General features: G+C 36.5%; 3 protein-coding genes, 1 long non-coding RNA gene and 1 pseudogene across 4 annotated transcripts in view; 2 read left to right on the forward strand and 3 right to left on the reverse strand.

Annotated features, from left to right (window-relative positions):
* Window positions 1–2,176, reverse strand: part of LOC122033419 (disease resistance protein RPM1-like) — a 3,087-nt gene extending 911 nt beyond the window's left edge. The window contains exons 1-2 of the mRNA XM_042592433.1: window positions 1,894–2,176; window positions 1–1,731 (exon numbers count right to left, since the gene is read on the reverse strand). The exon at window positions 1–1,731 is cut by the window's left edge and continues 911 nt beyond it. Of these exons, the coding sequence (XP_042448367.1) occupies window positions 1–522 (522 nt within the window). The 5' untranslated portion in view covers window positions 523–1,731; window positions 1,894–2,176. The remainder of the gene's footprint in view (window positions 1,732–1,893) is intronic.
* LOC122035296 (disease resistance protein RPM1-like) lies at window positions 646–2,130 on the reverse strand. Its single transcript, XM_042594710.1, has 2 exons — window positions 1,894–2,130; window positions 646–1,731 (listed from the first exon to the last, which is right to left on the reverse strand). The coding sequence occupies exons 1-2, from the start codon at window positions 2,128–2,130 to the stop codon at window positions 646–648; spliced, it is 1,323 nt and encodes a 440-aa protein (XP_042450644.1).
* An 11,514-nt stretch (window positions 2,177–13,690) lies between the features above and the next one.
* Window positions 13,691–16,842, reverse strand: LOC122035184 (disease resistance protein RPM1-like). The gene is made up of 2 exons (XM_042594589.1): window positions 16,513–16,842; window positions 13,691–16,341 (listed from the first exon to the last, which is right to left on the reverse strand). The coding sequence occupies exons 1-2, from the start codon at window positions 16,747–16,749 to the stop codon at window positions 13,774–13,776; spliced, it is 2,805 nt and encodes a 934-aa protein (XP_042450523.1). The 5' UTR covers window positions 16,750–16,842; the 3' UTR covers window positions 13,691–13,773.
* A 24,080-nt stretch (window positions 16,843–40,922) lies between these two features.
* Window positions 40,923–41,898, forward strand: LOC122034838 (annotated as a pseudogene).
* A 23,190-nt stretch (window positions 41,899–65,088) lies between these two features.
* Window positions 65,089–67,103, forward strand: LOC122034814. Its single transcript, XR_006126787.1, has 4 exons — window positions 65,089–65,443; window positions 65,507–65,599; window positions 65,680–65,750; window positions 66,169–67,103. It is a non-coding gene; the product is annotated as an uncharacterized LOC122034814 (long non-coding RNA).
* Window positions 67,104–72,089: the final 4,986 nt, after the last annotated feature.

Raw genomic sequence — 72,089 nt, forward strand, 5'->3', positions numbered from 1 at the left:
GAGCTTCACTATAGTGGAACAACGGAGGTCAAGTGTTTCCAAACTCTGGAGCTTTTGGATATTGTTGGGAAGTTTTTCCACTTTTGTACCCCTCAAACCCAAATAGTGAAGGTTAAACAAGGCTGAAATTTCATTTGGTAAGTTGGAGATTGGCTGAAATTCCAGCTCCAACACCCTCAACATTTTGAAACTAATTAAGATTGCACTTAGGGAATCTGAACTAGAATTGCAAGTTGAGAACATAACCAAAGAGCGAAGTTGTGAAAGGCTCAGGCTCTTATCTAAATCAAGGGATTCATCATTTGTTTGGATGGAAAGGCGGCGAGTTTGATAGTCCGAACCTGATTGTGAACCATCAAGAATCATGCTAAATTTTGCCTTTCTAGATATTGCTAGTGTTACATCTCTTACAACGTCATGCATTTTGAAAGTCTGAAGTCTCCCAAATGCATTTCTGTTAACCACCTGAAGCATGGACCGATCCACAAGTTCAGCAAGATAGTCTTCAGCCTCCTCTTCCATTGATCTGTTACTGCTCTTTGCCTCCACAAATCCTTCAGCGACCCACAATCGGATTAGTTTCTTCCTCTTTATTAGATAATCTTCAGGGAAGATGCTACAATATACAAAACAATTCTTTAAATACTAAGGCAAATCATTGAAGCTCAGGTTGAGAATACTCTTCACTTTATCTAGAGCAGGGTTGTTTTCAAACTCCCATTGAAGGTTATCATAGACTTTCTTCCATTCAGTTTGACTCTTTTCCTTGAATGATAATAAACTGCCAATTGCTACAATAGCTAATGGTGAGCCTTGACATTTGTTCAAAATCCTACCGGTGTAATCCTCAAGCTCTTGTGGACAATCTTTATTGTTCTCTCTTCGAAATGCCTTCTTGCAAAACAAAATCCATGCATCTTTTTCATTAAGTTGTTGCAGCTTCATGATATGTTCATCATTTGCTATCCTTGCTACTTCATGCATTCTAGTGGTAATAATTAGTCTACTTCCATTGTTGCTATCAATAAAAGCACGACTAATATCATTACACAAGTCTACATGCCAAACATCATCTAACACAATTATATATCTCTTTCGTTGCAAACTTTCTTTGATGATGTCAAATAACTCTAATCGTTGCATGGTAGTGATACCATTTGGGACAAGATCCTCTTTTCCCTTGAAGATTTCCTTGATCATTATTCTTAGGAGTTCCTCCAGTACACTATAAGTTTGTGAGACTGTAACCCATACCTGACAATCAAAGTGACTCTTCACGGTATTATTGCGATAGACATTTGCAACGAGTGTAGTTTTCCCATGGCCACCCATTCCCCACACCGCAATTGCTGTCATCTTCCTGCAAGTATCAGCATTAGTCAACCACGAAAGCAACTTAGATTTGTTAACTTCTATCCCCACTAAATCATCTTCATCATTTAACATGGGTGAATAAGCTCGATAATGATGTGTGTCTCTTTCTGAGTTCTTCACTCCCTCCTCATTGCCACTTATTGTTATACCAAATCGATCTCTCCTGCTTGAAAGTTCAGAAAGATCTTTCTCCATCTTTTCTAACCGAGAATCAATACCACGCCAAGCCTTAGCAAGATTGAAACAAAGGTCTGATGGTGCCATGAGACAATTCTTCCATGTCCTTTCCCGTTGTCTTCCAACCAGATAAAGGTATTCATCGATGATGTCTTCTATCTCGAAGGCGACCTTCCTCACCTAATACACAATTCATGAAAAATTTAATTTGGTGTTTATTTTTATGGCACCAATTGTTTGATTGAATTCCTCAAAAAGCAAGTATAATAAACAAAAAGAATATTGAGAACTAATGCATGCATTGAGGAATAAAAGTCATAGAAGTAAAGGAGATGGTGTTACCTGTTCGATCCAAGCCTCGAGTGGTTTGTTAGTAGCAGCAATAGTGGACCAATTAGAACCTTCGAGGAAGGCCTTCATCACTATGAACTCGTCGGTGATTCGTCTCACTCTCGCGTGAATCTGATCTAAAGGTGGAGTTGTGTGCTGCAGCAGTAGCTGAGAGCATCTGCTCTGCGCTTGGTCGAATGCGACTTGGGCGAGCTTCTTGATCAGCAAGGAGATGAAAGCAGCCTCCATATCTCGAGATAGCTATCTGCCTTTGCCAATCTCAACTCCGACTGGTGTTTTGTCCGTTGCAGTTGGTGTTCTTTTGTCGCTAGCATCAGTTGAGTATTTATAAGCTATCTATAATTAATAAATTAATAAATAAACTAATAATTAATAAGTGAAGTCGTATTATATTAATACAATAAGTCAATCGAAATAATACACTGACAGCCAATAAGTAGCTTGCATTGCTAAGAGAGAGGAAGCACATGCACTCATGCAGCTTGGCATATGCACCCACGAAGTCCGGTTAACAGCTAGGCCTCGTGGCCTCGACTCATGAGCTTCTAATAATAGTCTTTCTAGGATGAACACTCTAAACAGTAGTTTATGATATTATCAATGCGAGGTCTGTTAGTTAAATCTTGATTCGCAGTCGGATATTTATCTTTTCTCATATTTTATATAACTGCCATATTTTATATAACTGTTTCAGTAATTTATTTATTTTTAATTAATTTAGAGACGGATGGATAAAAGAGAGTAGATCTTCTAGATCGTTTTTTACCGTATAAAGAATGATCTTTTTACATGTATTGATGGAATGGATGACTCTCATTTATAAAATAAATGGAGATCATTCATCGTCACTAATACATATAAAAAGATCATCCTTTAGATCGTAAAAAATGATCCAGAAAATTTGATCCGGATTGACAAAGATATTGAAATAAATAAATCATTATGAGTTTTTTAATTATAGTAAAATTGATTATCTTCATATTATATAAAAATAAATAAATTATAAAATTAATTTATAATTAATAAAGGTGGAAGAAATTTTTCTCTAGACTCTTGATAGTGGTCATTTATTCGTTAGCTTACAATTTGATTATAAGACCAATAATCACGGGCAAAAAAAAGCAAATTTCCAAATTATTATATTAATTTTAAATTTCCAAATGAAAAAAGAAACTTCTGTAGTTCGGGATAATAGTCTACAAAATAGTAATTCAAATAGTAAGATTGTACAATCTTACTATTCGAAAATTCAAAATTGATATACGAACGTACAAAATCAATTTTTTACAGCAAGATTGATAGGATCGGAATAAGATCGGAGTAAAATCGAAGTAAAATTGATAGAAATTTTGAAAGATCATAACTTTTGATTCGGATTGAACCACGGTGCTTATAATATATCAAATTAAAGATAGTTCAGAGATCTTTATTAAATTTCAAAGTTTATCCTTAACCATCATATTTCAAACTCAAAAAATATTATTTAAATCCTTTTCAGATATCCAGAAGATTTTTTTTTTTATTTTTTTATCTAATATTAAATTATTTAAATATATGTTTAATTATTTTTGAGTTGGTTTTTTATCAATAATATTCTGTCATTTCTTTTCCCTAAAATGATGAGTTTTTATATGCCTATTGTCTAATATTATGTGACATCAACTAGTCTTTAAAAGATTATTTCCGACATTCATATTTGAATCAGAGGATTCAATTGGTTCTGTTATATACGTTAGATGTTTTGTTGGATTTTAAATTGAATTATCTTATAAGCCAAGTAAATATTTTTAATATTGAATGAGTTATTATTATTATATTAATAGAAATTTTATATTCTTACATTTTATGATATAAAAATATAAATATTATTACTATATGAGAATGATAGTTAAATTATAAGTTAATTTAAATTTGTATACGTCTAATGTAATTTGAGATGTTGAGTGTAAATAATTGCATATATATAAATTAGTTATCTATTTATATGTAAATGAATTTTTAGATATTTTTTTAAATTATTAATCATATATGATAAGATTTTAAAGATTTTTGATAGAATTGTACAATCCTGACCGATTTAATCCTGATCCTAAATTAATTTGGTGTAGAATGGTGATTCTAAAAACTATGTTCGAGACCGAGGTTATTTGTAATTCAAATAGGCTACCATTTGGGATTCCGCCATTGCCAGTGGCCACCAGCTGGTCAAAAGGGAATGGGTTGTATTTTTTTTTCGAGCAACGATATGCTCAAGGAAAGAATTTCAAGGAAAAGCTCAAGGATAGACACATAAATTCATGATCCACCATTTCACTTTTTGTGGACCCCATCATTTTATGTGTTTATCCTTGAGATTTTCCTTGAGATTTTTTCCTTGAGCATATTATTTTTCTTTTTTTTCTTATGAGTATCCAGAACACAAAGTCAAGCGTATTATGTTAATACATTAATAAGTCAATTTAAATAAAATAAAAACTCTAGTGGTATTATAACTTCATTTGGTCAACTCGTATTATTTTAATATAACAAGTAAGGTGTAAATGAGCCAAGCCGCTCGTGAGTTATTCGAAGCTCGATTAATTCGATAAAAGTTCGTTTGAGCTCGTTTAATAAGGCTCGTTAAGATAAACAAATCAAACTCAAGCTTCACAATATTCGGCTCGTTAGCTCGTGAATATATTTGTTAAGCTCATAAATCAACTTTTAAATTAAAAAAATAATAGTTTTGATATTAAATTTATAGATTTTACACTCTACTTATGAAAAATATAGACAAATATATTAAATTTATTTATTAGAATAAAATTATAAATTTTAACAAGAATATTATATTTTTCTAAAATATATAATTTAGTTTTTAATGAATATTTAAATTTATAATTTATATTTATTTGTTAGGATCGATGTACGCGGCTAGAGAGGGGGGTGTGAATAGCCGACCCCAAATTCTCTCGTTTCTTCCTACGATTAGGGTTAGTGCAGCGGGAATAACAAATAGAAACGAAAAAGGAGAAGCAAACCTCAACACGAAGATGTAACGAGGTTCGGAGATGATACTCCTACTCCTCGGCGTGTCCGTAAGGTGGACGAAGCCTATCAATCCGTCGGTGGATGAGTCCCCGGAAAACCGGCTAATATAAACTCCTTATGGCCTATGGGTGGAGAAACCTCGCCACAAAAACTTACAACAGCAAGAAGGAGTACAAGTACAGCAAGAAGCAAAATACAATACAACTGTAAAACCTTTGCTTACTTGCATTCTCTTCGACTGGATGAAGCAGCAGCTTCAAGCAACGCCTACAACAGCAGGAACCCAGCCGAAAGGAAGCTCACGCGAAGCTTAGACGAGAGCTCAGCAAAGCTCGATCACTGTCAGGAGTAGGAAGAGGAAGAACTTCCAGAAGGAAGAAGCAGTTCTGTAGTGCCTCTCGATCTCCTTTTATAACCTGCGAAGAAGAAGACACATAAACTAGTCGTTGTGTCGCAACGGCTAGGGCCTGGACCGATCAGGCTCCAACCTGATCGGTCCACACTTGTCCCTAATCGATCTTGGGGACCGATCAGGCTAAGCCTGGACCGATCAGGCTATGTCCTGATCGGTCCAGGAGGAGTCTGATCGGTCCTCTGGACCGATCAGCCTTTCTCCTTCTTCTCTTCTGTTTATTTTCTGATCGGTCTTCAGACCGATCAGTAAGCTCACAGAGGCACACTGATCGCTTTCTGATCGGTCTCCAGACTGATCAGGAAACCACAGTATCACTGGATCGGTCTGCCGACCGATCCAATGGCTAGGTTAGAGCTTCCCAGCTCTAAACCCTAACGCCTGGTCTAGAGAACGAGCTACCGAACCCTCTCTGACCTAGTCCGGAGAACGAGCTACCGAGCCCTCTCCGACTTCCACGTCTGGTCCAGAGAACGAGCTACCGAGCCCTCTCTGACCTAGTCCGGAGAACGAGCTACCGAGCTCTCTCCAACTTCCCATGCCAAGTTTCCATACTTGGACTTCTCCGTGCCAAGTCTCCATACTTGGACTTTTCCCGTGCCAAGCTCCCTGCTTGGACTTTTCACCATATATCAGGTCAACCTTGACCCATCTGGATTTCCCTTGCCTGGTTTCACTCACCAGGACTTTCCAACTGCCTAGCTTCACTCACCAGGACTTTCACAACTGTCTAGCTTCACTCACCAGGACTTCCAAACTACCTGGCTTCTCTCACCAGGACTTTCACAACTGCCTGGCTTCATTCACCAGGACTTCCAAACTGCCTGGCTTCACTCACCAGGATTTTCACTCTGCCTAACATCCCAGTTAGAACTTCTCAGTCAAGTATCCGGTCAACCTTGACCTGCTTGACTCTTCTTCATTCAACCTGATCAGACCCTGATCAGTATCTCTCCGCATGGACAACTGTACATGCATTGTTCATGTCTACATGTCTTTTTGTATCGTCAAACATAACTCGTCAAATATCAAAACACAACTCGAGTCAAGTCTACTCGAGTCTGGTCAACCAGGTCAACCTTGACCTAAGGTTGCACCAACAATCTCCCCTTTTTTGATGTTTGACAATACCTTTAAGTTAGGCTAATCCAATAACCTCAACTTTCTTCATGCCACTAGGTAATGAAGCATAAGTTACAACCTTACATTTTCCTTCTAAGAAGGCAACCTCCTTCTTAGATAATGAAGGTCTAACTTAAACCCTTCATTCTCCCCCTATTGGCATACATCAACAAACTCTCCCCTTGAAGAGTAAGTTATCGTTGTTCACAACTTCACTCGTTGTGATCAACAAACTCTCCCACTAACTCCAATGTTCTTCCTTGAACATTCTCTAGACATTCTCCATTCTCCCCCTTTTTGACACACATCAAAAAGAGTGAGTCAAGGTCAAGAGTTCCTTCCTAATGAAAGTCTCATACCTTTCATTGAAACTCTTAATTTCCCCCTTGATACTAAGGTCAACAATTAACTTAGTGATAATCCCATATCACTCAAGTTCTTAGGAGTAAAAACTCCCCCTAAAAATCAACTCCCCCTTGACCATTGCACCAACAATGTCTTGGAGAGTTCCAAACCTTTAGAAACCTAAAACACCACTTCCCGAGCTGAAATTTCAGACAACCAGTCGAATTTCAGCAAGTTGGCACGCCCTGATCGGTCACTGGACCGATCAGGCTTCCTCTGGATCGGTCACAGTGACCGATCCACAACTGCCTGGACCGATCAGGCTCCCTTCTGAGCGGTCCACAACCTCTGATATCAGTTTCTGAATTTCCTTCCGAAATTCAGAAACCCCTACAAAATTCCAGAAATTCCAGAAATTATAAAACTTTGAGGACACATTCCTCATAACATATACTATCAAGGAAAAATAGTTTTCTATGAAAATAACTTCCATTTTTCAATCTTGATACAAGGTTCACAAGACTTTGAAATATCTCAAAGTTAAGTCATCTTTGTATCACCTTGTTCAATGATGAATGCTATCACTAGAAAAGCTTCATCAAGGGTTTTCAAATCAATTTTGAAATGATTTTAAACCCTTTAATTTGGGACCACAATCTTAGGGCTATATGTACATGACTTGTACACAAGCTTTCCCTATGATCCCCAATTTAGAATTAGGCTCATCTAGGTACAAGAGCTATGCACCTTGATCCTAACTCATCATCCTAATATCTCACACACATCTAAAGTGTATCAAACACATTCAAGTCAATTTTGATGTGAGATATGAGTTTATGTTAGCTTAATCTAAGTTCTCATGCATTTTTCTAAATAACAATTTGATCTCCATATCAAATTGTGTTTTAGTCCTTAAATCAATTTCATTGATTGTACATGCAAGAGATGATGAGATGGCATACAATGATATCATAAATGAAAACATGTGCCAATGTCATGATGTCATGGCATAAAGTGTGAAACTTAACTAGAGCATGACATATAAATAACTTGAGCATTATCATGGCATTTTAAATGATGATAAATTAAGTATGATGTCATGACATGGCATATAGCAAACAATATATGGCAAATAGCACATAAAGGTATAGAAAATACCTAATTCTAGCCTTAGTTGCCTTTTTTGATAATTTTGATCATTTTACCATAAATTCTAATATTCCTAAGTGTAATAGACCTAAAATCATATCCTCAAGACTTTTAGATCACTATGTGCCAACTAGATTGACTCTAGCAAAATTCCTCAAATGTGGTTGGCACATCCTAATTATCTTAGGAATACTTTCCATTTCATTTCCAAGGCTTGATTACACCTTGAGAATTCCTAAAGTGCCACCTTTTGCCATGATTAGGTTAACTACATATTCAAGTAAGGTTGGCACACCCTAACTCATCTAGCGTGATGAAATCACGCTCCGAGGAACCCAATACCTATTGGAGCTCATTGGGTTCACTAAATATTCACTAGGGATGACTTCCCTAGCAACCTTCCTAATGACCCTCCTAGGCTTTAAAACCTTGGTCATTTGGGACTCATCAAGATCCACTCTAGGGGTGACTCCCCTTGTGACCTTGATGATGGTCTTCCTAGCCCTAGATTTTGTTCCATAATCGAATGGAACATTGTGATAAGTGGGCTTGACCACTTGGGACTTAGGTTTGTGACCTAAACCTTTCTTGTCCTTGGACATTGGTTTTTGACCCTTAAACCCTAGAGATGACTTCTCTAAGTTCTTAAGAGCCTTTTCCAAAGTATCAAGTCTTGACCTCAAGACTTGATTCTCCTTCTCTAATACCTCAATTTTTAATTTTTCATTTTTCTTTGAGGTATTCCTAGGCATGTGTCTAGTTGATTTGGGATTTCTACCTAGGTTCTCCCTAACCTTAGATGAGTTAATCCTAGGATTGACATTCCTAGAGTTGTCCTTATCTAGACTCACATGTTTGGCACCTAAGCATGTGTATCGATTTCTAATGTTATCATGCTTACTATTATTAACAATAGCAATAAGGCTACTAGCATGTGTCTTAATATTATTGCAATAATGTGCCTTAGAGATTACCTTAGGGTTTGCCTTAGCTCCCCCTATCGATGTGCTCGTCTTCTTGTCCTTGTGAGGTTGCCTCCCCCTCGGACATTGGCTCCGATAATGTCCCCTTCGCTTGCATTGGAAGCACACCACGTGCTCCTTGCCCTTGCATATCGGGACTTCGTCTTCCTTGACTTTTGGTGCCGGTGGAGTCTTCCTAATCCTCCTTGGACACTTAGTCTTGTAATGTCCATACTCCCTACACTCAAAGCACATTATGTGTAATTTATTGGAAATTGAAATGCTTGAGTTACCTAGGGTTGAGGATGGATGAAGACTTTCTTCTTCATCCCTTCCGGAGGTAGTAGCTTCTTCCTCTTGCTCCATTCTTGAAGAAGAACTCTCCTCCTCTTCTTCCTTAGATGTTGAGTAGCCCTCAACTTCTAATTCCTCTCCTCCATGATGTGAGCTACTTGGCTCACTTGACTCCTCTTCATGGCTTGAAGTGGAGTTCCCCTCATGGAACTTAGCCAAGTTGTTCCACAACTCCTTGGCATTGTTGTATCCACCTATCCTACACAAAACATCATTAGGTAAAGAAATTTCAAAAATTTTCAATACCTCATCGTTGACTAGGGATTGGTGGACTTGTTCCTTGGTCCACTCCTTCTTCTCTAGGGTTTCTCCTTTCTTGTCCATCGGAGGCTTGAAACCTAATTGAACACAACTCCAATTTTCAAGGTTAGTCATAAGAAAATATTTCATTCTTACCTTCCAAAACGCGAAGTCGTCGCGATCGTAGAAGGGTGGAATCGTGACATCTTCTCTAAATAGATTCATTCTCTAGCTCTTGTGCTCCCCCGGGTGTTGATCCAAACGAAGAGCGACCTCGCTCTGATACCACTTGTTAGGATCGATGTACGCGGCTAGAGAGGGGGGGTGTGAATAGCCGACCCCAAATTCTCTCGTTTCTTCCTACGATTAGGGTTAGTGCAGCGGAAATAACAAATAGAAACAAAAAAGGAGAAGCAAACCTCAACACGAAGATGTAACGAGGTTCGGAGATGATATTCCTACTCCTCGGCGTGTCCGTAAGGTGGACGAAGCCTATCAATCCGTCGGTGGATGAGTCCCCGGAAAACCAGCTAATATAAACTCCTTATGGGTGGAGAAACCTCGCCACAAAAACTTACAACAACAAGAAGGAGTACAAGTACAGCAAGAAGCAAAATACAATACAACTGTAAAACCTTTGCTTACTTGCCTTCTCTTCGACTAGATGAAGCAGCAGCTTCAAGCGACGCCTACAACAGCAGGAACCCAGCCGAAAGGAAGCTCACGCGAAGCTTAGACGAGAGCTCAGCAAAGCTCGATCACTATTAGGAGTAGGAAGAGGAAGAACTTCCAGAAGGAAGAAGCAGTTCTGTAGTGCCTCTCGATCTCCTTTTATAACCTGCGAAGAAGAAGACACATAAACTAGTCGTTGTGTCGCAACGGCTAGGGCCTGGACCGATCAGGCTCCAACCTGATCGGTCCACACTTGTCCCTGATCGGTCTTGGGAACCGATCAGGCTAAGCCTGGACCGATCAGGATATGTCCTGATCGGTCCAGGAGGAGTCTGATCGGTCCTCTGGACCGATCAGCCTTTCTCCTTCTTCTCTTCTGTTTGCTTCCTGATCGGTCTTCAGACCGATCAGTAAGCTCACAGAGGCACACTGATCGCTTTCTGATCGGTCTCCAGACCGATCAGGAAACCACAGTATCACTGGATCGGTCTGCCGACCGATCCAATGGTTAGGTTAGAGCTTCCCAGCTCTAAACCCTAACGCCTAGTCTAGAGAACGAGCTACCGAACCCTCTCTGACCTAGTCCGGAGAACGAGCTACCGAGCCCTCTCCGACTTCCAGGTCCGGTCCAGAGAACGAGCTACCGAGCCCTCTCTGACCTAGTCCGGAGAACGAGCTACCGAGCTCTCTCCGACTTCCCATGCCAAGTTTCCATACTTGGACTTCTCCGTGCCAAGTCTCCATACTTGGACTTTTCCCGTGCCAAGCTCCCTGCTTGGACTTTTCACCAGATATCTGGTCAACCTTAACCCATCTGGATTTCCCTTGCCTGGTTTCACTCACCAGGACTTTCCAACTGCCTAGCTTCACTCACCAGGACTTTCACAACTACTTGGCTTCACTCACCAGGACTTCCAAACTGCATGGCTTCACTCACCAGGACTTCCAAACTGCCTGGCTTCACTCACCAGGATTTTCACTCTGCCTAACATCCCAGTTAAGACTTCCCAGTCAAGTATCTGGTCAATCTTGACCTGCTTGACTCTTCTTCATTCAACCTGATCAGACCCTGATCAGTATCTCTCCGCATGGACAACTGCACCTGCATTGTCCATGTCTACATGTCTTTTTGTATCGTCAAACATCGTCAAACATAACTCGTCAAACATCAAAACACAACTCGAGTCAAGTCTACTCGAGTCTGGTCAACCAGGTCAACCTTGACCTAAGTAGATTTTACACTCTACTTATGAAAAATATAGACAAATATATTAAATTTATTTATTAGAATAAAATTATAAATTTTAACAAGAATATTATATTTTTCTAAAATATATAATTTAGTTTTTAATGAATATTTAAATTTATAATTTATATTTATTAAGCTCGTTTAGGCTCGATAAAAGCTCAAATAAGCTCGTGAGCCATGAATATATTCGTTAAATAAAGCTCGAACTCGACTCGATTATAAACAAGCCAAACTTAAATATCCAAGAGTTCGGCTCGGATTGATTACACCCCTAACAACAAGCTAGTTTTAAATAAAATAAAAACTCAAGTTGTATAATTTTAGTTGGTAAGTCATATTATTTTAATAAAAAGTCAAATTGTATTCTTTTATTTAGTCAAGTTGTATTAGGCAGCTATGGGAAAGATATTATATTTGAATAATTAATTTTGATTATGCCAGCTAATTAAGTTGAATCTGGGTCAATTTTACTTTAAAATAATACTATTTTTTTTAATATATATATATATATATATATATATATATATATATATATATATATATATATATATATATATTAAAATTTAAATAAAATAAAAACTCTAGTATATATATATAGACAAGGTCTGTGTTCATCCTGCCAGCAGCGAGGAGAATAAAGTAAAGAATTATTTTTTAGCTGTCCTTATTTATTTGAATAAAATTTAAAAGAAGATTAATTTGATTGATTTCAAATAATTATTTTTATTTAATAATTTGACATATAAGAATCAAGAAATTAAAGAAAAAATAATAACAATTTGCACTACTTATTTAGATTCTTTTTTTTAAGAAACGAGCCACTCAAATGAAAATCCTCAAGAGCCTATTATGAGCTTAACTGATGATCAATACAAATTTAATAAGACATAATTTTTAACTCGGGAATTGAAATTATACTCTATCGAATTTCATATATGCATAATTTAAAAATCTACATTTGTGAAACTCATAACTGCTAACTTTCAAATCCAAAATATACCATTTAGACCCTCAACTAAGTCTCTAAAAATTTTATTATTATTTTTAGTAAATTCTATTTTATGCTACTCAGGGTAATTTTGATATTTTTAGTATTTATGAGTTCTATTTTATCTATATCAACATCTTATTATGTTAATTTTGGTTTTTCCAAGATATTTCATTTTATAGAAAGATGACTTTTCTTTTTGCACTAATCTCCTTTCTTAGTCTTAGGATGTAGAATCTATATAAGTACATGTATACCTGTTTGAGGAATTAATCCTCTATTATGAATAATAGTTTCTTTTTTCTGGGTGGTTTCTTTTCTTGTTTTCTCTCCAATCTCCTTTCTCATTAGCCCGTAGAATAATCGCTATATTGTCTAGCGTTAGTTGGTGTTTGATTCGACAGTGTCTAATTAAGAAAGTCGAGCGTCATATCCAATGGAAGATCATCATGGTCTTGGTTGTGGTCGCAACAATAGGTAGGTTGTGGCTGAGAAAGCCTCTCACCGTGATCATAACGTTCTTGACATAATGGCGATAGAGGATCTACAGAGGGCAAGTTGCAGGCTTAACTCAATGTCTAGCTAAGGCGATGCGAATTATTGAGGCTCATGGGCACTTAGATCGTGGGATCTCAGATCATATATCTGACCTTTCCTTCCAGAACCCTTTTCACCAATAAGCTACATACCAGGAACATCATATTTGGGAGAGGCATTATGAAGACTTTGGTTTTCGGGTTGAACTGCTCGAATTTTTTTATCATGTTACAAGCAGAGAGTTTCATCGATTGGTTGAACAAAATTGAACGAATCCTTGAGTATAAGTAGATTTTAGATCGGATGAAGATGAAGTTGATTGCTATAGACTTAAGGGCATGAAGGTGTTGTATATTCTTCACTACCGTGCCAGAGCATGAAGGTGTTGTATCTCCTAGATACAATTTTTATTTTGTTGATTTTTTAAAATCTTGGACACATTTTTTATGAAATATTAGATAATTAGAGGAAAATAAATTTTCATGCCTTAAGAAAATTTTATTGTGAAATAGGCAAAAAAAAATGATTATGAAATCCAGCATCTTGCAAATTGATGGATCAAATATCAACCTAAATAATTATTTAATTTAGGACTAATTCTCTTATTAGTATTCAACGTAAATAATTTCTTATTTTATAGTTTGATAGATAAAAGTCAATAGAGCGTCTATTTTTTTTTAAAAAAAAATCATGAACAAATAATTCAATTATTGACTTTATAATATTACAAAATATATATAGTACAAGACTCCGTAAATATTCCCTTTAGGGCTATTTTATACATGAACAAATATAAAAAAAAAAACATATTTTAATTGCTTATTGAATCAACAACAACATTTCGAGTACCTCTAATTCTTTGTAGGAATTCGTTATCATCGTCATTTCTTAATTTTTCCACTAGCTCCTCAGGTAGGGCACATAGTTCGAGACTTTGGAGATTGGTGAGAAACTCGATACCAGGAGGGATCATTCTTAATTCTCCAAGACTACTCATTATTAGCTTAAGTAAATTTGGCATGGCACCTTCCTCTATCACAATGTTATTTAAGTTCCTCAAAGTCTCCAAGTAAAGTACCTTAAGATTAAGGAACCAACCTGTTCTAAAGTGCAGTTTTTGTCCGTCATATGAATCTTCCCACAATGTTAACTCCACTAGCTTATGCAATTGTCCGAGTGAAGGAAGTGGATCTTCGATTAAATGTGACGACATCAGTTGCACATATGTGAGTTCTTCACAAGAGCAAATAAATTTAGGCATTTTACCTTCAAATAATCTACCAGACAATGTCAACTTCTGAAGTGGAGGAGGTGGAGAATTTAATATTTCAAAGTTGAGCTGTTCTTCACTCCTTGCAGACAAGCATAAACTATGAAGTTTAGTCAGCTTAGTCAATGAGGTGCAAAGCTGAGGACAATGGGCATATTCCACCGATACAACTGCCAATGTTCGGAGCTCTTTCATGTCTTCCAATTGTTGTACAAGGTTCTTGTTTGCTTTAACTTGTCTGAGGGTTTGTAGGTTCTTCCACTGCCGTGCCCCTTTGTGAGTTGGAACACATCCAACTACAGTTGACCCCCCAAATTCAATTTCACGTGCAAACATAAATAGGTGACAAAGTTGCTTCAATTGTGTCACACCACGTGGGAGCTTCACTATAGTGGAACAACGGAGGTCAAGTGTTTCCAAACTCTGGAGCTTTTGGATATTGTTGGGAAGTTTTTCCACTTTTGTACCCCTCAAACCCAAATAGTGAAGGTTAAACAAGGCTGAAATTTCATTTGGTAAGTTGGAGATTGGCTGAAATTCCAGCTCCAACACCCTCAACATTTTGAAACTAATTAAGATTGCACTTAGGGAATCTGAACTAGAATTGCATGTTGAGAACATAACCAAAGAGCGAAGTTGTGAAAGGCTCAGGCTCTTATCTAAATCAAGGGATTCATCATTTGTTTGGATGGAAAGGCGGCGAGTTTGAAAGTCCGAACCTGATTGTGAACCATCAAGAATCATGCTAAATTTTGCCTTTCTAGATATTGCTAGTGTTACCTCTCTTACAACGTCATGCATTTTGAAAGCCTGAAGTCTCCCAAATGCATTTCTGTTAACCACCTGAAGCATGGACCGATCCACAAGTTCAGCAAGATAGTCTTCAGCCTCCTCTTCCATTGATCTGTTACTGCTCTTTGCCTCCACAAATCCTTCAGCTACCCACAATCGGATTAGTTTCTTCCTCTTTATTAGATAATCTTCAGGGAAGATGCTACAATATACAAAACAATTCTTTAGATAGTAAGGCAAATCATTGAAGCTCAGGTTGAGAATATTCTTCACTTTATCTAGCGCAGGGTTGTTTTCAAATTCCCATTGAAGGTTATCATAGGCTTTCTTCCATTCAGTTTCACTCTTTTCCTTGAATGATAATAAACTGCCAATTGCTACAATAGCTAATGGTGAGCCTTGACATTTGTTCAAAATCCTACCGGTGTAATCCTCAAGCTCTTTTGGACAATCTTTATTGTTCTCTCTTCGAAATGCCTTCTTGCAAAACAAAATCCATGCATCTTTTTCATTAAGTTGTTGCAGCTTCATGATATGTTCTTCATTTGCTATCCTTGCTACTTCATGCATTCTAGTGGTAATAATTAGTCTACTTCCATTGTTGCTATCAACAAAAGCACAACTAATATCATTACACAAGTCTGCTTGCCAAACATCATCTAACACAATTATATATCTCTTTTGTTGCAAACTTTCTTTGATGATGTCAAATAACTCTAATCGTTGCATGGTAGTGATACCATTTGGGACAAGTTCCTTTTGTCCCTTGAAGATTTCCTGGATCATTATTCTTAGGAGTTCTTCCAGTGCACTATAAGTTTTTGAGACTGTAACCCATACCTGACAATCAAAGTGATTCTTCACGGTTTTATTGCGGTAGACATTTGCAACGAGAGTAGTTTTCCCATGACCGCCCATTCCCCATACTGCAATTGCAGTCATCTTCCTGCAAGTATCAGCATTAGTCAACCACGAAAGCAACTTAGATTTGTTATCTTCTATCCCCACTAAATCATCTTCATCGGTTAACATGGGTGAATAAGCTCGATAATGATGTGTGTCTCTTTCTGAATTCTTCACTCCATCCTCATTGCCACTTATTGTTATACCAAATCGATCTCTCCTGCTTGAAAGTTCAGAAAGATCTTTCTCTGTCTTTTCTAACCGAGAATCAATACCACGCCAAGCCTTAGCAAGATTGAAACAAAGGTCAGATGGTGCCATGAGATAATTCTTCCATGTCATTTCCCGTTGTCTTCCAACCAGATAAAGGTATTCATCGATGATGTCTTCTATCTCGAAGGCGACCTTCCTCACCTAATACACAATTCATGAAAAATTTGGTGCTTATTTTTATGGCTATGGCACCAATTGTTTGATTGAATTCCACAAAAAGCAAGTATAATAAACAAAAAGAATATTGAGAACTAATGCATACATTGAGGAATAAAAGATTAAAAGTCATAGAAGTAAAGGAAATGGTGTCACCTGTTCGATCCAAGCCTCGAGTGGTTTGTTAGTAGCAGCAATAGTGGACCAATTAGAACCTTCGAGGAAGGCCTTCATCACTATGAACTCGTCGGTGATTCGTCTCACTTTCGCGTGAATCTGATCTAAAGGTGGAGTTGTGTGCTGCAGCAGTAGCTGAGAGCATCTGCTCTGCGCTTGGTCGAATGCGACTTGGGCGAGCTTGTTGATCAGCAAGGAGATGAAAGCAGCCTCCATATCTAGAGATAGCTATCTGCCTTTGCCAATCTCAACTCCGACTGGTGTTTTGTTCGTTGAAGTTTGTGTTCTTAGTTTTGTAGCTAGCATCAGTTGAGCATTCATAAGCTTACCTATAATTAATAAATAAATAAATGAATAATTAACAGGTGAAGTCGTATTATTTTAACACAATAAGTCAATCTAAATAATGCACTGACAGCCAACAAGTAGCTAAGTAAGTTGTACTAGCTATGGGAAAGATATTATATTTTAATAATTAAATTTGATTATGCCAGCTAAGTAAGTTGAATCTAGGATTCTAGGTCAATTTTACTTTAAAATAATACTATTTTTTATTGACAGTTGTTCATTTTTCTTTATTATATTAATTTTAAATTTCCAAATGCAAAGAAAGATCTTTAGCTCAGGACCCTTTCGGAGGTTATTTGTAGTTCGGACAGGCTACAACTAACAAAAAAAAAAAAAAAAAAAATTGATGAATTTAATAAATTAAATAATAAAGTTTCTCTATGTTTCGATATTTGGAGTGATCATTGGCAAACGCATTCGTATATGGGTGTGATTTACCATTAGATTGATAACTCTTGGAACCTCCAAAAAAGATTATTAACTTATAGAGTTTTTGATGAATCACATAATGCTCATAACATCACACAATTATTATGTTTAATTTTAGAAGAATATGGCTTAACTCATAAAATATTTTCAATATCATTAGATAATGCTAGTTCCAATACCATTTGTATAGAAGATTTAAAATTTGTTTGTCAATCTATTATTGGCGGTTTATTTTTTTCATATTCGTTGTGTATGTCATGTTTTAAATTTATACGTTCAAGATGGTTTAAAAATTTTAGAAAGTTATATTATACAATTAGAATTGTAATTTCTTATTTATGGTCTCATCCATCTATAATAAAACAATGTGGTAGATTTTGTAAAATTAATGGAATGAGACCTAAAAAATTTCCACGTGATGCACCAACACGTTGGAATCCAACATACCAATTATTACAAGATTCATTTCAATATAAAGAATTATTATGTTCATTTTTTGCACAAAATACTAATACTAATATATATTTATTTTCACAACAATGGAATATTTGTAGTAGTATTTGTGAAATTTTAAAAGTATTTAATGATGCAACCAAACAGCTTTCCGGTGGTTATTATCCCACTTCTCAATTAGTTTTAGAAAATTTTTCTAATATAGTATTAATTTTAAATGAACATATTAATAATGAATCTTTATCTCCTTGTATCTTAGCTATGAAAACTAAATGAGAAAAATATTTTTATTTAATTCCTGAAATTTATTTAATTGCATTTGCTTAACTTATATTATAACGCTTTAATTCCAATTAAAGATTCTTCTCTCCCTGATCCAAATATTATATATAATATTAGAATTTATTTATATGATATTTATAATTAATATTATGCAAAATATAGAACACAAATTAATATTTCTGAAATACAACAAAATACTAGTAGTAATTTAAAACTTACAAAAACACAACTTTTATTAAAAGAACGGACAAAACGTCCATGATGATTCTTAAGTTCCACACAGGAACTTGAGAATTATTTTACGACTTCTTATGATTTTAATGAAGCAGATAGCGAAAATTTCGATATCTTAAAGTGGTGATCACAGAAGGCTCAAAGCTTTCCCGTCCTCTCCGTGATCAACAACAACAACAACAACAATCAAGCCTTTTCCCACTAGGTGGGGTCGGCTGTATGAATCCTTTTACGCCATTGAGCTCTATCTCCTATTATATCATCATCTATATTTAAATAAATTTTATCTTATTTTATTGTTGCTAACCAAGTCTTTTTTGGTCTTCCTCTCCCTCATTTGATATGCATGTTTATCATAGTTTCACATCGCCTAACTGGAGCATTTATTGGTCGTCTAAGTACATGTCCGTACCATCTTAAACGTGTCTCTCGGAGTTTGTCCTCAATAGATGCAACTCCGACTTTCTCTCTAATGCTCTCATTCCTTATTTTGCCCATCTTCGTATGTCCACACATTCACCTTAACATCCTCATCTCTGCAACTCTCATCTTATGCTCATGTGCTCAAGTCATAGCCGAACATTCAGCTTCATATAACATAGCAGGTCTAATAGTGGTTTTATAGAATTTACCTTTAAGTTTAAGAGGTATTTTACGGTCACATAAAACACCCGACGCTCCCCTCCATTTCACCCATCCTGCTTGTATTCTATGTAAGACGTCTCGCTAAATCCCTCCATCATTTTGTAAAAATGATCCTAAATATTTAAATCTCTCGGTTTTGGATAACTTGTCCTCTCCTATCTTAACAATTGTTTCATTACTTCTAATATTGCTAAACTTAAATTCCATATATTCTGTCTTTAATCTACTAAGCTTAAAACATTTCCCTTCTAGTGTTTCCCTGCAAGATTCTAGCTTAGCATTTACTCCTTCACGTGTCTCATCTACCAAAATAATATCATCTGCAAACAACATGTACCACGGTACTGTGTCTTGAATGTGCGCAGTGAGTTCGTCCATAATTAGTGTAAAAAGATAAGGACTTAGGGTTGATCCTTGATGTAACATTATCTTTATTGGAAATGCTTCAGTTATTCCACCTGAAGTCTTTACTCTGGTCGTTACATCCTCATACTTATCCTTAATTAGTTCAATATATGTTATGTTAACCAAATTAATCGAAAACCGATTTAGTGTTGGCTAACCGAATCAAATCAAAGTTTTACTAAAACTGAATTAACCGAATTAGTTATTTCAGTTAACACCAAATTTACTAAATTTATTTAAAATAATAATAAAAAATTTATACAAAATTAATATAAAATTAACTAAAATAATTGAATTAACCGAATGCTCACTCCTACCAACTCGTATTATTTTAATACAACAAGCTAGTTTTAAATAAAATAAAACTCAAGTGGTATAATTTTAGTCGACAAGTCATGTTATTTTAATAAAACGTCAAATCGTATTCTTTTATTTAGTCAAGTTGTACTAGCCAGCTATGGGAAAGATATTATATTTGAATAATTAAATTTGATCATGTCAGCTAAGTAAGTTGAATATAGGTCAATTTTACTTTAAAATAATACAGTGGTTCATTTTTATTTATTATATTAATTTTAAATTTCCAAATGTAAAGAAAGGTCTTTAGATCATCTCCAACCTACATTATTAAATTTAGTATAATTTTCACATTAAAATAGTACAATTTCAACATCAAATATTATTTCAACTCCAATCTCTCCACACCATATCACATCAAAAAGAAATATTCTTTAGAATATTATATTATTCTTATTAATTTTTTATATGATAATTATTATATTTAAAATTAATACTTCTTAAAATTTTTAATAAATGTAATTATAATTAAAATATATTAAATAAAATTAAAATAATAAATTTAATAAATTAAATATTTACAAATATACATAATAAAATTTAAATATGCTATTAAATACACTTAATTTAAATTTATAATAAATAATAATTACATTTAAATATACTATAAATAAAGATAAAGAAAATAATAATTATTAATTAATTACATTTGATTTTATAATAATATAATAAAATTAAAAAAAAATTCTCTCCATCACCAAATATGGTGATGTGAATAGTGCAACACCATAACCATATTTGGTGTGGGATTTGATGTATAGATTGGAACAATTTGGTGTTAAATTTACACTAAATTTGATGTTTTGGTGATGAGTTGGAGATGCCCTTAGCTCAGGATCCTTTCGAAGGTTATTTGTAGTTCAGACAAGGGACGGATCCTTGGTCCATAAATTGTGGACTAGAGGACAATTTATTATTTTAGACCTTTAATTTAGATAAATCTCATCTATTTATATGTAGGATCCATCTAAATTAAGAGTCCTTATATAATCCGTGTTCTAAAAAGCGTCAGTAAGCGTCGCTTAAGCGCGAAGCGAGGAAGAAAAGCTTCGCTTTAGGTGAAAGCGAGGAAAAAAGCGGTCAAAGTATGTTTGACCAAATTAAGCATGATTAAACGCGCTTAATAGCATATAAGCGCGATTTTTTATTTATAATTTTAATTGATTTGTAAATTTTTAAAGAACAAAAGGAAATTTTTTTAGAAAAAACAAAGAGACACAACGTCTCTCAACTCTTGAGAAAAAAGTCATAATTTGTCATAAACTAGATGCTACAAGAGAAGTTTATGTCCAATTTAATGCAAGATTGATGAACAAGAAGAAGGACATGGATAAATTAGAGATTACTTGCACGTGATGGTAGCAAGGCACAATCTTGGATAGTTGAGGGTTGTGATGATGAAGTTGAGGTGGAGATTGACACTTTACCGTTTATATCGGATAATATGGAAGATGAGGTGAATGAACATGAGGAGATCAAATTAGAATCAGACAAGGAATTAGATAATATCAAGTTTTTTATATTTTTTTATTGTGAAAACTGAAAATTAATGGATATTATAAACTTTGTGACTTTTATCTTTCTAAACATGTGAGAAATTTATGCATGAACGTTAAATTTATCATATTTAAATATTATTTGATCTATTTATTTGTTTAAAATAATTAAATTTTATTTAAAAATAAAAAATGCTTTTTTACACTTAAAATTATTCAAAGCTCACTTAAATTTATAAAACTTGAAGCTTGGACTACGCTTCGTCACTCTTCATGTTTTTTAAAACATTAACTTAATTCAGACAGGCTACAGCTTCGTATTCCGTCATTGCCAGTGGCCACCAGCTGGCCAAAAGGGAATGGCTGGTATTTTATTTTCTTACGAGTGTGAACACAAAGTCAAGCGTATTATTTTAATACATTAATAAGCCAATTTAAATAAAATAAAAACTGTAGTTGTATTATTTCATTTGGCCAACTCGTATTATTTTAATACAACAAGCTAGTTTTAAATAAAATAAAAACTCAAGTGGTATAATTTTAGTCGGGAAGTCATATTATTTTAATAAAACGTCAAATCGTATTCTTTTATTTAGTCAAGTTGTACTAGCCGGCTATGGGAAAGATATTATATTTGAATAATTAAATTTGATTATGCCAGCTAATTAAGTTGAATCTAGGTCAATTTTACTTTAAAATAATACTATTTTTTTATTATATATATATAAATCATAGTTGTTGTAAGACCAAAGACTGAGCCCATTAATGCTGATGTAAGATCAATCTATCATTTTTTAGGTAGGAGTAGACTTTATATCTTCTATATTTCTCTATCCTTAAATTCATTTCTTAGGTTGTATAAGGCGGCAAAGTAATATATCATTTTTAGGCTTCCTCCCTGTTAAAGAATCATTGAGCTACTTTTCTTTTGATATTATCAATTAATCTGTTTATGGAAAGTTCACGTGTATACTTTAACAAAACATTTAAATTCTCTGCATAATTGGTGGTTAGTATTGTGTACCTTCTCCCAGTAAAATGTGCATTAGCCCATCTTTTAAGGTTAATGTCCTGAAGACACTTATGGGCATCTAGATGTTTTTCAAGCATGCACTACATTATGACATCATATTGGAATATTGTGTTTGCTCATGCTTCTACCTAAAATAATCCTAAAGCTGACCTATTGCCAATATCTATTATCATATTGTAAGACATGTGGTGGCAACAAAAAGCATAATGGGCGGTTAGGTAGACTTTTCTAACTACTAATATAATGTCACGGTGTCTATTTGATACTATACTCATTGACTATGCATCAACAACAAAGAATCTCTTCATATGATCCAAAAACCACTCTCATACAGACCCATATTCAACTTTAGCGATTCCAAATGCTACTAGGAGGACATTCTTGTAGGACCGTTGGGCCGGCTAGGAGGGGGTTGTTGGATATCCTGCTAACACAAAAAAGAAAACAAACCCTCCTCGAACTCTTTAGGCTAACACTTGCATAATTAAGTTAAGCAGATAAATTAAAAGCATAAAGAAAAATGAGGCACAAAAGATTTACTTGGTTACAACCGATGTTGTTGTTAATCCAAGGAAGATTAAGCTCAATAAAACTCCTTCGGGCGGAGAAGCCTCGTACAACGTTGAAGTGCAAAAAATAGAAGCTTAGACTAAAAGAGAGTGTGCAAGCACTGGATTTACAATCAGTGAGTTCTGTTTAAGCTTCTGGACCAAGGCTATATTTATAGTCTTGGTCCGGGCACCTGGAAGGGTTCCGGGCGCCCTAGGGGGGATAAATTTTATCCCCCAACGGTCGGATCGAGTCAAAACTCGATCCTGTTGAAAAGTCGATTCCGGGCGCCAGGAAGGGTTCCGGGCGCCCGGAGCCCTAAGGTCAACATAAGTTGACTTTTCGACTCCGGTTCAGCTCGTCTCGATCCAGCTCATCTCGGTCCGGGTCTGTTCGCTCCGGCTCCGTTTGCTTGGGTGATCTCGGCCTTCCGGAATAGGGCTCACCCGAACCCATGTTCCGTCCTTCTCGAGCGTGCTTCCCTCCGGCTTCTCGTCCCTCGGAATTGCCGCGTGTTCCTTCTCGTCCACCAGCGTACTCATCCGCAGTCTTCGTCCCTCAGTCGCACCCCGTGCCAACCTTCGCGCTAGCTGCGTCTCTTGCTCCCCGAGCAATCTTCCGCTCCGGCTTTCGTCCCTCGGAACCACCGCGTGCGCTTCCTTCTCGTCCGCCGGTGTACTCTTCCGCAGCACCTCGTCCCTCGGACGCACCGCGTGCCGTCCTTTTCGCTGGCTGCGTCTTCCGCTCGAGTACCTGTACTCCTAAGCTCCTGCACACTTAGACACAAGGTTAAATACAACGCAGGACCTAACTTGACTTGTTGATCACACCAAAACAACCTTGGGGTTCCAACAATCTCCCCCTTTTTGGTGTGATCAACCCAAGTTAAGCTAGGGACAAAAATAGATATGAAATTAAACAGTTTATTGCAATAACATGCAACATGATAGATAAAATTAAATTTTAATCTCTACCTCCCCCTAGACTTATACTTTCTCTTCTCCCCCTTTGATCACAATAAAAATGGGGTTTCAAGAAAAACAATCTAAGGGTTAAAGACTTAGAAAAAAAATACCTCTAAACAAAAGAATTTCTAAGTCATTAAGATCCTTTTAGAGCAATTTCGAGAACTTTGAAAATTTTGCAATAATTTTCACCCAAAAAAAAATCATTCTAAGAAAATTTAGCAAAATTAATAACGTAAAAAATTTTCTTTGCATTTATTTAATTGTTGTTCTAATTCTCTTTATCAACAGGATTTAAATTTCCATTTTAATTTATCAAAACTTCTTAAATCACACTGTTTCAAATTTAAAGCCACAAATATTAAACATGCAACAATTTGTATCATGTTAATTTCTATTTTTTTTTTAATTTCAACTTCACAAAAATATTCAAATAGCATAAATTCTAACTTGATAAAATTCCTCAATATAAAAAAATCTTTCGGCAATGTGCAAAATTCGTTTGAAAGAATATTTTATAATTTGTCAGAATTTTTTAACAATAAGAATTTGCAGGAATCTATTAATAATAGGTTTCTTAATCCGAAAATATTTTTCGATGAATCAATTTCTAATTCATAAAACTTTTTCAATAAAGTAATTTCTACTTCCAAATTTTTAGGACCAGAAAAAGTTTTCGATAATATTTCTAAGTTGCATAATTCTTTCGAAAAACTTCTTTGTGATTCACAAAAGTTTTTTAGCAAAGTTTCCAACTTGCAAAATTCTTTTGTTAAGATATTTTGAAATTCGAAGAACTCTTTCGATAATATTTCAAATTTGCAGGATAAGTTTGACAATTGATTTTCTAATATAAAAAATTCTTTCGATGATTCGCAAAAATTTTCAGGCAATTCTTCGATTGAATCATTCAATTGATCAGAGGTTCGAGTCCATACCTGACTTACCTTGTCAGTAATTGAATCTCCCCCTATCGAGTTGCTTTCTTCCGAAGATTCTCCCCCTTCATCGATCTCGGGATGTACTTCGGCGGTTGTAGTACTTACCTCGATTTCGGACTCTTCTGTCGGTGGCTCGGTGTCTATTGAGGTGTCAGCTTCTGAAGGTTCTTCGTAGAGCTGCAAGAACTTTTCCCAAAGTTCTTTTGCGCTTTCATAATCTGCGACCTTTTTGAAATCTTCCTTTGGTATTACATTCAAAAGATAATATTTTGCTCGCCCATTTGCCATAGACTCCTCACGTTGCTTTTCGTTCTAGAGGCGTAGATCGAGTCCTTCTCCGTTCGTTTTCTTTGGTTCTTCATAACCAAATTTCATTATTAAAGAAATATCAGAATCTGAGTTAAGGTATACCTCCATGTTTTGTTTCCAGATGGAAAACTCCCCCTCGAATGCAGGTGGGTAGTCGCTAGCTCCGGCCATCGTTTTGTTGCTTCAGACGGCGGTTAGTCCTTCTGAGGCGTACTCGGCTCTGATACCACTTGTAGGACCGTTGGGCCGGCTAGGAGGGGGTTGTTGGATATCCTGCTAACACAAAAAGGAAAACAAACCCTCCTCGAACTCTTTAGGCTAACACTTGCATAATTAAGTTAAGCAGATAAATTAAAAGCATAAAGAAAAACGAGGCACAAAAGATTTACTTGGTTACAACCGATGTGGTTGTTAATCCAAGGAAGATTAAGCTCAATAAAACTCCTTCGGGCGGAGAAGCAGAAAACAGAAGCTTAGACTAAAAGAGAGTGTGCAAGCACTGGATTTACAATCAGTGAGTTCTGTTTAAGCTTCCGGACCAAGGCTATATTTATAGTCTTGGTTCCGGGCGCCTGGGGGGGGGGGGGATAAATTTTATCCCCAGCGGTCGGATCGAGTCAAAACTCGATCCTGTAGAAAAGTCGATTCCGAGCGCCTGGTCAAGTTGACTTTTCGACTCCGGTTCAGCTCATCTCGATCCAGCTCATCTCGGTCCGGGTCTGTTCGCTCCGGCTCCGTTTGCTTGGGTGATCTCGGCCTTCCGGAATAGGGCTCACCCGAACCCATGTTCCGGCCTTCTCGAGCGTGCTTCCCTCCGGCTTCTCGTCCCTCGGAATTGCCGCGTGTTCCTTCTCGTCCACCAGCGTACTCATCCGCAGTCTTCGTCCCTCAGTCACACCCCGTGCCGACCTTCGCGCTAGCTGCGTCTCTTGCTCCCTGAGCAATCTTCCGCTCCGGCTTTCGTCCCTCGGAACCACCGCGTGCGCTTCCTTCTCATCCGCCGGTGTACTCTTCCGCAGCACCTCGTCCCTCGGACGCACCGCGTGCCGTCCTTTTCGCTGGCTGCGTCTTCCGCTCGAGTACCTGTGCTCCTAAGCTCCTGCACACTTAGACACAAGGTTAAATACAACGCAGGACCTAACTTGACTTGTTGATCACACCAAAACAACCTTGGGGTTCCAACAATCTCCCCCTTTTTTGTGTGATCAACCCAAGTTAAGCTAGGGACAAAAATAGATATGAAATTAAACAGTTTATTGCAATAACATGCAACATGATAGATAAAATTAAATTTTAATCTCTACCTCCCCCTAGACTTATACTTTCTCTTCTCCCCCTTTGGTCACAATAAAAATGGGGTTTCAAGAAAAACAATCTAAGGGTTAAAGACTTAGAAAAAAAATACCTCTAAACAAAAGAATTTCTAAGTCATTAAGATCCTTTTAGAGCAATTTCGAGAACTTTGAAAATTTTGCAATAATTTTCACCCAAAAAAAAATCATTCTAAGAAAATTTAGCAAAATTAATAACGTAAAAAATTTTCTTTGCATTTATTTAATTGTTGTTCTAATGCTCTTTATCAACAGGATTTAAATTTCCATTTTAATTTATCAAAACTTCTTAAATCACACTGTTTCAAATTTAAAGCCACAAATATTAAACATGTAACAATTTGTATCATGTTAATTTCTATTTTTTTTTAATTTCAACTTCACAAAAATATTCAAATAGCATAAATTCTAACTTGATAAAATTCCTCAATATAAAAAATTTTTCGGCAATGTGCAAAATTCGTTTGAAATAATATTTTGTAATTTGCCAGAATTTTTTAACAATAAGAATTTGCAGGAATCTATTAATAATAGGTTTCTTAATCCGAAAATATTTTTCGATGAATCAATTTCTAATTCATAAAACTTTTTCAATAAAGTAATTTGTACTTCCAAATTTTTAGGACCAGAAAAAGTTTTCGATAATATTTCTAAGTTGCATAATTCTTTCGAAAAATTTCTTTGTGATTCACAAAAGTTTTTTAGCAAAGTTTCCAACTTGCAAAATTCTTTTGTTAAGATATTTTGAAATTCGAAGAACTCTTTCGATAATATTTCAAATTTGCAGGATAAGTTTGACAATTGATTTTCTAATATAAAAAACTCTTTCGATGATTCGCAAAAATTTTCAGGCAATTCTTCGATTGAATCATTCAATTGATCAGAGGTTCGAGTCCATACCTGACTTACCATGTCAGTAATTGATTCTCCCCCTATCGAGTTGCTTTCTTTCGAAGATTCTCCCCCTTCATCGATCTCGGGATGTACTTCGGCTGTTGTAGTACTTACCTCAATTTCGGACTCTTCTGTCGGTGGCTCGGTGTCTATTGAGGTGTCAGCTTCTGAAGGTTCTTCGTAGAGCTGCAAGAACTTTTCCCAAAGTTCTTTTGCGCTTTTATAATCTGCGACCTTTTTGAAATCTTCCTTTGGTATTACATTCAGAAGATAATATTTTGCTCGCCCATTTGCCATAGACTACTCACGTTGCTTTTCGTTCCAGAGGCGTAGATCGAGTCCTTCTCCGTTCGTGTTCTTTGGTTCTTCATAACCAAATTTCATTATTAAAGAAATATCAGAATCTGAGTTAAGGTATACCTCCATGTTTTGTTTCCAGATGGAAAACTCCCCCTCGAATGCAGGTGGGTAGTCGCTAGCTCTGGCCATGGTTTTGTTGATTCAGACGGCGGTTAGTCCTTCTGAGGCGTACTCGGCTCTGATACCACTTGTAGGACCGTTGGGCCGGCTAGGAGGGGGTTGTTGGATATCCTGCTAACACTAAAAGGAAAACAAACCCTCCTCGAACTCTTTAGGCTAACACTTGCATAATTAAGTTAAGCAGATAAATTAAAAGCATAAAGAAAAGCGAGGCACAAAAGCTTTACTTGGTTACAACCGATGTGGTTGTTAATCCAAGGAAGATTAAGCTCAATAAAACTCCATCGGGCGGAGAAGCCTCGTACAACGTTGAAGTGCAGAAAACAGAAGCTTAGACTAAAAGAGAGTGTGCAAGCACTGGATTTACAATCAGTGAGTTCTGTTTAAGCTTCTGGACCAAGGCTATATTTATAGTCTTGGTTCCGGGCGCCCTGGGGGGGGGGGGGATAAATTTTATCCCCCAACGGTCGGATCGATTCAAAACTCGATCCTGTTGAAAAGTCGATTCCGGGCGCCCGGAAGGGTTCCGGTCGGTTCCGGGCGCCCGGAGCCCTAAGGTCAACATAAGTTGACTTTTCGACTCCGGTTCAGCTCGTCTTGATCCAGCTCATCTCGGTCCGGGTCTGTTCGCTCCGGCTCTGTTTGCTTGGGTGATCTCGGCCTTCCGGAATAGGGCTCACCCGAACCCATGTTCCGGCCTTCTCGAGCGTGCTTCCCTCCGACTTCTCGTCCCTCGGAATTGCCGCGTGTTCCTTCTCGTCCACCAGCGTACTCATCCGCAGTCTTCGTCCCTCAGTCGCACCCTGTGCCGACCTTCGCGCTAGCTGCGTCTCTTGCTCCCCGAGCAATCTTCCGCTCCGGCTTTCGTCCCTCGGAACCACCGCGTGCGCTTCCTTCTCGTCTGCCGGTGTACTCTTCCGCAGCACCTCGTCCCTCGGACGCACCGCGTGCCGTCCTTTTCGCTGGCTGCGTCTTCCGCTCGATTACCTGTGCTCCTAAGCTCCTGCACACTTAGACACAAGGTTAAATACAACACAGGACCTAACTTGACTTGTTGATCACACCAAAACAACCTTGGGGTTCCAACAATTGTCATTAGCATCAATTGTTGTAGCCATCAACAACACACCCGGATACTTCCCTCTTAGATGTGTGACATCAATTTCAATCAATTTGCATAGACAAGACTTGAATATTCTTCTACAAGCTCCAAAACCCCAAAAATAGCGTTGGAAATGATTATCCCCATTCTTGTGTAGTGCCACATAGGTTTCAAGATCCCTGACTCTTAATTCATGTAGATATAGTGAAAAATCTCTATATGCTTGGTCATAATCTCCAACGACCTTCTTCATCTCTTTCTCTCGAGCTATATATGCTTTTCTATATGATATGATCACTCTAAACTTAAGTTTTATATCTGATATAATCATACATGGTTTGTACTGTTCATTAGCAGCAAATTGCTCTTCAAATAAAGATGCTACGAAGGAGGAAGAGCATGCTTGATGATCATCAGTATCCCTAATAGTGCCACATTGGTGTTCCTTTACATATTTCGTAAAAGTGAACTCTAGATCCCCTCGGGCAACTACTCTCCATGTACATGGTTAATTAAAGCAAATGACTTTTACTTTATTTTTTCGTGTGTTAACTGGGTTATATCTTATATGTTTAATCATGACATGTTTCACAAGTGTATTCTTGAACTCTTGTCGAGACGAAAAAATCTGTCCAAAACAAAATTCATGCTCATTTGTTGCATCTTCAATTGGCCTTTAGAGCAATCGAGAATTTAGAATGTATGGATCATCAACTATTGGGAACTCCTCCTCTAAGTCACTGTACTGCTCTGGGGGAATTTCATATTGTTCAATCTGCATATCATCAACTAAGTGTTAGAGTGTATACTAAAAGTCTAGTTTTTTGTAAATATTTATTTGAAATAAGAATCACATTGGTCATATGTCTACATTTATGTTAAATGTAGTTGTTCATTTAGTTTATATTGTAGATAACATGGTGTGTGGTGTCACACACAGAAGATCATGTTATCAGTTCCTTATAAATTATAAATAGTAGCTCACGATCAAAATGGATAGGGACAAACCATTGGAATGGTCGTAGTGTATTTTGGTATTAGTTTATCTTGACTATAAAATTACACTAGTAAACTATGAGTATATTGAGTAGGACCACTTGAGGTTGTTCCTTTTACACTGACTGTATTAAAAAAACAAGAGCTCTGTTATTATAGAAGTGTGTGTTCTTAATCCCGATATAATAACAAACACATATACTTAATATTTATTTCTTTAATTTATCAAAGGGTGAGATTTAGTTCGATAAATCAATAGGCCCGATAAGTTGGGAAATGATATTATTTATAGTGTGTATTATTTATTATAAAAGGAAACTGTGTCCTAGTGATCTGGCTTGATGATGTCCCCAAGAGGAACTCATAAGGATTGTCATGTAAACCCTGCAGGTGGATTCAGTCCGACATGACAATAAGGTTGAGTGGTACTACTCTTGGAGCTAGATATTAATTAAGTGAGTTGTCAGTAACTCATTTAATTAGTGGACATTCGATATCTTAAACACAGGGAGATTAACACACTCATGATAAGAAGGAGCCCATATAGTAATATGGGATTGGTGTGGTAGTTTAATAATAACTTTTTAGTGGTATGAGTTATTTTTGATGAACTTGAGTTGGGTGTTCGGGGCGAACACGGGAAGCTCAAGCTCATTGGGAGACCAAAACCAATTCCTCCTCTCGGTTTCTGTCGTAGCCTCTTAGTTATAAAGTTTAATATCCACCTAAAGCCTAGCTTCTTACCCATCCTTATGTGCCCGGCTAAGCCAAGCTTGGTGGAGCCCAAGCAAGGGCCGGCCAAGCCAAGCCTTGGATGGAACCAAGTTGTGGTCGGCCCTAGCTTGGAGCCTAAGCAAGGTGGTCGGCCATCATTAAATTAAAAGGAGTTTTTAAATTTTAAAATCTTTCCTTTCGTGGAAGATATGGTTTTAAAAGAAAGTCAAAAAAAAATTAAAATCTTTTAAAAGAGAGATTTTAATTTTTTGAAGCTTTCCTTTTTTGTAACCATCCACATTTTTTAAAAGAGAAATTTTAAATTTCTAAAAATTTCCTTTTATAACTTGACAACCATGAAGGGATTCAAAAGAGGAATTTTTATTTTAAAATCTTTCCTTAAAAGGATTTAAAGGATAGATTTTAATTTTTAAATTTTTTCGGAAGCAAATAAGGAAGTTTTAATTTTGTGTTTAAAACTTTCCTTATTTGGGGATAAAGGTGTGACCGGCCATGACATGAAGAAAAAGGAGATTTTAATTTTTGTTTCGAAAATTTCCTTTTTAGTTATTAGCAAGGAAAATAAGGAAGTTTTAATTATTTCTAAAACTTTCTTTTTTTGCCTTGATCAAGGAATATAAGAGAGAGGGTAGGGGTGCCTCATGAGACATAACATCTTCTATTACTCCTCTCCTATTCCTTGGTGGTCGGCCCTCATCTTCTTTCCTCTTCTCCTTTTCTTCTTCTTTGGTGGCCGACAGCATCATCTCTTGGAGCTTGTTGGTGGCCGGATTTTGCTTGGAGAAGAAGTAGAGAAAGGAGGTTTTGTTTGCTAGCATCCCTTGGAGATTGGTGGTGGCCAAAACTTGGAAGCTAGAAGAGAAGGCTCGGGTGGTTTTTCATCTTGGTAGATCATCGCCCACATGACGTCCAAGAGAAGAAGAGGAATACGACAGAAGATCAGGAGGTCTATAAGCTACAAAAAGATATAACTAGTTATATGTTTCCGCATCATACTAGTTCATCTTTTTGTTTAGATCTTGAAATACCAAACACAAGATGTTAGCGATTTAGGCGATCGATTTTATGTTTCGATTTCGCGTTTCGATCTTGTGCTTCTATTGAGGTCTCTGTAGTTAAACCTAGTTTACTGTAAGAAGTTAAACATCCGATTTCGTTGAAAGGCTTTGTCTAGGCAGTGGTGGATGATCTCATACCCAAGAAGGTCTAGTGTCTCGCCACGTTTGTCCTGTAAGCCAATCTTTGAAATAGATGTTTAGTCAACTTCTGTAATATGGTTTAACTTATGAAGATCACATTGGTTGAATTTGGATTAATAATGTTAAGTTCCGTTTGCAGTCCAAATTTAACTTCTGAAGGACAACTTGGATTAATAATGTTAAACATCATTTACAATCCAAGTCGAACTTTAGTAGAACACATGAATAGCTAGGAAAGTTCTGTGCTTGTATAAAATTTTTGTACAGGGGAGCACAACGGTATCCAGGTGTAGCAACCAACACTAAGAATTCGTATACATCTCTATTCGGGTATAATGTCCTTCCTCCTCACTCTAAATAGGCTTAAAATAATCAACAAGTGTTGTACAATGATTCAGGACCTTATCTTCTAGAATACTTACTTTTTCATTTAGATCAAATGTCAAAATGTTGCTTCTATTTCTATTTGTGTTCTGCACATCACTATACTCAGAAGACTATGGAATATTTATTCTGGATAATTCACCTACATTAGCTCCATGTCCCATGCAAGAATTTGTATCAAGCATATTTCATATCTCAGAGAGAATTTTTTCAGTAATATAATCATCCCTGATAAATAAATTAAAAACTAATTTAGCAAAGTTACATCTACATAATCAAGTGCTATTATACATACTAATTTAGCAAAGACCAAGTAATGTTAGATATGGTGTGCAAATTAGATTTTTATAATTTATCAGTGGTGGTGACAAAATATGACTGATAGACCTAGGGCTTTTGTAATTTTGCATAATTTCAACCACTAGAAAGGGTTGAGCAAGGAAAAGGTATATATGATGTAAAATCAAAGTTTTAAGCAAAGATCATATTGGGCCTGATAACATCCCATATTAGGCCCCACGTAGGCCTGATATCATCAAATATCAGGCTCAATGTAGACCTGATATCATCCAATATCAGACTTGCATTGAAGCAGAAACTTTTCGTAACATTGGACCGCCACTGAGAGCCCTAAATAAGTAATGGATAACATAATATAACTCCTTGCAACATCAGAAACTCACAACACGTTAAATGAGTGTAATCAAACATGTTTAGGTCCATCAGTGGATTTCGGCCAAAATCCACTGATGGACCTAGGGTAATTACACTACAAAAAATTTCAAGATTAACGACGGAAATATCCGTCGGTATTCCGTCTCTAAAGGGCCTTACCGACAGATTTTCGACGGAAATCAATCTGTTGCGAGAATATGCGTCGGAACCTATTTTCCCGACGGAAGTTATATTTTCGTCGGTACTTTATCGACAGAAATATATTTTTGTCGGTAAACCCCGCTGGACAGCTAGCGTCAAGTTTTCTGACGGAAATATAACTTCCATCGGAGCAGGGCACTCTGGATAAAAAAAACCTGTATCATAAAATACCGACGGAAATGATACCGACGGAAATTGTATTTCCGTCAGTAAAAACTGACGGATATTGTATTTCCATCGGTAAATACCGACGGAAATACAATTTTCGTCGGTATGTTATGATATGGAATACCGACGGAATCGATATTCTGTCGGTATTCCGTCAGGAAAATAAAAAAAACTGACAACCCCTATTTGTATTCTCATTCAAGCATGTATACAAATTATATATCCATATAAAACCAATCATATAATCACAGATACAACCATAGATACAACCATAGTTTACAAATAAACTAACACAATCACAGTTTACATATCTAACAAACCATATATAGATACAAACAAACTAACACAATCCATAATATAAAAACAAACACTGCATATATATAAAAACATATAGAAACAACACACTCCATACATATAAAAACATATAGAAACAAACATAATATAGACAAAGCATTTCCGTGCTCAAATATATAAATCCATACCATGATAACAAATAATCCAAAACAACTATGAATGTAAAATCCTACAAAAAGTAAAATACAATAAATTATGATGAGATTGATATCGATGTATAATTCAAAATATTACATATATGTATAATGAATTTTACATTTAAAAAATAAATACCTAGATAGAAAGAAGATGATGATGATGATCGTACTGAATATGTACACCCTGATGCCTGAAACATATAATAATGTAATATTTAGAAATGAGCAGAGTAGAATAAAATAATTAAATATATTTTGTATGTAACTTGTATGATAAATAAAGATTTAAATAGTAGTTGAACAAACCTCGAAACATGCTAATCACCACAGTCTGATGGGTCTTGAGTCTCCTGTGACTCAGGACCATGTGGTGTCTGGGTGCGAGCAAAATTTGCCAAGATCTCTCGCATATTGGTAAAGAGAGCATCCTGCTTGGGCCTCCACTCATCCATAGAAGCCATCCTCTCATCCATTGACTTTAGTTGAGTGCGCAGTTCTTCATTTTCGCATCTTAATGACTGCACCTCACTAGAAGAAGAGGAATTAGCATGACCCCTCGGAGTCCTCAAACGATCAAATGTCACTTTGGCCTTAGAGCCAAGGTCGTAGAGGGTGGATTTTTTTGTTCTTCCACCGACAACATCATAATATATCTCATTTAGCGCGTCGGTGGATAGAGATTGTGACTCCTCTCCCTCTGATGGTGGCTGAGAGGCCTGAGCCACTCTTTCTGACATTTGCTCCTATGTTCAAAATTATAATATTGATCAATATTTAATTTGGTAATAATTATTAAAGTTAATCAAAATAGAAATGCATGAACAAATGTAATAAACTTAATAATCTTACGTGTAGGGTCCGAGATCAAGAATCGACAAATGACCCATCTTTCTTCTTATGGGTCTTCAGAAATACCTCCATGCATGTGGGCTGCCGAGCAAGATCATGTTCCTGCATACACAAATAATTTGGGACATAATTATACATACTAATGTGATAATTAAATAAAAAATTGTTAGAAATTATAGTTTTAAATTAAATTACTAAATCCATAGCATGCTCAACAATAGATTTCGATCCCGACGTATGTCGAGCGATTCCGGTGCTCGGGCCACCTGCCTCTGTATTTATATTAGATCGAGCATTTTCAGCATTTTCTCGCCATCTTTTTGCAGCCCAGGTGACCGTCCATGCACTCCATGTCGTCTCTGAAACATACATTAGCCTAGTGCCCTTTTTCCTGATATAATACATGAGATCTCTGTAAAGTTTAGCACAATAATTATTCCATGTAGCTTTAAACTATTCTTCATAGTCATCTTCCCATGTATATCTTTTCTGCAATTATAAGTATAGATTTTAGTATATAAAAGGATAAATATATTATTGAATATCAAATACATTAATTTTTTTACTACGAATTCATTATAATAAAATGTCTTCATCTCCTAGTCTACTTGCCTCCATGTAGTACCAGAAGTACATACTCGCTCTTTAAACTTACTAGTGATATAAGAGGCTACCTGGTGGCCATCAGGAACAAATCTGCAAGGAAAAAAAAATAGATATGAAAAGTATGGAAGAAACCAATGAACTTGTATTACTAATAACAAAAATACATGTGTATCTCCGATAACTCTAATAACCTTATAGCCACGGGGTGCTACTGTCTGCTGCTTAGCCATAATAATATATCTGCACAATAACATAGCATGCATGTACTAGTAATAATATATCTACAACATGCATAACATTAATATTAGGATCACAATACAAAAATATATCTACACACATGCATAACATTAACATTAGCAACACATTACAAAATTATATATAAAATAATAGTTCAGACATCACATTAGCAACTATTTAATCAACATTAATAGTTTCCAATTCTTCATCGCTAGACTCTGGTAGTACAAATTCATCTTCACTGTTGGACATCTCTCCATCATTTATCTCCTCATAAGTAACATTAACATCAATAAGTAATTGAGATGTTGATTCAAGTTGTGTATCAATTGAATGTCTCTCAACATCGTCATTCTGAAATGCATCAGTAGCCTGAGTGGTATTCGACATTTCTATAATCGAGTGAGGCTTCATTTGACAAAACAGACAACCATTCACTGGGTCTTCTTCTCTTTGTAGGGTATTCAAGAAAGAAAACCTGTGCTACTTGTACCCCAAAAATAAAAGGTTCAAACTTGTTGAACCTTTTGTTTGCATTAACCTCAACTAAATTATACTTTGGATGTATTCTGGTACCTATTCTTGGGGTAGGATCATACCATGAACATTTAAATAGCACACACCTCTTAATAGGTAATGCAGGATATTCAACTTCTATGATTTCCTCAAGTCTACCATAGTAATCATACTGAGTGTTATTGTTGTCCATAGATCCTTTGACGCAAACACCAGAATTATAGGTTAATCTCTATGAATCTCATAGTGCCACGTGGAATTTAAGGCCATTAACATAGAAACCAGAGTAGACCTTTATTTTACGAAAGGGTCCTGATGCAAGATTCATGATCCTATCATCTGTCACATTTGATATTCTACGGTCTTTAACCTACACAATTAGTAGACATTAGAACACTACTTAACACACATGAACTTAAATATTTGATAAAATCTCCAACTTACATATATTTCAAACCATAATGCAAATTCAACCTCTAACATTTCAGCTACGGCATCTGCATCCATTGATGGATTTTGTAGATATAGTTGTTGTTCATATAAGCTGGAGAAGAAGGTAAATTTAAGGTAAATGAGATATCAAGCAACAAATTAAACGGGGGATAATTTTTAAATTAGAGAAGTTAACTTACTTTATGTATAGTTTGACCTCTTCACAATTTAAGAGTATGTATGTTCTTGCAGCATGATATTCTTTTGGAGTTAAGAATCTAGAAATAGATGCACCCATTGGTTTGCCAGGAAACTTAAAAATAGAAAGCATCGAATGGTCTATTGCTTGAGCATCATCATAATTTCTTGGAACCTTGCGATGTTTGGTTTTGACATTATTAGCAAAATAATAGGAGCAGGAAGAAGATACTTCTTCAACCAGATAAGCATTACATAATGAGCCCTCAACTCTTGCTTTGTTATGAACATTATTCTTTAATTTTATCAAAAACCGTTCAAATGGATACATCCATCTATATTGCACAGGACCAACTATTTGTGTCTCAAATGGCAAATGTACCGACAGATGTTCCATTGAATCAAAAAAACTGGGTGGAAATATGCGCTCTAACTTACATAATATGAGAGGAATGTTTATTTCTAGCCGAAGCATATCATCCATTGTAATACACCTCGCTGTCAAATCTCTAAAAAATAGACTTAATTCTGTGAGAGATTGCCAAACATTATACGGAAGTAAATCATGGAAAGCTACTGGAATAAGTCTTTGTATGAATGCATGACAGTCATGACTCTTCATCCCAAACATCTTTAACCTATTCATATCCACACAACGAGTCATATTTGAGGCATACCCATCTTGGAATTTTACTTCCTTCAACCAACTACATAAAGCCTGCTTCCCGTCTTTGTCTAATGTATAACAAGCCTTTGGAAATCTATTAGTTGTTTCATTTTTGATGCAACTTTGGTCTGTTTACTAATTCTTTTAATTCTTCACGAGATTTTGTAGTGTCCTTACTTTTTTCAGGCACATTCATCACAGTGTTAAAAATATTATCGAAGAAATTTTTCTCAACATGCATGACATCTAAATTATGTCGAATGAGTAGATACTTCCAATAGGGGAGCTCCCAAAACATAATCCTTTTTTTCCAACCACACTGGCACATTCTAACAATGTATCTATTTATCTTATCCGAACCAGATTGAGATACTGGTAGAAATCCATAACTGTCTATTTGTTCAATGATTTCTTCACCTGATGTATGGAATGTTGGAGGAAGTTTTCTGACTACAACATTTTTTAGAAAATTTTTCTTATTCCGCCTGAAAGGGTGATCAATAGGTAAAAATTTTCGGTGATTATCAAACCAGGATACTTTTCGACTACAAGGTAATGAAAATGCATCAGAATCTGTCATACAGTGTGGACATGCTAATTTACCCGCCGTGCTCCATCCTGATAAAATTGAATATGCCGAAAAATCACTGATCGTCCATAATAATGCAGCATGCAATCTAAAATTAGTTTTACTTGCAACATCATAAGTCACTGACCCTACATTCCATAAATCATTTAATTATGCAATTAGCGGTTGCAAGAAAATATCTATCTTCTCTTTGGGATTGGTTGGATCAGGAATAAGAACAGTAAGAAACATAAATTCATCTTTCATGAACATCCAGGGTCGTAAATTGTATGGTGTTAATATAATTGACCAGGATGAATATTGCTGTCCCGATTGACCAAATGGTTGAAATCCATCAGCAGAAAGTCCCAATCTCATATTACGTGGTTCCATTGAAAACGAGGGAAATACAGTATCAAGATGTTTCTATGCAGAGGAATCACAAGGATGACACATAATACCTCCTTCATGCTCATGTTCATGATGCCACGTCATGTGAGAAGCTGTAGCGACAGATGCATACAAACGTTGAAGTCTAGCAGTTAAAGAAAAATAATACATCATTTTCCAAGCAATATTTTTCTTCTTCTTCCCTGGTATACGAGTACCATTCTTATAACGAGGGTGAGTACAGATTTTACATTAACTCAGTTCGCTATCTTCATGCCAAAATATCATGCAGTTGTTTACACAACAATCAATCTTCTCTACAGGCAAACCTAAACCTCTAACCAATTTCTTGGTACTGTAAAAACTATCTGTCATTATGTTGTCAGCAGGAAGTAACTCTGACATCAATTGACATATATCATCATAACATCTTTCAGAAAAATGATGTTATGCTTTCATATTCAATAACCTTGCAGTAGCTGATAATTGCGAGTGACCTGAGGGAATGCCTTCCCACACTTCTCTTTCACTAGCCTTTAACATTTCATTTAGTTGCTGATATTCGGTGCAGGTCTTTCGTTTATATTGGAATAATCAACTGCGACATTCATTGCATCGTGAACCATTGATTGCATTTCAATATCATAAGTTGATGAGTCATGCGCAGTAAAAGTTGTGTCAGATGATGAACCACCGGAAGACCCAATTGGTTCATACAAATAAGGTTCCCCGTGATAGTACCAATTGTAGTAATTTGGCACAAAACAATTCATACATATATGTATTTTTACAGTATCTTCATCATGAAAAGCTCTATTTTGACATTTTTTATGATTGCACGGACACTTTAATTCTGCACCATTCATACATTCTGGATGACTTTTAGCAAAGTTGACAAATTCTTCAACTTCAGCAATAAAATCATCTCTAATAAATCTATTTTCTAATCGATTATACATCCAAGCTTTGTTCATAGACATTTTCACCTAAAACTAACAAATTGAGAATTAGAAATTAGCTTAGATTAACGTACAAACACAAAACAAACAAAAGAACAATATTATGTTATAGATTAATATACAAACATAACATATATCTAAATTAAACCATACTAAATAATATAAAATACAATAAACTAAATTATACCTGAAGTTGTGAAGGTCTACCGGAGAAAAGCAACAAATGTTATCTGTTTACAGAATAAAAATAATTTAGCACAAAATTCATCAAAAAATTAACAAGTTGAAAGACAACCGGCATAGGCCAGCACAACAGCCAACATTTCGCTGGCGGGCGGCATAGCGGCCAGGAGGACGCTGGCGGCCTGCATAGCAGCCAGCAGGCTGTTGGCGGCCGGCACAGCGGCCATGAGGCCGCTGCCGGCCGGCACAGCGACCTGCTGGCTGCTGGCGGCCGGCACAGCGACCTGCTGGATGCTGACGGCCGGCACAGCGGCCTGCTGGCCGCTAGCAGCCGACACAGGGGCCAGCAGGCCGCTAGCGGCAGGCAACGACCAACGCCAGCCGGCACAAAAGCCATCAGGGCGCTTGCTACCACAGAGAAAGGAAAAGAAAAACGAGGGAGAGCTCTTACCAGCGAAATCGAGGAGGAAGAAGTTGTCGCCCGTGCGTGGAAAGAAAGGAAAGAGCTAGGGTTAGCTTTTTAGCCGGCTTTACCGATGGAATATAGATTCCGTCGGTAAAGGTTTTTTTTTTTTAAAAAAAAAAAACACATTACCGACGGAAAGTATTTTTCTATCAATGAATCAACTTTTTTTTAAAAAAAAAACACATAACCGACGGAATTAAATATTCCGTCGGTAATACTGAATATCACCGACGGAATATTTAATTCCGTTGGTAATGGAAATAATACCGACGAAATATTTAATTTCGTCGGTGATTTTTGATATTACCGACGGAAATTATTTTCTATCGGTAAAACTGTATTTTTTTTATAGTGTAAACAGGGGCGGATCCAGAGGAGGGGCGACATCGACAATCGCCCTTCCTTGCCGGTAATAGAACCACTATTGTCAATTAAATTCTTATCTTCATTTAAAACTCGTCCTCCATATTTAAATACAAATTGACTTGACATCAATAAGGGAGTGGAAGAATCCTTTTCCTTATCTTTACTCTCATGCGCGCGGTCGAGCCAATTCCCAGATGCAGCGGCCTAAATGGACGTCGTCATAGAAACAATTTCTCAATCGACTGCATCCGCAAGTCCCTTGGGATCCTTTATCTTCATCTGCCATTTCTGAAGAATCTAATACATCTTTGAGATAATACATAGAAATAATAATTTGACAAATGGCTCTATAATTAAGGAACCTAAATATAATAAACATAATGACCACAATCATGCAAAATTCTACACGTTTTTTTTTCAGTTCAAAAAAAAAAATCCATAAAAACTAAACAAATTAGTCAAAATAAACCCATTATATATATAATACCAATTTAACATCGTCTCTATTTTAACATCCATTCACAGGAGAAAGGAGAAAATAATAAGAGGGTGTTTCATCTTTGTTTTTTTAAAAACAGTAATAAATATATTTTAAAAAATTAATATTATTTTTTAAAATAGTAAAATTATTTTTTAAAAGTAAGATTATAATTAAAAATAATAATAATAATTTAAATATTTTAAAATATATTTATTTAATATAATATAATTTTGAGATGATTGAATGGATTGTGAAAATAATAAATAATGAGAATTAATGTTAAAAAAAAGATGGACAAAAAAAAATATATTGTTATAATGATTATATAACAGTGCATCCTTCCTTCTCTTTTCTCTTCACCGGCTTCGGTCCTGGTGCCTGCAGTCCACCTCCCCTGTCGATCTGCCGTCCATCTCCCCTGCAGACCTACAGGCCTACAGGTCGATCGGCGTTGTATTTGTAGCCGAAAAGTTGAGAATTGTGCTGTTTGCTTCACCATAGGAATCTGTCTTAACAAGGCTTTTGAATGGTTCAGCCTCGCAGTAATGCTGTTGGAGTTGATAACACTTTTCGAAGGAAATGGGACCGAGAAGTGTTTCTTCAGAAAGCCCGAGAACGGGAAAGGCAAGAGGAGGAGGAGGATAGGTTTAAATCCAAAGACAAAGCAGCTCCTCCTGTGCAAAGGAAACCCCTGAAGCACAGAGACTATGAAGTTGACCTTGATTCCCGCTTAGGGATAACTCAGGTTGTTACGCCAATTGCACCTCTAAGCAAGCAGGCTGGATACTACTCTGCAGTCTGTGAATGTGTTGTAAAAGATTCAGCTAATTCTAGGACCATAATAATGGAAAAAAAACATCAGAAAGCTTTGGGCATGTCTATGAGGGTGGAGCGTGCGACTCTTCAGCAGGTTCAAGAGCGATTTGAGTCGCTAAAGAAGCTGAAAGTTCCTGAAAGCTTTACTGAGCAAGATTTGCGCCGTGAAAGGAAGAAGAAGAAGAAACAGAGAATGCCGATCCTGATATGGCTGCTATGATGGGGTTTGGAGGCTTCAAGTTGTCTAAAAAGTGAACAGCAGGTGCTTGGAAATGCAAATTCAAGCCAACAAGATCAATGATTCATCTGAAAGTAGTGCTGATGTTCGTGTCCTTGAGAATTTTGAACTGAGCCATGACAGATGATTCCTATGGTGAAGCAAACAGAATGTATTTCCCTTCATGTTGCAATTATGGTTCATATTCTTCTTCTTCTTCCTTTTTAATCTAGTATTTTCAGAAAGATTGCAAGAACAAGCAGTCTCTAAACATGAACACTGATTAAAGCCAACAAGATCCTGTAAATTAACCAACTGATATGGCATTTAGTGCAATGTCTCTGTCATGAATTTAACATTTTGGCACAGAGAGGTTGCCAATAGTTCTACTGAATAACTATCTATCTATTGACTTAACAACATCCTTGATGCTTTTCTGTCGTCCAGAGCATGGATATGAAAGAGAATGGAAAAGAAACTATTTATCAATTCTGAAGAAAACCAAACAAAGTAAACGAGAAACAACCTACTAAAAAGGTAAAACCTTTGATGTTATCAACAATCCCCTGCGACTGTGAGAATTCATGTCCAGCATTAGTTTCTGTTTCAACCAATTTTGCATCAGGAACATTCTGTGCCTCAGCTCTTTTCTCAGCTTCAATTGTAGCATTTATTTGTTGCCCGCAAGCAGTGTCAGACAAAATCTCATTTTCTTGATCTTTTATATAATCAGACAGTTTTTTGTATGCACCCTCAGTTTTATGTTGTATGCTTGAAGCTGTGCATTGGATTTTAGTGGATAAGTGAACATTAGAACATAGTTATGTAAGGCGTGAGATTCCCAAAAGTGTATAGGTGTTGTGGGGTCTAAAGTGCTAGCACAAGGTAAGGCACATGCCTTATCGAAGTAAGGTGCTTTAGGTATAAATTTTTACAATTCAAGTATATATAGAAATTTTGTGTCAAAATGTTTCACCAACCAAGTTATAATCCTTGAACTATTAAATAATAATGTAAATATAAAATTATTTAATATTCAAATATTGAAATAGTTAATAATTAAAGTCAAACTTCAAATTAAAGAAAAAGCAAACTTCAAATATCTAAATCATCAAAATCTTCATCATTTTTCTCAATCATATCATTATAATTATTGTCGGATGCTTTAGATTTGTATCGAATCTTCATCGGTTTCTTCAAGACCAATTTCTTCCTCCTCTTCATCAATAAGTTTACTTGTAGAAGATCTTCTCTTAATTCTTTTGACATAGTTGCCCTTCTTTTGAAGAAGATGAAGCTCGAGATCTAAAACTACAAGCAATTTTACCAACTCCAAAAACTCGTGCAACTTCATTAAAGTCAAATTGTCATCATCAAATACTAAATCATTTTCTTCATTAGTGTTATCATTTAATCCCTCATTAGTCATTTATTGCTATCGTCTATCTCATCTAAAACAATAGGATCAACAATGTCACGCATATCATATTGACGTCTTAAAGTCCTATTATATTTAATTAAAACTAAATCATTTAGTCTTTGTTGCTTCAACCTATTTCTTCTTTTGGAATGAAGGTTCACACAAAATAAAATATTGTGTTAAATTTTTTTTATAATAATCTATTTAATATTTCCTTTAAACATATATGTTCACAAACACTCTAGTTTCGTTCACAAGAATATGAACTATATGTTAGACATAGAACTTTAATGGTAAATGCTTTTAAAGCGGATCAGCATTCAACTGTCAAATATTGAAATTTAAAATTAAATAAGAGACACTAATTTTAAAAAAACATTACCTACGATATGTTAAGAAAAAAATATCACCCGGTGACTTTTTGATTCTCTATCTAATGGCCATGGGCATTACAAAAAAAACCTTCAACCCTCTTATACATTGGCAGTTCATAACCTTCACTCTATGTCATTTTGCATTTTAGGATTCAAATAGAAGAATTCGGGAGTTAAAAAATGTCCTATTACATGCAAAGGTTGATGGAATTGTATCGATTATCTTTTATCAATTATATCAAAAATATCTATGTACTTATCTTCATTGTCATCGAATGACGCAGCAATAACCTCCTTAGCCCTATCCATTGCTAAATGTATCCCATTGTTGGATTTGTTTATCCTTGTTAATCGATCGAAGAACTTTTTGTAATGGACCACCTATTTCATAGCATAAACAACAATATTCCAAAACGAAGGCATTAATATAACTTCTTCTACCTGACATCTCTTTGCAAATCTACTAGTAGTCCACTCTTTAGAAGTAAACATTTTTCTTAAACTGACCCTTTGCTTTTGGAACCGTTTTAGTGTCAAAAACGTTGTTGCAAAATGAATTTTTCCCACCCTAACCATATCCCTATATATATATATATAACCATTATGTCCCTATCATATACCTTTAGGCAAGGAATTTTGAACAAATCTTCAAACATCAAATCCAAGCAGTGAGCAGCACATGGAAACCAGTAAAAGTGGGGATACTTTGCTTCCAAAAGCTACCCTGTTCATTCAAATTGGAAAATAATATTGTAAGTTAAAAGTAAAAAAAAACAGTATAATAATTTTATATAAGGTATTAAAATTATATATACCAGATAAAACATTTGCAGTTGCACATCTGTGACAACTTAAACCACATTCTTTTCCCCAATATGTTGGACACATCTATCAAGTAGCTCAAACATTTCCTCTCCTGTGTGAGAGTAGCTTGATCCATCAATTGATTCTAAAAGCACACTCCCTATTGGACCATTCATCAAAAAATTTATCAAAGTCCTGTTTTTTCTATCATCCTATCCATCAGCCATTAAAGTGCAACCAAACTTAACACGATCAGTCTTGTGGTCTCTCACAATCAATTTGCTAAGCTCCAACTCCTTTTTTAAATAAGTGACCCTAACTTCATGGTAAGTAGGGGGTCTCTCAAGATCAACCAAACTTGAACTCTTGAGACGAGAGGTTGATGCTAATTTTTTGAGGGAGAGGAAGAGTCATGCAAAGAGAAATCAATGAAATAAGTTTCCAAGGAGGTTGATATACATTTTCTAGGAGAGAAGACGAGTCACTCAAAAAAAATATATCGCATGCATGCAAGTTAATACAATCTATGTGTTGTTCCCCGTGGGTATTTTGATGTGATCAACCAAGTTGGTTAGGTCCTGCGTTTTGTCTGATCCCTGTGTCTGAGTGTGCAGGAGCTTAAGAGCATAGGAAGTCGAGCGGAAAACACAGCTAGCGAGAAGGACTGCACGGGAAGGGAGCCGACGGACTCGGTGCGTCCAAAGGACGAGAGAGCTGCGGAAGAGTACTCCGGTGGAGCGAGAAGAACGTGCGCGGCGTTCGAGGGACGAGAAGCCGGACGAAAGCCTGCTCGAGGAAGGCCGGGAATTGGGTTCGGGTGAGCCCTATTCCGGTTGGCCGCAATCACCCAAAAGATAGGAGTGTTGGAAGTCAAAGCAAGCTGGAAATGAAGCCAAGAAGCTGAGCTGCCAGCTTGAAGACGCCTTCAACCAGGTTGAAGGCACCTCCAGCTTGAAGGCGCCTTCAGCCAGCTTGAAGGCGCCTCCAGCTTGAAGGCGCCTTCAGCCAGGTTGAAGGCGCCTTCAGCCAGGTTGAAGGCGCCTTCAACCCAGTCAATCCGATCGTTTGCCTTCGGATAGAGTTCTATCCGATCACTTGCTTGGAGGCATCTTGGACCATTGTTGGAGGCGCCTTGGAGCTTCGGGATAGACTTTCCAGGGGCTATAAAAGGACCCCTGGACCTAGGAATTCATTATTGATTCAAGCTTTCAATTCCTAGCAACTTGTGAGTTCATTAAGTGTGTAAAAAGGCTTCTCCGCCTACAATGAAGGAGACTCTGCTAGTGCGACTTTCGATTGTCCTGGATTAACAACCTCCTTGGTTATAACCAGGTTAAACCTCGGTCTCCCGTTTTATTTCTGTCTTTAATTTTTATATAGTTGCTAGTTATGTTTACTGTTGATTTTATTTCTGAGTTGAAATTCGAAGAGGGTATAGTTTATTTTTGATTTCAGAAACAATTCACCCCCCTCTTGCCGGCCTCCCCTGAAACTACAATTGGTATCAGAGCATGATCGCCTCAGAAGGACTAACCACCAACTGAAGCACTACGATCAAGACGATGGCCGGAGCGAACATTCATCCTCCGAAGTTCGACGGAGACTTCGCCACTTGGAAGCGCAAAATGGAGGTATTTTTTAAAACGGATTTTGATATTCTTATTACAATGAAATATGGTTTTGAAGCGTCGAAAGACAAAGAAGAAAACACATGGAGCAAGAAGGAGCAAGCTGATTTCGTTGCCAACGGAAAGGCAGAGTTCCACCTGCTCAGTGTGCTGCCACCACAAAAGGTAAGTCGAATCGGAAGCTACGACTCCGCGAAAGATCTTTGGGAGAAATTCCTGGAGCTTCACGAAGGTACCTCTGAAGCAAAGCTGGCGCGACGCGACATCCTCCGGACCCAATTGACGAACCTCCGGATGAACCAAGGCGATAAGGTAGCGCAACTCCAAGCAAGGATCAAAGAGCTGATCACTCAACTCACCAACCTTGGAGAAGAAGTAACGAACCGGGACTCAATTCGATACGCGCTCAACGCCTTCCCGAGAACTCCAGAGTGGACCTCCTTAGTAGATGCTTACTACATCTCTAAGGATCTCGAGGTAAGTACATTGGAACAATTGTTTTCAACCTTCAAACTTCACGAATCTCGACTTGCAGAAAATCTAGTAGAGAAGTAGAACCCACATTGCCCTACGTGCCAAAAAGGATGATCCTGACTCCGAAGCGACAATCGAAGAAAATGAAGTTGCGTTAATGGTAAGACGTTTTAATAAGTTTTTTAAATCTAACAAATTTAGATCGCAGTCAAGTAAACATCGTCAAAGGAGAAGGACAGTCCGTTGCTACAACTGCAACGAAGAAGGACACATCAAGGACGATTGCCCAAAATTGAAGAGCAAACAGAAGGATAAGGAAAGGAGCAAGAAGCCAGCTCGAACCAAACACAACCTAAAAGCCACATGGGATGATTCGTCATCCTCCGAATCGGAAATCGAAGAATTCTCGGGACTAGCACTGATGGCCAATCATCAGCTAGAAGAAACGTCCAGCTCAGAGATGAGCATCGACAAAGGGGGAGGAACGTCAGAAGAGGAAAGCTGCAGTGAAGGGGGAGCATCACCGAGTCAGGTAAGTAAGGTACGCAATCTAACCCCGACTCAGTCCTTTAAATTTATAGAAGCACTTTCTAAAGAATTAGATAAATTTGAAAAGGAAAATGAAATTTTGAAATTAGAAAATACAAAATTAAAAAATGATATTGAAAAATTGAAAAATGATGCATGCTTAAAGAAGTTTTCAAATTTAAATATTAGAATTTATGGTAAATTAAATTGGTACATTAGAAACCATCAGGGTCAACTTAGAAAAGTACCAAGAAACTATGTACCCCCTAAATATTTGAATAACTCTGTAGGACGGAACCTCTATTGGGTTCCAAAATCTGTGCTAAATTAATATTTTTTTAAGGCTTTAAGAGAGAAAATTAAACATTGAAATTCTTTATGGAAGCTTTGTCTAAGGAAGTGGTTGTTGCTCCAATAACCAAGAAGGCCTAGTGCCTCGCCACGACCTGGAAGCTAAAATATTGAAAGAAAATGCTTAATTAACTTTCTGAAAAAGCATTAAAAACAAGAATTAAATAATGCTTTGAAAGTTTATCAAACATTTTTTTTAAAAAAAAACTATTCTTGAAAATTCTAACTTAGAAATTTTTTTTAGGATTTTTTTTTTGGAGAAATTCTAAAATAACTTCATTTGACTTAGAAATATTTTTTTTGAAACATTCAAAAAGTTTACATAGGATTTTTTTAAATTTTTTTGTAAAATTCTAAAAGTTCATTTTTGCTTAGAAAATTTTAAAAAAAAAATCAGTTTAAACTTAGAATTTTTTTTTTAAATTCTAAAAATGCATTCTTGCTTAGAAAATTTTTTAGAAAAACTTTCAAAATTTCACTTTTGCTAAGATTTTGTTTTACCTTAATAATCTGCTTAATATTCTCTTGTTGGTACCTCATTTTTGCTGTGATCAAAGGGGGAGAGGAAGGTACAAGTTTAGGGGGAGTACGAAATGTATATTTTTAATATTTTTTCTAAATTGTGTTGCAATCTTAATAATTGCAAATTTATGCTTGGATATGTTAGTTTAGTAATTTACTTTAAAATTACAATTTATGTCTATTTCCCCTAACTTGAACTTGGGTTGATGCACATCAAAAAGGGGGAGATTGTTGTTCCCAGTGGGTGTTTTGATGTGATCAACCAAGTTGGTTAGGTCCTGCGTTTTGTCTGATCCCTGTGTCTGAGTGTGCAGGAGCTTAGGAGCATAGGAAGTCGAGCGGAAGATGTAGCTAGCGAGAAGGACGGCACGGGAAGGGAGCCGACGGGCTCAGTGCGTTCGAAGGACGAGAGAGCTGCGGAAGGTACTTCGGTGGAGCGAGAAGAACGTGTGTGGCGTTCGAGGGACGAGAAGCCGGATGGAAGCCTGCTCGAGGAAGGCCGGGAATTGGGTTCGGGTGAGCCCTATTCCGGTTGGCCGCAATCACCCAAAAGATAGGAGCGTTGGAAGTCAAAGCAAGCTGGAAATGAAGCCAAGAAGTTGAGCTGCCAGCTTGAAGCCGCCTTCAACCTGGTTGAAGGCGCTTTCAGCTTGAAGGCGCCTTCAGCTAGGTTGAAGGCGCCTTCAACCCAGTCAATCCGACCGTTTGCCTTCGGATAGAGTTCTATCCGATCACTTGCTTGGAGGCGTCTTAGACCATTGTTGGAGGCGCCTTGGAGCTTCGGGATAGACTTTCCAGGGGCTATAAAAGGACCCCTGGACCTAGGAATTCATTATTGATTCAAGCTTTCAATTCCGAGCAACTTGTGAGTTCATTAAGTGTGTAAAAAGGCTTCTCCGCCTATAGTGAAGGAGACTCTGCTAGTGCGACTTTCGATTGTCCTGGATTAACAACCTCCTTGGTTATAACCAGGTTAAACCTCGGTCTCCCGTTTTATTTCTGTCTTTAATTTTTATATAGTTGCTAGTTATTTTTATTGCTGATTTTATTTCTGAGTTGAAATCCGAAGAGAGTATAGTTTATTTTTAATTTCAGAAACAATTCACCCCCCTCTTGTCGGCCTCCGCTGAAACTACACTATGGACTTTTAATAAAAAAAAATCACTTCAATAGGGCAAGGGAAATTGTACCTTAACCTCTCAAAAGGCGTGCGCTTCTTTCAAGTCTTGTGCCAGGCGCAAATAGCACCTGGCTACGCGTTGCGCCTAGGCGTTGCCATGCACGCACTTTTAACAACTATGCATTAGAGTTCCATGATCAAGGGCTTTCTCTTGACTACACTCCTACATTCCCTGTAGAATGCTTAAACTTGGGGGAAATTGGAGTTGCGCCATAATCTACTTGTTGAAAGTTACCGAAAATCATCGCACTTTTCATACTCTTGCCTTTGCCTTAGTTTTTCACTGTTGACAACAAGAGGATAATCAGCAATATTTGAGCAGATGATCTCTCATATATATCTTTAACCAAATCAAGTGAGTATGCCTTGCTGAAATATACTTCCATAATACTCTCCTTCCTTTTCATCCTTGATACAGAAGATGGTTTAGGTTTAGAAATGCTAATTCCTGAACTAGGACCTTTCCCTTTCCCTTTCCTAACAAATGATTGCACTCCTTACTACTTTGAGCCTTATTGGTTAAAAAAACTGTATCTGCTGTGACCAATCAAATCCAATGAGTGCAGTGTCAGGAATATCAGAATTGAGGGGAGAAAAGTCCTCCAATTCATCAGGAGTTGCTGCATTTTTTTTCTCATGGACAGCAACCTATGTGACTTGTCTTCGATAACAAGTAGGTGAAGTTAGGGAGTGATTCAGCAAGAGGATTTGTGGTTTGTGACATACTCTGTGGAAAATAATTTAGTATATTTTAACATAAGACTTGGGATTCGAAGATATTGATGTCTGAGGTGTGAAAGAAGACAGCATTGTCAAGCAAAGGCTTCATCCTATTTAGCAACAGATTCAAAAGCTTGCAAAAAAATATTCAGTCTGAGACTACTAATTAGTAACCTAGAAAATTGATGGACTATGGATGGAATTGGCAACACTTTCATTTGATCTTGGTACAAGTGCTAGTACCAAGTGTTAGACATCATAAGGGTATCTCCAATCATTAAAGCTCTAAATGAATTTTTTTTTATAATTCCAATAGATCACATCAACATTATAAAAACTTGTTGAAACATCCCCAATGACTAAAGTTCTAAGTGAGCTTTTTTATGATCTAATTCATAACATGTAGTTGCATGGCTCCATGCATATTACATCAATTTTGATACAAAAGGGCATGTTTGAGTTTTCACTATTGTTCTTAAACTATAAATTTCAAACTTCACCTCTACAATGGTTCAAGCTTTTTTAGTTTTTTTTTATTTTAGAAACCTCTCATAAACTTTACATTGGAGATTATGGATCTATGTTCAACACATCAAGATCCGAAATTCTCTTACTAAAGTCTCCACACTGAGTAGGAAGAAACCAAAAAGTCTGATTAACAGAGCATGGCCAGTAAAGCAACAGTCATCCGGACTAAAGGTATAGCATCACACACACACCCCCATAGCAAACCAAATACACATAACTGCTTCCAAATACAAAAAGGTAGAACAGTACTGATCCTGTCTAAATTTGGAGATGGCGCACTGGATATTTGGCGGCGGTGTTGACTGAAAGAAGACTTTGAGCTGACATGAGTGAGGCACAAATGCTACGAATTGGCAGAAAAAAGGGGCTTCTCCTTCTTTCCTACGCACGACAAACAGAGCAGATAAACTTCAGTGCCCAAAAACTAGGGAAGGGGTCCCGGGCAAAGACCCTCTGACGCTCAAGTTAGTATTCGAGAGGAAAGTAGAACAATAAATGAGTAGCAGGGCATGCACGTAGTGGAAATGTAGTAAAAACATGTACCTTGCCATCGAAAAGGACCCCCCTTTATATATCACCTCTATAACCTTCGTAATCATGAGATAACAGAGAATGTCAGGTGTCAAAAGTTTTCGAGTAAGAGAATATGTATAACTTGGGAGGCATATACTCACCGTCCGAGGAATCTTCCATAACCTATGTGTGCCTTTTTGTAACTGACGCCATTAGTGAGACAGTTATTATAATGTAGAGTCACCTTTGTGGATGGGTCTATTGAATACTCATGTAACGACAGAAAAATATTCCCTGACAAACGGTTGTTACCCTTTGACAAGTAGTTGCGATTTTTTGACAATGTGGTCCTCTAAGTATATCTTGACCGAACATTTAGCTGACCGAGTGCATACTATGGCAGCAGATTGATGTGAATGAAACACTTGAGTTCTATAAGGATGCTCGACCCTTAGGACTGCCCTGAAATATGTTGTATGATGCCGGAGATCTGATTATGAAACAACGGAGAACTAAGTCCCCTAGGTTTGGGCAGTTCTATGACCGACCGACCATTTGCAAGGATACTTACTCCCGATCAGCGAAGTAATATCCTGAGCTATAGGAATTTGATCGGGTTTTTCGAAGATTTGCCTTGTATGTTTACTTTGCGGAGACAAAAAATACTAGGCCCGGTAACACTAGTCAGCTTTATACCCGGTTGCTCATATGCAGCAGGATGGGGGAATGAATAGTATATTAAGTTGTACTTTGAGAGTGAAAGGCTAGATCACTGAGACCCAAATGACTATATTCTCGGACTTCCTTTTGGCAGGCTGGTCCTTTATTAATCCTGAGCGTCCCAAGAACACTCTGTTAAATATCAACTCCAACCCAAATAAAGGATAAAACTTATCCAATAAAAGATAAGAGTTATAGATAAGATTTGCTATTTAATTATTTGTTTTTCTAATAGATAAAGATGACGACTTGGTAAAAGATAAAATTAAATTTGTGGTCAAGAGTGTTTTTCTCATTTCATGGATAAGAATTTGAATTTCAATGGCTAGGATTTAATTTAATTGAACGGTCCAGATTGTATGAAGAGTACTATAAATACTCTACCTTGTATTTAGTTTCATTGATCAATCAAGTATCAATTTGTGAGTCAAAGTTTTTTGTTTTTCTTCTTTGTCTTAGAATTGTGAGTGATCCACAAAAAGGGTGTTGTAGTGTTGTTATTGTTAGTGTAAGACAAGTAATTTATTTACTTGTTTGTTGGTCCAATTTTTAACAATTGGTATCAGAGCCAAGTTAATCAGGGATTATTCTTGGTGGAGCTATCTTAGATTGTGAGGAGTTTTATGCTTTACAAGTTTTTTAATCAAACTTGTTTGGTATAATCAAAGCTTTTCGACGTGATGGGGGACCTTCAAGTAGTAAGAGGTATCAAGAAGCTCAACAACAAAAACTACAACACGTGGGCAACATGCATGGAGTCTTACCTACAAGGTCAAGATCTTTGGGAGGTTGTTGGTGGTAGTGAAGCTACGCAGCCGGCAGAAGACGCCAATGGCATTTTGCGAAAATGGAAGATTAAGGCAGGTAAAGCAATGTTTGCCTTAAAGATCACAATTGAAGAAGAAATGTTGGAGCACATCCGAGATGCCAAAACACCAAAGGAAGTGTGGGATATCTTTGCTACACTTTTTTCAAAGAAGAATGATACAAGATTGCAACTTCTGGAGAACGAGCTATTGTCAATAGCGCAATGTGACAAGACGATTGCCCAATACTTCCACAAGGTGAAGTTGATATGTCGCGAAATTTCAGAGCTAGATCCATCAGCTCCTATTGGGGAAGCAAGGATAAAAAGAATAATTATTCATGGTTTGAGGCCAGAATATCGAGGATTTATTGCTGCTATACAAGGATGGCCAACACAACCATCGCTTCTTGAATTTGAAAATTTACTTGCAGGTCAAGAAGCTATGGCTAAGCAAATGGGAGGACTCTCACTAAAAGATGAAGAAGAAGCGCTCTACACCAACAAAAATAAAGGCAGCTTCAAACGACACACTGGTGGATCTAAAAAGGATGGCGACAAAGGAAAAATCTATCATGGGAATGGAGGCTCTCGTCCAGGGGGAGCCTCGAAGAATTATGGTGATCGTAAAAAATGTTCTGGCGAGTGCTACAATTGTGGGAAGGTGGGCCACATGGCAAAAGATTGTTGGTCCAAGAAAAGGTTCATTCAAAGCAACACTGCTACTTCCAATTCTAAAGAGAATAGCGAAGATGATTGGGATGCTGAAGTTTTGATGGCTACGGAGGAAAAAGACTTGGCTCTCACAACAACGCCAGAACAGATTGACTACAAAAATGATTGGATCGTGGATTCAGGCTGCTCAAATCATATGACGGGTGATAAAGAAAAATTGCAAAACTTATCTCAATACAAAGGAGCTCGTATGGTGGTTACAGCCGACAACTCAAGGTTACCAATAGCACATGTTGGTAAGACGGTAATTACGCCTCGATATAATTCTAACCAAGTGCCTCTTCAAGATGTCTATCATGTCCCAGGAATGAAGAAGAATTTACTGTCTGTGGCCCAATTAACATCTTCAGGTCATTATGTTCTATTTGGTCCTGAAAATGTAAAGGTATATCGAAACCTCAAAATTTCAGAAACACCAACAATGGAGGGTCAACGATTAGAGTCGCTCTACGTGATGTCAGCAGAGTCTGCATATATAGACAAGACAAGAAAAAGTGAGACAGCAGTTATATGGCACATGCGGCTAGGTCATGTTAGCTATTCCAAATTAAACATGATGATGCAGAAGTCGATGCTCAAGGGACTTCCTCAACTAGACATACGAACAGACACAATATGTGCAGGATGTCAGTATGGTAAAGCACACCAATTACCATATCAGGAGTCAAACTTCAAAGCAAAGGAACCATTGGAGTTAGTTCACTCTGATGTATTCGGGCCTGTTAAGCAGTCGTCAATTGGTGGTATGCGGTATATGGTGACATTCATTGATGATTTCTCAAGGTATGTGTGGATTTTATTTATGAAAGAAAAATCTGATACCTTCTCAATGTTCAAAGAGTTCAAGCAGTCAGTCGAAGGAGAATTGGGAAAAAAGATATGTTGCTTGCGCACAGACAATGGAGGAGAATATAGCTCAAGAGAGTTCTCTCAATACTTGAGAGAAAGTCGAGTATATCATCAATACACTTGTGCCAACACACCACAGCAGAATGGTGTAGCAGAAAGAAAGAACCAACATCTTGCAGAAATTTGTCGGAGTATGCTGCATGAGAAGAATGTACCTGGACGTTTTTGGGCTGAAGCAATGAGGACTGCAGCTTTTATCATCAATAAACTTCCTCAACCAAGGTTAGAATTTATTTCACCCTTTGAGAAGTTATGGAACAAAAAACCTACAGTTAGCTACTTTCGAGTATTTGGATGTGTATGTTATGTATTTGTTCCTGATCACTTACGAAGCAAGTTTGACAAGAAAGCTATTAGATGCATCTTTGTGGGATACGATAGCCAGAGAAAGGGGTGGAAATGCTGCGATCCAACAAGCGAAAGATGTTACACTTCACGAAATGTAGTGTTCGATGAAGCATCTTCTTGGTGGACCACAGAGAAGGAGGTCTTGCCAGAATCTAAAGACCTTGAAGATAAAGTACAACAAAAGATGAGGGAGCATATAGTTCAACTTCAATCAGGTTCAGATGAATCAGGAGGTCCAAATGATAATGATGAAGAGCAAAGAGTGACTCAGAGTCCTTGGCAAACCGGCATATATCAACATCCAAATGAAGAAGAAAGGCCTAATGAAATGGAAGAATTAACTCCACAATCTCAACTCCGAAGGTCAACAAGAACACGAAGGCCAAATCCAAAATATGCAAATGCAGCCATAGTTGAAGAAGCAGTAGAGCCTAAGACGTTTGAAAAAGCATCACAAAGTTCTGAGTGGATGACAGCCATGAAACAAGAGATTGATGCACTGCAACAAAATCAGACTTGGGATCTCATACCAAAACCAAGAGATGTGAAACCCATTTCATGCAAATGGGTTTACAAAATAAAGCGTCGTCCAGATGGGTCAATTGAAAGGTATAAGGCACGATTGGTAGCTCGTGGCTTCTCTCAACAGTACGGACTAGACTATGATGAAACGTTTAGTCCGGTGGCGAAACTTACAACTGTACGAGTTCTACTTGCACTTGCAACCAACAAAGATTGGAATCTGTGGCAAATGGATGTGAAAAATGCTTTTCTTCATGGAGAATTGGATCGAGAAACTCATATGATCCAACCAATAGGTTTTCAGAATCAACATCATCCTGAATATGTGTGTAAACTGCGGAAAGCGCTCTATGGATTGAAACAAGCACCTAGGGCATGGTATAGTAAGATTGCTGAATTTCTAACTCAGAGTGGTTATTTAGTAACATCTGCAGATTCTAGCCTATTTGTCAAATCAAATGAAGGAAAACTAGCTATCGTGCTTGTATATGTTGATGACTTAGTCATCACCGGTGATGATGGATCAGAAATTCTTCAGACAAAAGAGAATTTATCAGTCCGATTTCAAATGAAAGAACTTGGACAACTCAAGCATTTTCTTGGTTTAGAGATTGACCGCACACAAAAAGGAATATTCCTTTGTCAACAAAAGTACTCCAAAGACTTGTTGAAAAGGTTCGGAATGCTCGACTGCAAACCAATCTCAACACCTATGGAATCAAATTTCAGAATGTGTGCACATGAAGGAAAAAGCTTAGAAGATACAACTATGTATCAAAAATTGGTAGGCAGTCTCATCTACTTAACCTTAACTCGACCTGATATTTCTTATGCAGTTAGTGTAATAAGTCGATACATGCAAAATCCAATGAAGCCTCATTTGGAAGCAGTTCGACGAATACTAAGATATGTGAAGAGCACAATTGATTATGGTCTTGTGTATAAAAGAATTGGAGACTGTAAGTTAGTTGGTTACTGTGATGCTGACTATGCAGGAGATCATGACACCAGAAGGTCAACAACTGGTTACTTATTTAAGCTTGGTTCTGGAGCAATTTCTTGGTGCAGCAAGAGACAACCAACTGTATCATTATCAAGCACTGAAGCTGAGTATCGAGCAGCAGCAATGGCAGCTCAAGAAAGCACATGGTTGATTCAACTATTAAATAACCTACATCAACCAGTTGATTATGCAGTTCCAATATATTGTGACAATCAATCGGCAATTCGTTTGGCGGAAAATCCGATCTTTCATGCAAGAACTAAACATGTTGAAGTGCACTATCATTTTATCAGAGAAAAAGTTCTCCAAGAAGAAATTGAGATGAGACAAATCAGTACAGATGATCAAGTTGCAGATTTGTTCACAAAAGGCTTGAGCGCCAACAAATTCAAAAGGTTTCGTGATCAACTCGGCATAGTACAAAGGGTTGGTGTTGAGGGGGAGTGTTAAATATCAACTCCAACCCAAATAAAGGATAAAACTTATCCAATAAAAGATAAGAGTTATAGATAAGATTTGCTATTTAATTATTTGTTTTTCTAATAGATAAAGATGACGACTTGGTAAAAGATAAAATTAAATTTGTGGTCAAGAGTGTTTTTCTCATTTCATGGATAAGAATTTGAATTTCAATGGCTAGGATTTAATTTAATTGAACGGTCCAGATTGTATGAAGAGTACTATAAATAATCTACCTTGTATTTAGTTTCATTGATCAATCAAGTATCAATTTGTGAGTCAAAGTTTTTTGTTTTTCTTCTTTGTCTTAGAATTGTGAGTGATCCACAAAAAGGGTGTTGTAGTGTTGTTATTGTTAGTGTAAGACAAGTAATTTATTTACTTGTTTGTTGGTCCAACTTTCAACACACTCGATCCTAAGCGTCCCCTTAGGCTCCACCGATTCTGGGGCCGATCCTCCTTATATTGGAGGCCTTAGCGCCGGGCAAGGAGCCAAGCCCTGTTGAGAGTGACCCCTTGACTGCTATCTCCCCTTGACTTGGACAGCCATCTCACTTTGACTTTGACTGTCCTGTCACCTTGACTTCAACCTCCATGTCACCATGAGGTCCACGTTTAACACCCGTATCAAGTACTAAATAATTTGATGTATAATAATCCTCAATTCATTAGACAAAGATAACATATGACCAAAGCAAACCAAAATCCAACAGTGGTAATCTAAACCTCTAAAGTAAACATATTACATAGTTTACAATATTAAATCATATTCACGATAAGTTAATTCCAAACTGGAAATTTTACATTGGATAAATATAATAATTAAGGACGATAATTACAAAGGAAATGCATATCAATGCTTGATTTTGTCTATTTTCCAAAAGATCTCACTTTGCTTCATGAAGATAAAGTTTTATTTGAAACTTGTCTAATAGCATATCCCTGAGAATCTTTAATTCAATACATCCTGGCAGTGTTGACCTTATCGGGCAATAATCAGGGTGGACAAAAGGCATTAGGAGTTGTCTTCTGAATTGGGATTTGTAGCTCATATTGTTTATCCATTCACGGTCAGTTAGCTCCATGAACGATCACAGATGACTCTCTCACCATGAAAAATGTTTTCAGTGAAGAACACTAAGAGCATCCATGTCAGCGAGCTTCATGGAGATTTATCTTGAACCTTATAAAGGTAACGAAGCCCGTCAAATTCATAGACGGGATAAACAGCACCTTTCGGATTCAATTTCAAAAGATCGAATACCTATAGAATCTTAAATCGTTGAAAAAATAATAAAGGAGAGGACGAAATTACCTTCCTGGAAAGATGGCACCATGTAGCTAAAAGGTTATTCCCCCCATGTCGGTCTCGTAACAAAGAGCTTCGCATGCACTACCTCCTCATCGAACGACATGTTCCACAAGTCAGCTCCAAGTTCAGAGAAAGCCGATGAGGGCCCGAGGGAATCATCGTAGGGGTCACCGACACCGAGGGCGCCGATTCTAGGATGGGAGATCTGAGATCAGAGCCCGTCCTTGTTGTTTAAAGGCTCTGGACGAAATTATAAATTATGCCCTAATTTTAAAGAAAAAATCTCTATCTAACAAGGGAAATCTTATGAAAAGCATATATGATTCACGATACGATACTCAATGTAAGTATAAGTAGCTTGTATTTAGTCCCCAGGGCGTAGCACAATTGGGGGCTCACGGTTTCGTGGTCAAGAGGTCCAGAGTTCGATCCTTGGGGTGTCATTACCTGAGGTTAGCGTCCCGACCATGCGCTTTCAGCTGTGATGTGGCGATTCCACATTTTATAAGTAGCTTATATTTAAATAAAATGACTAGAAATCAAGAATACTCACAAAAAATATGCAAAACAAAATCGAAAGAACAAATGAAGATCATAAACCATTATCAAATCAGGCCAAATCTATAAATCTTAAATACTGCATCAACCAAACTAATTCTTGATTTGATACTCAAGTAACTAAATTACCAACATAAATGGAATCATCAAATCAAGCTAAAATCTATGAATTGAAAACATTGCATTCCCAACATAGTTTTCAAACACACCCCTTGCTCTTTAGATCTTCCACCGAATCCTTGATTATTGGTTCCATGGAGATAAACTGCATCCCAATTGGATCAGTTTCTTTGCAGGATTTTGTGTTCTCAGAAGTCCAGGTTGTGTATCCTTTGGTAATCTACAGACCCAAAGAAGAGATTGGAATTAAAATGTTTACAACAATGAAGCTAAAAACAGCCTTGCAAAGGATACAAGTTTACTTAATTAGATTTGGTTTCACAGGAGAAATGGGTCATACCTAGGCAACTTAAATTCTGGGTAAAGTTCTTCAACTTTAGATACAAAGTCACTCTAGTGGGAAATCAATTCAACGCATAAATGCCTACCGGATGCTGCAAGATTTTCGTATGCCAGAATGTTGGCAAGAGCAACATCTTTGACATAAATAGGTCCCATATAAAAATATGGATACTCTACTTCAAAGCCTGCACACAGACCAGGAAGAGACATGTATACTGATTTACCATTCAAAACAACTAATATAGCATAAATAACATAAGCAGCTCCAAAAGTTCCCCAGTGATGACATATTTAACCAAGGAGCTACAATTCATCTAAAATATGTCAAAGAAAGATAAGCCTGGACAATAGAATAGGTTCCAAAGAGGAATCCCAAAATAACAAACCTAATATGACAACTTTTCATTGAGTATATAAAATTGTGTAATTGAAGAGTAGGAGCTTGAAAATCCAACAGTTCTTAAAAAATTGGATAGTTGTTCTTAAAAGCACTATAAGTACTTTTTTTTTTTGTTAAATGTTAACACTATTCATGTATCATTACCAAAAAACACAAAGGTAACTCATTTAAAGTGTATTCGTGATGCACTTTTAAATGCAAATTCATTAATAATAACATCATATTCAATATTTTCCAAAATATTCTTTTCAATGCATAAAATTGCTAATCCATTTAGTCTATCTTGAGTCATTGTGATCCGTAAATAAGATTTTATTAATTTTAATTTTGAAAAACTTCTTTCGGTAGATGCCACTGTAATGGGTATTGTCAATAATTTCCTATAAGCAATCATCACATTTGGAAACATATCCATTGTTTTAAAAAAAAACTAATATTTGAATGGAAGACTATTTTTTATTTATTTCATAAGATTCTCTTGGTAACATTACTTCGAAAACTTATTATTCTGTAAACATATATTTTGTATTTATATCACAAGTGTCACCATTTCTTAAAGTATTTTCAAGATCCAGACAAGAACTCATCAATTCATCATCATTTAATGAAACTAATTTTGCAACATCATACAAGAACCAAATATAGATTTAAAATATTGCAACTGTTCAAATCTACTCTTCAATTGCCCAAGAGCAATATCGACCACTAAGATAAAATAATCTATTCGAAAAGATTCTTCTGGTGATTGATTTTCCCTTAAAGTGTTAGCAATCTCATCAAAATATCTCTTTCTACAAATTTTACATTTTGTAGGAAATACATGCTCAATTTCCATATCAGATGCTAATTTTTTTGCATCAATCATAGCAAAAGCAAAACCATTTTCTCTATATTTTTCAAAAAAGGAAACAAGACCAAACAATTATTTTACAGCAACATCAAGACGTATATCCTCTGACTGTAATTTTTTGCTAACTAAGTTAATTTTATGCAAAATATCATGCCAAATAACAAGAATTAATATAAATTCAAACTTGAAAGTTTACCAGATACTAAAGCTTTAGCATTTCACTTAATTTGTCATTTTCACTTATTTTTTCTAATTTGAACAAAGCTTCTCTAATTTGGGAAACTTGAGATAATATTGCTTTGACTGTTTCAATATGGCTTCCCATCTTGTAGTTGACAATGATTTTAAAGTTAATCCATCAATATATTCAAGCAAAATATTCCATCTTTTTGTTGAATTAGAGAACACGGTGTACATACATTGACATGCTACAAAAAATGATTTTTCTTTAGCACAAGAATTTGCCATGTCACAAACAACTAAGTTAAGAGAATGAGAACCACATGACATGTAAAATGCTCTAGGATTAATGTCAAGCAATCTTCTTTGCACACCTTGATTTTTGCCTTTCATATTAGATCCATTATCATAACCTTTTCCTCTCACATTGTCAATATCAAGTTCTAAAGATTATAAAACAACTTGCAATTCATTGAAAAGACCTAACTAGTTGTGTCTTTTACATTTATAAAATCTAAGAAGCACTCTTCTATTTTAATCGGAGTCTTTGAAACATCTACACATCTTAATATGAGAGTCATTTGTTCTCTATGACTTGAATTCGGTGTACAATCAAGAATTATTAAAAATATTTTGCCTTTTTTTCCTTTTTAAATTATTGCATTCTTGACTTTGAAGCTAGAAGAGATATTAACTCATTTTGAATTTTATTACTAAGATAATGATAATGAATCTTTTTATCTTGAATGAGTCAAAAATGCTCTTGCATTATTGGATTAAAATCTATAATCATTTCAAGTAGACCTAAAAAAATTACCATTACCATCTTCATAAATTTTGTCAAGTGTACCACGAAATGCCAAGTTATGTATAGTAAGACATTTGACAACAACAACTATTCTTAGGATAACATGTTTCCAATATTCTATGTCCCTTTAAATTTGTTCTTGTATTTCCTTATCAATTGTCAATGTTTTCTTTAATCTCATTTGTAATTCAACAAAAGCTCTCAGATTAGTGAGGTGTTCAACACTATTTTTATGTTATTTAAGTTTGTCACATAAATGTTTCCAGTCATTAACTCCTTCTCTTGCTAAGTTACTTTTAGTGTGTATTACTTTAAACAACTTATAACAAATACAAAATACTTTGTCTAACTCCTTCAAGTACACTAACCATTTTCGATCACGAGTCTCACCATTTGGTAACATTTGAACATAGTAAATATGAGAAAATCGATATTTTTTATGTAAAGGAAACTTGAGAATATCTTCTCTTTTAAGTCCTCTTTCCACTAGCAAATCTCTCATTTTTTTATTAAGATTATCCCAAACTCTTGGATAAAATATGTTCATATCATATCTAGGTGTCGAACATTGATATTCGTTTGTACGCTCATCATCACAACAATTTTCAATATCTTTAGTTTTGCCAATTTCAATTTTATCCAAATGATTAAGATCTGTATTCTCTTCATTCTCATTTTCTACAAATTTCTCATTCTCATCACTTTCGTTTCTTATAAATTCTTCATTTTCATCATTATTGTTTTCAACAAAATCTTCATTTGCATTTGATTCATTACTTAAAATCTGAACTAAGCTTTTCGTTGTATTATGTGATTCTTTACTAAAATATTTATTCAATGAACCTCTTCAGCTTTGAGCTATCTCCTCTTCTTTTTTTTTTTTTTTTGATATCCGGAGAGTTGCTTTATGATGATAGATAATTATGAACAATAAGTAATAAATAAAGAACAATAAAATCTTATATGAAGAATTGTTCTTTGATTCGAAATTCACTTATATAAGACCTTACATGAATATCCGCAAGTTTATAAAAAAAAAAATACAACAATTCAACTGTTTAGGAGTTGGGACCTTATTCATGCAATTAAAGACACAAGTACATTAATCTAACTGGCTAAATGACATGAAAACTTAATAAATCTACTTATTTCATTTACTAGCCAAAAGAATCCATCTGAACAGCATAAACAACTAGCAGCCAAGGCTTTTTAGAGTAAACCAATAAAAAAGTTCTTATATCTCACACACACAAAAAAAAAATCATAAGATGGAAAAAAAAATCAATAGATACTTGCTATACAAGTGCTACCGATCTCCTAAGTAACTCCTAGTAAGTGAGGATGGACAAATCACTAAATTTCATATTTCTCGAGAGAGAAATAGAATCAGATCTAAGAAAATTATAGGACATAAGGAAACTAAATTTATTTAAACTCTTTAATCTATTCTAGTAAAATCAATTTATACATGGATTAAATAATCTTCATTTCCTCCAAAATGATATTCACGATTGCAATCAAAACCAAGGAACAAAAAATAATTAAGTTATCTGCAAGATTCAGGAATATGCAAAATACATATGCAACTAAATTAATCAATCATAGAGTCCAATTCATAACACCAAACACTATAATAGAAAATGTACTTAAGCAAGTGTAACTTGAGGGTTCTTCAGATTAGCAGGAAATGTACTCGACATCTAACGACCCTAGTTTTTTTGTGTGTGTTTACATCTCATGCACCATATAACATTATAATGAAATAAGAAAACTATCTGCAATTAATAAACCAGTCCAACATCCTAGAGGTCTAAATTAAATACTATTTTATTCTTTCTAAATCACAAACGCTGTTATTTATTCTTTGTACAAAATTGGAAGGTCCTTAGGAGTGTACTGTTCGGCACGGTCTGATCAAGGGTCCAAGCCTCCAACCTCACCTGTTTCTTCACCTGCGACAAACCAAACCTAGTGAGTCGAACTGAGCACCTCCAAACCATAATAGCAAAAATTCCATAACTAGCTGTATGCATCATTAAGTCTACTTTTATTTGGAATTTATTGTTAAAGAAAACAAGCAGGAATATAAGCATTTTCCATAAAATGTAAAACTATGAATATCGCACAACATTATGTGTATCCTTTAATCATCACATTATATAGCATTACCCTTTAGAATTTATCATATATCATTCTTAGGTGGAGATGCATCAATTATCCTTTATTCTTTGTTCAATTGATCAATCTGTTAACCATGGTATCTGGTGGCGAGGCGTCAACAACTCTTATCATTGGGTCGTGGCCAAATATGGGAATTTGGTATCGGGGTCCCTCTGGGGCCTTGTCCCATAAACGGGATCCCTCTGGGGTCTTGGTACTCATAGAATTTCCATTAATCTTCATCATCATTATCATTTATCATTGAATAAGCAGTCATACCATTCATCTACATAAGGCTCAAACAAACACGTATATCATTAACTACATGGGCTCGATAAGCATGGTACCTTTAAGTAAATAAAGTTAAATAAGCTGATTATCATTTACTACATAAAGCTAATTAAACAATCATGCCATTAATCTACATGAGGCTCAAATAAGCATGCATATCACTAACTATGTGAAACTCAATAAACATGAATATCGTTAACTACTTAAAGCTAAATAAGCCTCCACACTCGTAGACCTCCTCGAGCATCAGGTGACCAACCACTCGTCAGAATTTGCTACACCCCCACACCCCTTCAACAACTTCTCAAACCCTTTTGCAAATAGCTCAAGTAATCCTCCAAAAATTTGCTTCTTGTAGCTCCCAATCCCCCTCAAAAAGAACCTATTGCATATAACTCCAGGTATTCCTTAAAAAAAAACCTCTTGGACTCAGGCTATAGCCCCCCTTCCAGCAATCCCCATCCTTGCGACTCAACTACCTCCTCGCCAGGTGTAAGTCTCGCGTCCTAGCCCTCTTTAAACCTCTTGGACTTCATCCTAAAAAATCCCAAAATGCAGCAACATCGCCTGTAGTTTTTTAGCAATAATACTTGACAAGGACAGCAAGCTCTAAAGGAAAGCCTTCACCCTAAAGGATCCCAGAACGTAACAACCTCCCCTGCAGTTATCCAGCAACAATACTCGATAAGCACCCCAAGATCTACAGGAACAACTTCATCCTAAGGAGTCCAAGAGTGCAACAACACCCCCTGCAATTTCCAGCAACAATACTCGACAAGGACAGCAAGATTTAAAGGAAAACTTTAGGAACTTCAAGACGCCACATTGTCATTTAACAAGACATGTTTCTATGTATTTCCTTGAAAGGTTCCAGTAAACACCAATACTATCAATTGGATGGGGAAAACAAAAGCAGGGTTTAGGAGGTGCTGTTGTGCATGGAGGCTTGGTGTTGGCTCATTCTTCCCTCCAAGGTCGAAGCCTCCTCTTCCTCTCTTACTTGCCGCCGAGACCTCTCCCTCAACCCCCCCCTCTCTTTTTTTCCTCTCTTCCGCCGCCCCTCGTCAAGCCCCCCTCTTATAAGCAACTAAATCATTTATTATCATCCCCCCTTTGAATTTTCTCTTTTCATTTATTTTTAAAAAAAAAAACAAAATCGGACCTTACACGATGTTGTGTGGAGTTTCATCATGTCGAGGGAGTCTAGAGAAATTTTCTAGTGAGTCTAGAGAAGAGTATTTCCATGTGATGTATCCTCTTTTGTGTTTTTTTTGTTATCCTTGCAAACAACAAGTAAACATAAAGAAGCAAAACAGTATGAACCACCTAAAGATCTTATTTAGTTCAATTTTTTCCCCAACTTTTGCTTCTCAAAAATAAATTTTAAGATTATTTTTTTATACAAACCAAAAAATTTGGTCATGCTATTCTCTCCATGCCTATTGTTTTCTTGTGTATATTATATTGGTATCCCAAATTCCACATATTACACATATTGTCAACCATGTCAAGTTGTTGACTTGACTTCCAGATACTTTAATCAAGTCGGGAGACATGTTCGACCATAATTCCAGTTCAACGAGCTTGACTAAGTTCTAAGGTAGAATTCCAACTTCTTGTATTTGGCAAATTGTTGATACACTACAAGAAAAATGCTCATAGATATCGGTGGAACAATAGCAGTTTTAAGCAATTTTCTATGTCTTTGAGTTTTTAAGCTATTTTTTTTTCAAAAAATAGTGTCTATGAGCGCATATTTTCGCTAATAGATATTATTTTTTTTAGCCGGTGTATATGAGCTCCATTTTTTCGGTAATAGACACCGATTTTAACAGTATTTTTAAAACCCGGTGTCTATGAACGCTTCCTTGTCCTATCTACGAAATTGTTAGTAAAAACACAATGAATCTGTAAGCTTTAACATGACCTAACCCCTTGCATCTTCTTGTTTGTTCCTCTACTATCATCGCCGCCTCACATGGACGGTCGGCTCTTTCTCCTCCAATTTTCATCTTCAGGCAGCTTGGGAGCCTTGGACACCTCCTCCTCATGGGAGGCGGTGATCGCCGGGATTACCGCCTCCCGCGGAGAGGTGTCAAGGCCTCTAGTTTCTACCGTTTATGCCAATTCCGCTGCCACCGCTGATCGAATTGCAGCTTCCATCGTCGTTCTCCCTTGGACACCTTGCTCTTTTTGTTTTCTTTTCCAACCAAGAACAACAGTCGTCGGAGCTAGCTAGGGCCGTCATTAGATCCCGTGAAGCTCGCCGAGGCCATCGATGAAAAGGAGAAAGGTTCTCCTTCCTTTTCTTTCAATATTTCGCAAGCTTCATCATTGATTTGTCCTATTCTCTCAGCCATCACTCCTTTCATCGTGAGCCAATGGAGAGAGCTACCCATTCTCTTGTAGCCCAAATCGCATGAAATTAGGTTTTCCATATTGGGGTGTGGTAAGAATGGGCAAACCATTGTTTATTGATGTTCAGAAATAAGTGGTTACTTTGGATTAACTACGATTCATTTTTTATAGGTCCAATTAGCTTGAGCATTTCATGATAACGAAATACCTTTGTTGTTTCGTCAATCAAAGGAAGCTGCAAGGTAATTATATTTACTCAATGTTTATTTAAGTTGGGTAATCAACCATTTAATTTGTACAATAGCGAGTTAGAATAAGGACCATTGAGCAAGGCCAGATTATATTCTTAATTTTTTTTGAGTCACAAGGTTGTAGTGGGTCTAGTGACACTTGGAGTTTGTCTGTCAAGAACTTACAACCATTCCTTTAGTTTAAATGTATTTCAATTGTGATATTTTGGTTTGTTTCATCCAAAAAAATTTCTTCCATTGCCCGTTAATTTATTCAGAATTTGGAGTATGTGCATGTTTGTGATCCAGTGGCACATTTAGTCAATTTTTATAGTAGAAATAGTAGTAAATTGCCCCAGATCCAGTGTTTCAAGTGCATGATTCTATCGAAAATCAAATACCTCAAATGTCCATTTGTTATTGGATGTAGGTTGATGTATATGATTGAAACCGGCCAAGGAAGAAGTTGAAGGTAAACAATAAAGGAAAGGTAGAGAATGTGTCTTGAAGAAGAAGGAACAAATGAGGAATAAAGGATATAACATTCCTTCTGATACCCAGTACACTGCTCAAAAGCGCAAGGCTCGATTTTAACCCTTCTTCCTCCTGATATATGTGAATTATTTCACTATGGTTTATAGTAAGTTTTTTAAGGTGATCTTTTTTAACTCTAGTTGATATGTGTGAATTATTTCACTGTAGTTATAATTCATCTATCACTTTGTTGAAAAAAAAGTGAACTACAAAGTGAAAGAGGCAAGGCAAACTTATACCCTTACCGACTTTCTCGAAAAAGATATGTGGGTTTATATGAAGAAAGCAAGTATTTTGTAAACATTAAATTCCTACTTATGGTTGGTTGAAGTTGGTGTTAAGTATGTTGATTTCATATGGTTTTTTGCTTGAAATCCAGTGACTTATGTGATGACTATGAGATAAACAAAGTCATTCTCTAGAAGAGAGGATGGCTCAACAAAGAAAGGGAATGTCAGCGATGAGTTGAAGCAAACAGTGAATAAGATTGTAAAAAAAATAGACACAAATTGCTTGTTTGTATATATATGATATATGTATATATTTACAGTTATTGTATTTGGATGTATGACATGATGTTTATATCCTGCAAAAGAAGGATGGTGAGTTGTCCTTTACCAAACCATTTGAAGATATTCTCACGAATGCCTTGAATTCTGACGAACATGGTGGACGTGTGAGAGGCATAGGAGCAAATGTCACTCCGTCATCCTTCTTCAAGGTTGCTAGAGGGAAGGTGCAAGTTGATAAGGATAACTATGACAGGCAATAGAAAGAGTTTATGGAGGCAAAGGCTATGCTTTGTGAGCAAGGTGAAAGAATAGAAAAATTGGAAGCAATGATGTATAAACAATGTGGATGAAAACTTTGGAGTTGGCCACAGGGATTCACTTCCATCAATGGTAATAATACAATATCTTCCATTTTGCATATTTGATTTGAAAACTAACTTATTAATATCTTTTTGCATAGTTATTAGTATATGCTGAATTTTGTTAAACTTTGAGCATTTCTTAGGATTTCCGTACTATGTACTGTTTCGATAGTAGTCAATTAGTCATGATCTAGTTGGACAAGTATTTGTCATGCCCCCAAAGGAGTCCCTGCCAGACAAAAATCCGGCAACATCCTTGTACCGGTGACAATATGAAACATACATACATATAAAATACATCAGCCACAAACGACTGAAATATATACACCACCATGCAGTTATATAATCCGCCCACTCGGCTAGAACAAGAATAAACATAACCACACAGTTATATATATATTAAACAGCTCACACAGCTGAAAGTAAAACACAGCGAAAATCACAAATAACGATCACAAAATCACAATACAACCAACTGCGAGCCGGCTCGGCTTGACACAACATCACTAAACCAAATACAAGATACTATAAAGTCAAACTCCATATAGAAGATACAAGTACACGAATAGGTACAAAACCAAAATAAAGTGTATAAAAGCACTAACGATACAGAAAGCTCGGTGTGACATGGAACTAGCGGACAGGATCTCCAGGCGACTCCATAAATCCTTTACCTGCTACCTGAAGAAATAACCAGTTTACGTGGTGGTGAGTATTAAGACTCAGCGGGTAATAGACAGATAGTGCATGAGTATAGTAAAGAACTAGATATACATAGTAAATATCCATAGCAGATACTAAAGTAATATCATAGTAAATATCCATACTTAAAACCATATCCTAGGCTAGTAAGGTCGGGAATAGTACAGACCTGCTACGGTACTGCTCATAATTACAAGAGCATCATGTGAGGTATACTACCAATAAGTACATCAGTGTCTAAACACATACCTCAGGTATATATCTCAACCTATGTGAGCATATCAACATAAGTAAGCAACAACAGCATAAATAAGCAATAACAGCATAAGTAAGCAACAGTATCAGCAGGTATAATAATAATAGCGTATGCACGGATGGTCACTCCTGCCCACCCCCCTTACCATGACCCCTGTATAGTTGAGAGACCGGGACAATGACAGACTGTACACCACTCCAGCTACCACTACTCTCGAGTGGCCGAGGGGACAGTTGTATAGTAGTTGAATAGCTACATTTGTGACAAAGGTCCCTGCTGCCCGTGACTCCAGCTATCACTACCCATGAGTGTGCGAATGGGGGCACGACAAGACAAGCGGCACGCTCCAGCTACCACTACCCATGAGTGGTCGAACGTGCGGCCCTGGCCAATGACCCTCTCAACCACAAGGGAGACATGGTCGCCGGCATGCATGCAATGACATGATACGTAAAATGCAGCAGTCATCATATATATATATATATATATATAAACAAAAACAGGTATGCTACATGAAGCCAGCATGCTCAATAAGAAACATGAATAAATAGCAAATCAAAGCAAGTAAACATGGTATCTGGTATCTATATATCTAGTATCTAGTGCCCGGTATCTGCTAAATATCATAGATAGCAACGAGAGACTGTATAGATACAGAAACAAGTAGCTCAAAGATTGAGTGGAAGTATCAAACGCAGGACAAATAAGAGTGGAGTCAAGATGAACATAGTAACTATCTGAACATTTAGCTCATGCACCAAGATCAATGTGCTAAAGAGATAAAGCAAGAAGTACCCACCTTAAATGTAGATTGAGCTAAACAATCCCCACGTCGAAGTGCTCGTTTCGAAACAACATCCTGCAAATCATATATTGTACAATTTAGCTAATCAGATAAGCAACAACTAGATAAACCAAAAGATCTAATCCTATAGGAAAACCCTATTCAAACTCAACTATTAATCACCCTTTCATCAACTGATCCATATATGGAAATCCACCCAATTAAATCACAACATTAATTTAATGATTCGGATAATAATCATGTGTTTCTCTAAATCAACCAACCCACTTTATAATATAATCAATTTCTACAATCCATCATTCCTAATCCCAAACCAACATAGAAATGGAAATCAACTTCCAAAACTCATCGAAATTGGACACTCCGTTGTTGACTCACAACTGGAGAAACTCGCTGCTGGAAAATGATGGCCAAAGCTACACTTGCTGCAAAAACTTTGTGGCTGGAACACAGCGGAGTTGTTGCCCCCTTAAACTGTTGGATTGAGATCGCGCTAGAGGGGGGGATGAATAGCGCTCGTGTCTTTCACATGTTTTGTAATCGGAAAATTATCGATTTAAAACGTATTGGAGTAATGCAGCGGAAATATTAAAGACACAAAAGACAAGGACACCAAGATTTACTTGGTTCGGAGCCTTGGGTGACTCCTACTCCAAGGCCCGCGATCGTTGATCGCTTTCGGTAAGCAATAACTATAATATCGTTAAAGATTACAAATTTAAAGTACAATCTTAAAATTGAAATGACAATTATACCGACGAAGAATAACAATCTTGAAGCTTCGGGTCGTCTGGGACTTGTCGTAGCTCAACCGGAATGTCTCGTTAGCAGCGTACTGAAGAAGGATTGCTTTTTGCTTGAATCCTCAAGTGTTGGTCGAGACAACCTCTTATTGAACGTTGAGGGTGTTAGAGTGTATACTAAAAGTCTAGCTTTTGGTATAAACATTTATCTAGAAATAAGAATCACATTGGTCAAATGTCTACATTTATGATAAATGTAGTTGTTCAATTAATTTATATTGTAGATAACATGGTGCGTGGTGTCACACACAGAGGATCATGTTATCAGCACCTTATAAATTATAAACAGTAGCTCACGACCAAGATGGAAAGGAACAAACCATTGGAAGGTCGTAGTGTAATTAGGTGTTAGTTTATCTTAACTATATAATTACACTAGTACACTTAGAGTGTATTGAGTAGGACCATTATAGGTCGTTTCTTGTTATACTGACTTTATAAAGGAACAAAGATCTCAGTTATTATGGAAGTGTGTGCTCTTAATCCTAATATAATAACAAGCACATATATTTGATATTTATTTCTTTAATTTATCAATGGGTGAGATTTAGTTCGATAAATCAATAAGCCTGATAAGTTGGGAAATGATATCACTTATAGTGTGTGTTGTTGATTATAGCAGGAAACTGTGTCCTAGTGATCTAGGTTGATAATGTCCCTAAGAGGAGCTCATAAGGATTGTCATGTTAAACCCTGCAGGTGGACTTAGTCCGACATGATGATAAGGTTGAGTGGTACTACTCTTGGACTAAGATATTGATTAAGTGAGTTGTCAGTAACTCATTTAATTAGTGGACATTCGACATCTTAAACACAGGGAGACTAACACACTCATAATAAGAAGGAGCCCAAAATGTAATTTGGGATTGGTGCGGTAGTTCAATAATAGTTCTTTAGTGGAATGAATTATTATTGATGGAATTGAGTTGTGTGTTCGGGGCGAACACGGGAAGCTTAATTTCATCAGGAGACCAAAACCAATTCCTCCTCTCGGTCCCTATCGTAGCCTCTTGTATATAGAGATTTATACCCACCACATACCCACCTTCTTACCCATCCTAATAGGGCCGGCCAAGCTAGCTTGGAACCCAAGCTAGGGCCGGCCAAGACCAAGTGGATGAGACAAGTTGGTGGCCGGCCAAATCTTGGGTCCCAAGCTTAGGTGGCCGACCACTAGAATATTAAAAAGGATTTTTATTAAAATTATTTCTTATGTGAATATCATAGTTTTAAAAGAAAGTTTAAAATTTAAATATTTCTTTTTGTAGCTTTCTACAAAAGATTAAGAAAAGATTTGAAATCTTTCCTTATTTGTAGATTGAAAGGAGATTTTAATTTTGAGAAAACTTTCCTTTTAACCATGATCATAATTTAAAAGAGAGTTTTAAAAATTAAATATTCTCTTTTATTAGTTTCTACAAAAGATTAAGAAAAGATTTGATATCTTTCCTTATTTGTAGATTGAAAAGAGATTTTAATTTTTAGAGATAACTTTCCTTTTTAGAAATTATCCACATATTTAAAAGAAAGATTTTAATTTATAAAATTTCCTTTTTATAACCCACCATGAAGGGAAAAATTATTGGAGAAATTTTTTATAAATTTTCGGAAACAAATTAGGAAGTTTTAATTTTTTTTTTAATTAAAACTCTCCTTGTTTTTGGGGAAATAAGTGGCCGACCATGTAATAATGAAAAGGAAAATTATTTTTAATTAAATAAAATTTTCCTTTTCATGGCAAAAGAATTAAGGAAGTTTTTTTAATTAAATTTCCTTATTTGCCAAGACCAAGAATTATAAAAGAGGGGGTAGAGGTGCCTTCTGTTAGGACCTTCGGACGCGGCTAGAGAGGGGGGGTGTGAATAGCCGACCCCAAATTCACGTTTCTTCCTACAATTTTAGTTAGCGCAGCGGAAATAAAAGATAGAAACGAAACAGGAGAATATCAAACCTCAAACGCGACGATATAACGAGGTTCGGAGATGATACTCCTACTCCTCGGCGTGTCCGTAAGGTGGATGAATCCTATTAATCCGTCGGTGGATGAGACCCCGGAAAACCGGCTAATAAAAACTCCTTCTGGGTGGAGAAACCTCGCCACAATCTCTCTTGCAACAGCAAGATCGGAGTATAAAGATAAAGTAAGAAGCCAAGAACAATATGAATGTAAAAACACTAGTTTGCTTGCCTTCTCGTCGACTGGTGATGAAGCAACCACTTCACGGATGCCAACAACAACAGCAACTGATCATTTGGAGTCCAGCCGAGGGAAGCTCACACGAAGCTTCAGCAGTGGAGAGCTCAACAAAGCTCAGATCGCAGGATTAAGAAGAAGTCCACCTTCTCTGTAGAGGCCCTCCACCTCTTGATTTATATG

This window comes from Zingiber officinale, chromosome 11B (assembly GCF_018446385.1).
Source record: "Zingiber officinale cultivar Zhangliang chromosome 11B, Zo_v1.1, whole genome shotgun sequence".
NCBI classification, from domain to species: domain Eukaryota; kingdom Viridiplantae; phylum Streptophyta; class Magnoliopsida; order Zingiberales; family Zingiberaceae; genus Zingiber; species Zingiber officinale.

Excerpts from the sequence above, each read along its gene's own strand:
- LOC122035184 (XM_042594589.1), bottom strand. The coding sequence starts at position 16,749 with ATGGAGGCTGCTTTCATCTCCTTGCTGATCAACAAGCTCGCCCAAGTC. Across the intron at positions 16,342-16,512 it reads TCGAGGCTTGGATCGAACAG|GTGAGGAAGGTCGCCTTCGA; the intron begins GTGACACCATTT and ends ATTGTGTATTAG.
- LOC122035296 (XM_042594710.1), bottom strand. The coding sequence starts at position 2,130 with ATGGAGGCTGCTTTCATCTCCTTGCTGATCAAGAAGCTCGCCCAAGTC. Across the intron at positions 1,732-1,893 it reads TCGAGGCTTGGATCGAACAG|GTGAGGAAGGTCGCCTTCGA; the intron begins GTAACACCATCT and ends ATTGTGTATTAG.